The sequence below is a fragment of the Hibiscus syriacus genome, unplaced genomic scaffold, assembly GCF_006381635.1.
Source record: "Hibiscus syriacus cultivar Baekdansim isolate YM2019G1 unplaced genomic scaffold, ASM638163v2 tig00110333_pilon, whole genome shotgun sequence".
Taxonomy (NCBI): domain Eukaryota; kingdom Viridiplantae; phylum Streptophyta; class Magnoliopsida; order Malvales; family Malvaceae; genus Hibiscus; species Hibiscus syriacus.
Window position 1 is genome coordinate 541222 of NW_024062689.1, and position 71860 is coordinate 613081.

At 34.0% G+C, this 71860-nt stretch overlaps 8 protein-coding genes and 2 pseudogenes across 11 annotated transcripts in view; 7 read left to right on the forward strand and 3 right to left on the reverse strand.

The window, feature by feature from the left end:
• Positions 1-3053: 3053 nt before the first annotated feature.
• On the forward strand, positions 3054-5974 carry LOC120120226 (ATP-dependent Clp protease proteolytic subunit 5, chloroplastic-like). Its single transcript, XM_039139907.1, has 9 exons — positions 3054-3401; positions 3558-3677; positions 3770-3884; positions 3980-4072; positions 4178-4223; positions 4349-4421; positions 5105-5139; positions 5246-5334; positions 5618-5974. The coding sequence occupies exons 1-9, from the start codon at positions 3283-3285 to the stop codon at positions 5825-5827; spliced, it is 900 nt and encodes a 299-aa protein (XP_038995838.1). The 5' UTR covers positions 3054-3282; the 3' UTR covers positions 5828-5974.
• Positions 5975-6765: 791 nt separating this feature from the next.
• LOC120120242 (cytochrome c oxidase subunit 5C-like) lies at positions 6766-8614 on the forward strand. Its single transcript, XM_039139920.1, has 2 exons — positions 6766-6838; positions 8273-8614. Exon 2 carries the CDS (start codon positions 8301-8303, stop codon positions 8490-8492), a length of 192 nt encoding a protein of 63 aa, XP_038995851.1. The 5' UTR covers positions 6766-6838; positions 8273-8300; the 3' UTR covers positions 8493-8614.
• A 3725-nt stretch (positions 8615-12339) lies between these two features.
• Positions 12340-12800, forward strand: LOC120120230 (annotated as a pseudogene).
• Positions 12801-13965: 1165 nt separating this feature from the next.
• LOC120120229 (bZIP transcription factor 53-like) lies at positions 13966-15005 on the reverse strand. Its single transcript, XM_039139909.1, has 2 exons — positions 14168-15005; positions 13966-14130 (listed from the first exon to the last, which is right to left on the reverse strand). The coding sequence occupies exon 1, from the start codon at positions 14626-14628 to the stop codon at positions 14194-14196; it is 435 nt and encodes a 144-aa protein (XP_038995840.1). The 5' UTR covers positions 14629-15005; the 3' UTR covers positions 13966-14130; positions 14168-14193.
• A 10733-nt stretch (positions 15006-25738) lies between these two features.
• LOC120120227 lies at positions 25739-27118 on the forward strand (annotated as a pseudogene).
• Positions 27119-31897: 4779 nt separating this feature from the next.
• On the forward strand, positions 31898-32786 carry LOC120120228. Its single transcript, XM_039139908.1, has one exon. The coding sequence runs from the start codon at positions 32005-32007 to the stop codon at positions 32578-32580; it is 576 nt and encodes a 191-aa protein (XP_038995839.1). The 5' UTR covers positions 31898-32004; the 3' UTR covers positions 32581-32786.
• Positions 32787-45628: 12842 nt separating this feature from the next.
• On the forward strand, positions 45629-48399 carry LOC120120241 (probable beta-D-xylosidase 2). Its single transcript, XM_039139919.1, has 5 exons — positions 45629-46021; positions 46124-46402; positions 46475-46644; positions 46737-47185; positions 47277-48399. The coding sequence occupies exons 1-5, from the start codon at positions 45629-45631 to the stop codon at positions 48290-48292; spliced, it is 2307 nt and encodes a 768-aa protein (XP_038995850.1). The 3' UTR covers positions 48293-48399.
• Positions 48400-53210: 4811 nt separating this feature from the next.
• LOC120120243 lies at positions 53211-55171 on the forward strand. 3 transcript variants are annotated; one of them, XM_039139923.1, is made up of 3 exons: positions 53211-53389; positions 53480-54948; positions 54985-55170. In XM_039139923.1, the coding sequence occupies exons 1-3, from the start codon at positions 53324-53326 to the stop codon at positions 55103-55105; spliced, it is 1656 nt and encodes a 551-aa protein (XP_038995854.1). In that variant the 5' UTR covers positions 53211-53323; the 3' UTR covers positions 55106-55170. The 3 variants fall into 3 exon arrangements, with proteins under 3 accessions (XP_038995854.1, XP_038995855.1, XP_038995852.1); XM_039139924.1 differs by having other exon boundaries at positions 53480-54935; XM_039139921.1 differs by having other exon boundaries at positions 53480-55171.
• A 1614-nt stretch (positions 55172-56785) lies between these two features.
• On the reverse strand, positions 56786-59893 carry LOC120120231 (dnaJ protein ERDJ3B-like). Of its 2 annotated transcripts, XM_039139910.1 has the most exons (11): positions 59831-59893; positions 59638-59754; positions 59411-59559; positions 59173-59302; positions 58676-58787; positions 57924-58040; positions 57716-57802; positions 57509-57568; positions 57299-57376; positions 57134-57205; positions 56890-57048 (listed from the first exon to the last, which is right to left on the reverse strand). In XM_039139910.1, the coding sequence occupies exons 2-11, from the start codon at positions 59706-59708 to the stop codon at positions 56890-56892; spliced, it is 1035 nt and encodes a 344-aa protein (XP_038995841.1). In that variant the 5' UTR covers positions 59709-59754; positions 59831-59893. The 2 variants fall into 2 exon arrangements, with proteins under 2 accessions (XP_038995842.1, XP_038995841.1); XM_039139911.1 differs by lacking the exon at positions 59831-59893 and having other exon boundaries at positions 56786-57048; positions 59638-59708.
• Positions 59894-71643: 11750 nt separating this feature from the next.
• Positions 71644-71860, reverse strand: part of LOC120120193 — a 588-nt gene continuing 371 nt past the window's right edge. Inside the window, exon 1 of the mRNA XM_039139873.1 lies at positions 71644-71860. This exon is cut by the window's right edge and continues 371 nt beyond it. Within this exon, the coding sequence (XP_038995804.1) occupies positions 71644-71860 (217 nt within the window).

A 71860-nucleotide genomic window follows, 5' to 3' on the forward strand; every position in this document is an offset into this window, starting at 1 on the left:
CGAACAAATTTACTTTCAACCAAAAGACAAAACAAAGACAAATACTATTTCACAGTGTTAAAGAATACACAGTTTAGCAGAATGGGCAGCAACCGAATAAATTTACTAAGCAATCTAAGTGAAATGGCTAATCTAAGTGAAATTACGAGTAAATTTATCATTAAGTTAAATATGGAAAATCTTAAACTTACCTCGTTGCGTAGAGTATGAACCTCATTCTGCAACGATACTATCATCTCACGTAGAGCGGCAACCTCACCACGTAAAGTTGACACCTCCACACGCCATGCACCATCGTTATCGCGTAGAGTACCGATCTCCTCACGCAAGGCATTGACCTCATCACGTAACTCCCTTGACTCATCCCGTTGAGGTGGAGAACAGGGAGATAGGAGTCGTGGCATCTTTGCCGGTCGCCTATCATGAGGTGATGGTGGAGAAGAGGCTCGATGATGTGACGGGATAGGTGATGGCTCTCGTTCTAGAGGTGTATAGTCGGGTCAATCGGGTGATGGCTCTAGGTGAGGTGATGGCTCTCGAATTGGAGGAAGTGGATGCTGCTCATCATCCGTGCCATCAAAAAAACTCTGACTAGCTTGCCACCAATCAGTGGCAAGCTCTTCCTCCGTGGGTGTCAGTCTTTGTAATGGAATGTTGGCCTCCTAAAATATAAAAACTCAACAAAGTTAAACGTCTACTATTAATAACTTGTTTATATATTATATGAAAGTATTTGTGTTAACTTACATTATTTATTGTCGCATATGGTATTAAGTCTTCCCAATCCAACAGAGTTTTCCTCTTCCAGGAAATAGCCCTGGGAATATCATTTGACGTTTTTATTGCATATGTACGCATGCTGGGGAAAGCCTCGAATATCCAAATCTACAAACAATATAATAACAAAATTAGTAATTGTTAAATAATTAATTATAATTTTAGAAACATTATATAGAAATTCTTACCTTAAAGGCCCAAACAAAGCCTGACAAAGTGTATTTGGACCCATCGCCCCGCAAACTTTTGCGGTCATCAAAGGCATACGACAACTTAGTCCAGGTAGCTTTCCATATATACGAACCCCACGGAAACAGATTCCATGCATTTAGGTCCTCTACCAATATTATTAGCTCCCGATGAATAGGTTGTCTGGCCTCTCTGCCTAAAAAGCCGGCATACACAAGTAGTAGAAGGCATACTCGGACAACATCGACGTCATCCATCCGAGTGAAACCAGCTTTCTTATTAAACAATTTCTTCAGGTCGTCGACATGTAGGTTCGGCTTCTCCATTGACTCATCCGGAAAAACCCGGGATAACCATGATGGGCGGCGATATGACGAGTGTACCGGCCTACATCATCGTGTCCGAATCGTAGACCAGTGATTAAGCAGAACTCCTTCCGCCCAAAGCAAGTATACGCTGGTGGAAAATGAAACCATATCTCTTCCTCACCACGTTGTATACTGTCGGGTAGATTTGATGTCATGGTCTGAAGCCACAAATGGGTCAAATTAGCATCTCCACCCGGATGCTGTACTCTCAGCCATGGCCCGAAGCAGGTTTCCTCAAACAATTGTCTTTGAGCAGGTGAAAGCTTCGAAGCAATTGTAGTGGCCAGGCTGACTTTATTTCTCAAGGTCAATTGAGCCGAAAAAAATTTCTACAAAAACAATAAACATACCAAGTTAGATATACCAAAAACTACACTGTGAAGATATACCAAAAACAATAAACATAAAAAGTAGTAGTTTATTCTTGAAACTAAAATTGCAACACTGTTTTGTCTTTTGGTTGAAATGAAAATCGCAACGAGAGAATCGCAACGCGAAATGACAATCGCAACGAGAGAATCGCAACGCGAAATGAAAATCGCAACGAGAGAATCACAACGCGAAATGAAAATCGCAATGCGATTTTGGTTTCGCGTTGCGATTCTCTCGTTGCGATTTTCATATCGCTTTGCGATTCTCTCGTTGCGATTTTCATTTCTCTCGTTGCGACAGTCATTCTCTCGTTGCGATTTTCATTTATCTCGTTGCGACTCTTCTGCAAATTGAAACTTGAATGGATTGCATTACTTCAACCAAAAGACAGAACAAAGACAAAGACAAATACTAACTTGAAAATCGCAACGAGAGAATAGCAACGCGAAATGAAAATCGCAACGAGAGAATCGTAACGCGAAATGAAATCTAAGTGAAATGGTTAATCTATTATTGAAATGACCAGTAAACTTATCATCAATTTCAATATGAAAAACCTACAATAATGCAAACATTTCAAAATAAAAATAATTAAAAAAACTAACCCTCGGAGGTTGATTTTCCATTTCTGAATATTGTGAGGGATTTCTGACCGTGAATGGTTGTGAGGGATTTCGCCGGAGATGGGGACTGAAATCTTCGGAGATGGGGACGGATTTCTTCGCCGTAGAGAGTGAGAGATGGAGATGGGACTGAGTTGTGATTTTAGGTTTTAGGTTATGAGTTGCGATTACGGGATTTTGTCTTAATATTCGTTTTTGTAATTTGAAAATAAAATACGCGTAGCGATTATAATGGCGCTTTAAATATCGCGTTGCGATTTACGGATACGCGTTGCGATTTTATGTATTATCGTTGCGATTTACCGATACGCGTTGCGATATACGGATACGCATTGCGATTTACCCATACGCGTTGCGATTTACGGATACACGTTGCGATTTACGGATACGCGTTGCGATTTATGTGTTCGCGTTGCGATTTTCATATTCGCGTTGTGATTTTGGAAAATCGCAATGCGAATTTGACATCGCATTGCGATTTTCAAGAATCGCGTTGCGATTTTGGAAACTGATTTGCGATTCTGGGGATCACGTTGCGATTTTTATTTCGCGTTGCGATTTTGTTGGTCATTTTGGCAAATCCAAAAAAAGTTGGTTAAAATCGTATATTATAACTTTTTTTTGGTCACTGAGGCGATTTTCTCTTATATATATATATATAGTACTTGAACCAAAAGAGTATTTGTTTTGTTTCTGGGTACCGTCCGTAATCCAAAATGGGGTCAAAACAAGAAGATAATTTGTAGGTTGGGGAAAAGATATCGAAAGCAAAAATTTGGATTGTAGTTAAAGCACTGCACTCCTCTAGAGGCAGCTCCACTACCCTTATCGCCACCCCCGCCCGTAGCCCTAACCTGCATTTCCTCACTCCAATTCAAATAAAAAACCCATAAACACGCCTCTAAATTCAACAACTTTTTTCAGGTTGGTTTAATCTTGGTTCATAGGTAAGAATGGCAAGCACGTGCATATCAACATCGGCTTCGTCTCTTCGATTAAGTTCTCCGCTCTTCTCTCCAAACAATCTTGATTCTCATAAGTTTTCTCTTCATTTGCATCCCCTTCGTCCCAGGTACTTTCTTTTCTTTTTAATTTCATCTTTGAATAGAATCCATGTTTTGTTGTAATGTTAATTTCTTCAGAGAGGGTCAAAGATCCATTTTTTATGTTTACGTTTTTACTTAATTAGATGATGCTTTAAAAAAAATTCTTTAATTTCATTTTTCAGGAAATTGAAGAAGCTACTTGGTAATCAAAAGAATGTGATTAGTTCTCAGCCAAAGGCTGTTTACACCGGAGAGTTTTGGGCTCCAGAGACAAGTTCTCGACAGGGAATTTGGTCGATAAGGTAAGTGCTTGTATGGAACTATAACCCTTTAAAAAATGAAAAGTAGAATTGTTATAAATAAAGATTAATGATTTTATTCTGTAACTATGCAGGGATGATTTGCAAGTTCCACCGTCACCTTACTTTCCTGCATATGCACAAGGGCAGGGGCCGCCTCCAATGGTGCAAGAGAGATTTCAAAGTGTTGTCAGCCAACTTTTTCAATACGTAAGGATTTGGTTTGGTTGTGAATTTTGGCTTTAACAAAATTAGGGTTTTTCTCTTTTCAGTTTCTTATGTTTGGTGTTTATTTCCGTTGTTAGAGAATTATTCGCTGTGGTGGAGCCGTTGATGATGATATGGCAAACATTATTGTTGCTCAGCTTCTCTATCTTGATGCTGTTGATCCTAATAAGGTCTCGTCGGTTTCATGTTTGCTCACTCCCGCTCTACCATACACATCTTTGGAGCCTGTATGCATGTTATTTACGATTCATGTGTTGTTTGATCTTTGTCAACAGGACATTGTCATGTATGTCAATTCCCCTGGAGGGTCAGTTACAGCCGGTAATGTATCTGTCTAATGAGGATCATGTATTTATACATTCATTGGTTTGTTTCAAATACCAATCTGTGGACAATTTTCATTGACTTGGCTAACCTGTGTGGTTTTGAAACCCCCCCTCTTTTAGGTATGGCTGTATTTGACACTATGAGGCATATACGGCCCGATGTCTCGACTGTGTGTGTTGGACTTGCAGCTAGGTATAAATTGATTGATGTAAATTATTTCTGCTCACAGTCCAATTATATTTTCAAATATCGAATATGGAACATCAGATAACAATAGCTTTGCAGCTATGCCTGCTTGCTTGGTCTATTAATCAGGGATAATTTATCTTAACTTCGAAACTTATGGTTTTTGATTCATTCTAACAGGTGTTGCATCCTTGATGAGTATATTCTTAATATGTGTAATATATGTATTTTTCTTTTGGCAAAATGGGCCGTGATACTTGAATTTATTTGAGATCGAGGAGGTCTAGTGATAGGATTTGTTTTATTTTATTTTATTTCTCATGTTCCCCTGCTCGATGCTTGACCTTTGTACATTATGTTTGGCGTCCCAACTTTGTCCTAGAATCTTGATGACCTTAATCACACGATTGACTGAAAAAAGAGTCTTATACTCATTATTTAATATTCACTCGATGTTTGGAAGCTTAGAATTGGGTTATAGCTTCACCTATATTAATCATATGACAAAGTAAAGTTTCTAATGCAAGACCATGAGATTGACTTTTGGAAATTTGTAAACCGTTTTTCGTGAAATGCATTTCTAAAAACAAAGATGTTTATGGATGCTCCTGAGAATAAGATTTTCTATTTTCATGTGGATTCGATTGTTTTCTTTTAGTAATGGAGATGCTTTATTTTTCCATGAACAGCATGGGAGCCTTTCTGCTTAGTGGAGGAACCAAAGGTATATCAAATGCCTGTGTTTTGTACCATTCATAGCTCTGTTGTTTGATGTAATTTCCCCCGGTCTACTAAATGCACTTATCCCCTTGTTTTCCTCGAAACTTAAGGAAAACGATACAGTTTACCTAATTCAAGGATAATGATACATCAACCTCTTGGTGGAGCTCAAGGAGGTCAAACTGATATCGACATTCAGGTATGATTTTTTTCTCTGCAAACTTCGTATGTTCTTTAATTTTTTTGTACTTCTGCCTTCCGTAGTTCATAACCCTCTGAATAAATCAAATGAAACCAATTTATTCTTGAATCTTGATGTTTTTGATACGATATAAAACGGCCAAGTGGGGTGCCCTCATGAAAATTCTTGCCAAACATCAGCAATTTGGATTTGTTGAACTGTGTTTAGCATGTAGTTTCTTTTTAGTTCAGTTAAAGTGTTAAGCCGTAACTCGACGATCGAACATTAATGATAATCACAGGCGAACGAAATGCTGCATCATAAGGCGAACTTAAACGGGTATCTTGCTTACCATACCGGCCAAAGTTTGGAGAAGATTAACCAGGACACCGACCGTGATTTTTTCATGAGCGCAAAAGAAGCAAAAGAATACGGACTAATCGATGGTGTCATCATGAATCCGCTCAAAGCACTTCAGCCACTACCCGCCACAGCTGATAGTGATGAATAGTAGCCTCCTGGTGTTGCTATTTGTTCCTTTTAGCCAACTTCGCTGTCAATGACATGGCTATCTACATTTTCTGTTTAGAGAGAACTAGAAATATGATTTTGCCAACTTTCTGATTGTCTTTGAATAGTAATACTGGATAATGGATCATTCTGTGTATCCCCTTGAAAACTGCCAACTCTTTACCGAGTGTGTTATGTTCTTTTTTATTTTTTATTTTTGGGTATTGAACTCGTCTCATCTCCTCTACAACTTTATCAATTTTTTTTCTTTAAAACTTAAGAAATTAAACATAAAAATCTATTATTCTTGAGGCTTTCTTACACTTGAGGTGTTTATTCAAAAATTCAAATGGTAAGAAGCATTCATTTGAGAATACGAAAAACATGCTCATTGAATGATCATAAAGAAGATGAGCTTAGAATGTAACAACATCAAATCTTTAGATGGATGTTCATCGATTTTAAGTTATTTTTGTGAAAATTCAATCCAAGGAGGAGGGGGAGTAAAACACAAATACTTTAGCATTGATCTTGTCGCTGGCGACGACTAATAACAAGTGGGGGTTGACTGATAGCGAAAGCTATAAAGGTTTGATAGTTTTTTTAACCTAAAATCGAAACATTTTCAAAATTTGACATTAAAATCGATAAACAAAATAAAATTTACATGAAGGTAACAAATATATTATCATATCGTTAACAATTTAACAATTTAATATTCTAATTAAATTCAAAATTAAAATTCAATGTTGAAATTAAAAATTTAATAATAAAAATAATACAAAATTTAAAGTATAGTAATATTCATAGTTTACCCTAAATTTAAAATAGAAATCAACCATAATTGAGGTATTCAAAGAGAAAAAATTGGAGATGTTGGCCCATCCTGAGTTGAGCCCATTATTTCACGAGGGCAAAGTAGAGAATTTCTAAACTATATAGTACAAAGATCCAAAGGTTGTACAAATCAATCCATTCCCCGGTTCTATTGATTTCTGAATCTTCATCGCAGGTAAACCCTAATCTATTACTCTTGATTGAATCCAGCTTATTCGTATACTTGGAAAAGTTGATTTATTTGTTTTAGTTATTGCTCTTGAGATCTTAAGATCCGTTTCAGGGGTCTAATATTAATTGCAAAATATGTTTAACGATTGTTTCAATTATGCTTTGAAAGTTCCCGGTAAATTTCCTATATTTCTTTTACACCTAACTGCAGTTCGAAATGTTAATAGTTATATAATTTCATTAGTTTAACTGTTTGGAAAACTAAGAGTGTGCAAATCTCGAGCCATCTGTGTATTTAATTTGAGTGTTTAAACCCAAGAGATGATATTGTTACAACAAAACTGCCATGGAATTGAAGTATCCAAAGAACAATGAAATAATTGAAGTCGTTGTTATGTTGTTTTGGAATAGAGGAAAGACATTATGACCAAACTCCACTACTCCATTGATGAATTCAAGGTGTAAAGCATTGAAAAATACTCGAGTTGATATGGTCCTGGAACATAGCTTAAGTGGTGAAGAATTTTGCAGGACTATGTCAGGTTTAAGCCTGTAATCTCTTACGGAGTCAACATGAACCAAGGCACTTTTTGTTGCTTATGTCTAGGTATCTCCCAAACCTTTCTTGCTTTATTACCACCCTGCAAATCACCAACCTGTAACATTGCATCTGAGTTTAAGTAGCTTTCTCCAACCCAACTATGTCATTGTGCATCCATTCAGAATATACTTCTCAATCTAAGCCACCCAAAGTGAACATGATTGAGTAAAAATCAGCCGCAAGCATTTCGTCATGCAGGCTTTATTCCACAGTGATATATCTTTAACCCTGAGTCCTCCTTTGCTTTTTGTGTGACAAATTGTCTCCCAACTAACTCTAGCTCCTCTAGCCGAAATTTCATTCCCATTCCAAAGAAATGAATTTCATACGGTAGTAATCCTCTTGATCACCTTTGAAGGAAAGATAAAAATTCTACTCCAGAAATTTTGATGGCAAGAAATATATTGGTCCCAAAACAAATAGATAAATAAGCAGTATACATACATCATAACCATCCTGGATGAAAAGAAACAATATTAGGGAACAAATCTGCATATGCAATTTCATGTTTCTTCCATTTGGAGCTATATCGTTTGAAACCATAGCTTGTAAAGCAATATGTTTTTCAGAAGTAGCAGGAATTTAATGTTATAAATTATAATTGGCTAAGCTACTCTTTGTGATGATTTGATATGGGCTTACTTGCTAGTTATGGTTACCTATATTTTCAGGAATTGCCATATTTTTCACTATTAGGTTTATGAACCTTTGTGATCTATGCTGGTTGCATTTCTGTTTTTTCAATTGATTTGCATGTTAAAATTACTTAAAATTGTGATATTCTTGGATTCCTCCAATTATACCTTGAAAGATGAAAATTTTTATTCTTGGTTCTAGGTTTGTTAGATTCAACTGTAGAAGTGAAATGGCCGGATCTAGGATTGCTCATGCTACCTTGAAAGGACCGAGTGTCGTTAAGGAGATAGTTATTGGAATAACGCTTGGCCTTTGTGCTGGTGGGCTTTGGAAGATGCATCACTGGAATGAGCAGAGGAAAGTGAGAGCATTCTATGACATGCTCGAGAAAGGCGAAATCAGTGTTGTTGCAGAAGAATAAATGTTTTAATGTTTTGTGAATTTGTGGAGACAACTTTGACTGTATTTTGATCTTTTGTGACCCCCTTCATTAGGCTCTTGTTTTCAAGATGAGCAAACTCAGTTTGGTATTTCTTAAGATAAATTGTGATTAAAGATTGTTTGCTTATTTATCAATAAAATATTAGTTGTAATATTTATTGTTTTATATATTAATAATATTAAATATGCTTTTCTATTTTTTATTTAATTTGTTTATAATAGCATCCGGATAACACTTCTAAAATCCTAGCACTACTAAAATCAGTGAGGGTTTACTGAGGATGGATAATTGAAATCTGAATTTTTTTCTGATAATTATTTACTTTATTAATTATGACTATCTTAAAATTTTATTTATGTCCACTTTACATAAAAGTTTCATATTGTTAATATATATGCATGCAATCCTCAAACATATTTTTAGATTCATTATTAGTCAATATTTAATCTATTGATCGACTAATCTAAATTGAATTGTGTAAATATTTATTATAAGAATAATTTTTTTAATTTAATCTATTTTATTCAAAGTATTAAAATTTAAACTTTTAACTTTATGTAATAAATTTAATATCTCATCTTGTTGTTTAACCCTCCTAAAATTTTTAATGACACGAACACGAATTTCAATTTTGATTTATTTATGGTATATGTATTTTAATAAAATTAGCTTAAAATTAATGTTAGGATAAAGTATATAAATAGTCTCCGAATTTTTAAGGCGCTTGCATTCTGATAACTTTTTTTAAAAACTTTCAATACAATACTCAAACTTTTAGTTCATTTTCATTTTAATCCCCATCATTATCTCTCTTTATGTTTTGCTGACATAACACTTAACCGCGTTTACTCCCCCTCTTCTTCTTCTTCCTTGTAAATTCTTCTTCTTGCACGACAACCTTTGTTCCTATGTGTTCTGCAAATGACATGAAATACATGGTAAAAAGGGTAATAACTAATATCATGGCTTTTGTTTTCTTTACTAGTTGATATTACCACGAAGAAACTATTGGAGCACTGTTTTCCTCTCCTTGACCTTGTGAAGCGAAACCAACTGCTCAGAAGCAAAAAACGTTAAAAACCATGTGAACAAAGCATGGTCTACGCTATGAGGGAGTTTATCAGGACCTGCAGAAGCTGTTTCGGGTTCAAACTTTCTAGTCCAATAAAGCCATTAGCATTAACATGTTGAGCCGATGAGAAACTAGAAGTGAAGGACATCGACTGGAGATTGGAGACTTGATTTTGCAAGAATCGGACGTATCTATAAGCCTCTTGGAGCATGGTGCCGAATCAACGTGAGGACTAGTTTCGAAAAGACAAAAGATTTGTTGCAAAAAAGAACGGGGTTAAATGTTACGTCAACAAAATATAACGGGAGATAACTTTAGGAATCAAAATAAAAATAAGGGTAAAATATAGTAATAGTCACTAATTTTTTTAAAGCTTTCATTTAGGTCCTTTAACTTTTAAAACTTACAATACAACCTCCAACATTTTGTCCGTTTGTAATATGGTCCCCGACCGTTTGACGCCGTTACACTTCCGTTAGTACGTTTACAATATGGTCAATGAACTTTTCAGGCGCTTGCATTTATGTCCCCCAACTTTTAAAACTTGCAACACAATCTTAAATTTCATTCTAAACCCCAAATTCCTTTTCGATCTTGAATTTCCTTTTTTTGACTTCTCTCTTCTCATTTCTAGCGTAACTTTTCAGTCGAGGATGCATGGGAAATTATAATCTAACTTTGAATTATGTAGAGGTGTTGACTTGAATAAGGGTCCATTGAGAGAAGACCCGACCAAGGGACCATCAACGATTCAAGATATAATGTTAGATACAGGTCATCTCAGGTGAAGCATAGATGTTCGATGAAATGTTTGTGAGAAAAAAATGGGGTTAGAAATGCAGAGTTGACAAATACTACTAAGATGAACTAAGTATAATTGTTGAAAGTCACCAACAAAGCTAGAATTATTTTGTATAAATGACATATAATAATTTATTCATTTAATCCTTGTTCTTAAAGATTTTCCAACAGGTGATCAAATATAATGAAATCTCAAACAGCGCATTCACCTCTCATTTGATTTTTGTTCTTCAATTTTCTGCCATGTAAAATTGTAAACCCAAGCAATGCTCTGTCTTTCAGCTTTTTTATTTACAAAGAAAAAATGGAGGAAGAATTGCTGGAACGCAACACCGATTGTGTTTATTTCTTAGTCTGTCCCCTCACTTGCAAGAAGCTATTTATTTTCTCTTTTGGGCTATCCGGAAGTAACATTTTCCTCTTTCGCACTTTCTCATTTTCAGCTCGTAATGTGTGTTTTTTGTTGAAATTTTTATGTTTCTGGAACTGCATGTTAATGATATGGATATTCAGTGTTAGTTTTGAACCAAAATCATCTAATTTTTTTTCTTAATCAAAACTTTTAATACTCCTTATGAAATATATTCAATCCATCATAATAGAAGTGAAATAAGGTCCTAGGCTAATTTTTTTTTTGATCTTCTTGTTTGGTTTTTATTTAAATCAGGGAATTGGTTGTGAATATCAATATAGTGAAATCGCCATGCTCAATCCGAGAGACTACTGGTACTAGTTTACTGGGAATTGTATTGATCCGACCTGTGATTTTCGGCGTCCTGTGAGCTCGTATTTTTTTTTAATAAGTTCATGTTGATTATGGGACTGATATATCGTGAACGAATTAATTTTTTTGCATGTTTTGAAAATTTTACAGTTGAATTGTATTGAATTATAGTTTTAGAAGACAATTTTGCATGCACGCAACTCGAAATGTATCATGACAGGGTAGTATATTTAGAGCAGCTACTTGACCCTATCATGATGCCTTTCGAGTTGCGAAAGAGACTGAGAGGTGACTGCGTTGTTTAGGATTTCATTATATTTGATAATCTGTTGGAAAATCTTTAAGCACAAGGATTAAACGAAGAAATTATTATGTCATTTATACAAAATATTTCCAGTTTTATTGGTGACTTTCAACAATTATACTTAGTTCATCTTAGTATTATTTGTCAACTCTGCATTTCTAATCCCATTTTTTTCTCACAAGCATTTCATCGAACATCTATGCTTCACCTGAGATGACATGTATCTAACATTACACCTTAAATCGTCGATGGTCCCGATAGTCACTTGGTCGAGTATTCTCTTAATGAACCCTTATTCAAGTCAATACCTCCATGTAATTCAAAGTTAGATTAGAAATTCTCATGCATCTCCGATTGAAAAGTTACGCTGGAAATGAGAAGAGAGAAGCGAAAAAGGAATTCGATATCAAAAAGGAATTTGGGGTTTAGAATGAAATTTAGGATTGTATTACAAGTTTTAAAAGTTGGGGGACTTAAATGCAATCGCCTGAAAAGTTCAGTGACCATATTGCAAATGTACTAATGACAATGTAACAGCGTCAAACGGTCAAGGATCATATTGCAAATAGACTAAATGTTGAGAGACCATATTACAAACAAACTAAATATTGGGAGACTGTATTAAAGTTTTAAAAGTTGAGAGACCTAAATGAAAGTTTTAGAAAAATTTAATGACCATTACTATACTTTACCCTAAAAATAATTAAAACAATTGATGACGGTATTTCAAGTTTTAAACGTTGAATGAGTAAAACGCAAATACTCTAAAATTTTGAGACTATTTATATAATTTACCCTTAATGTTAACAAATAATATTCCGTAAAGTATGTCAACTTTATGGAAACGTGGAGATATATTATTGGTTCCAATGTGATAAGAATCTAGTGGAGCATTTACCTTCCCAATAAAAGTCTGCCATTTCCGGGAAACAAAGCAAACCCTTTTCATTCTCCAACAGAGAAAACAACGACAAATTGACTATGGCAGCCCTGTTTGGTCTTAACCTCGCAAGCCCAAGGATGTCAGCCAACCTACATGATTCTTCCAAGGTTAGCACCCTCAAGGCTCCATACCTTAACCAGAACAGAGCATCAAGGAAGCACAAGAGGTTGCTCCGATGATCCGGCGAGCGGAGAGTGCGTGGCACCTTGGGACGATGTGGAAGAGCTGAGTGCTGCAGCCAGCCACGCTAGAGACAGGATGAAAGAGAACGATCCTCTGGAGACTTACTGCAAAGACAACCCTGAGACTGATGAGTGCAAAACTTACGATAATTGAGAGTTACGGGGTTATTAGTTTATGATTTGTTTTAGATGATACAAACTGAAGATTATTTAGTAATTTAAAGCATTTTTTATTATATCACAACAACTTTGTCCTAACATGGTGCTTCATCTAATTAACGAAGATTGTACTATGATAAAGTTATAAATTTTTTAATGTTAGAATCAAATATTTTGAGCGGGTTTTAATTAATTTTTGAATGATCAAAATACAGTAGGATTAATTGAGGCCATGGTATACATTTAATAAGATTGAGTAAAGGTTGGGAGGGGGAATATTTTGTGTGGGTGTTATCTAATAAGGTCATATTTCATCAGCACGAACTAAATGAAGCCAACCCATGAAACTAATTGAAATTAATAACGATAAAGAACTTCCCAATTATAATATGTTTTAGATAGTTGGAGGCTTTGAATACCCTAAATTAAAATTTGCTCTGAAAATCATTTGGAGATTTTAAACAGTTACTCTTATAAATTATAATTTCTTTATGTAAAGAGAAAAGATTCTAAACAATTATGTTTATGAATTATAAAATCTTTTTATAAAGAAAAAATTGTTTGATATCGAATCTAAGATGCAATGTTAATCAAAATAATATCATTTATCATTGTACAATATGTACTTTTTCATAAATAAGTATGTTTTCATATACTATTTTAGCTGACTTATTTTAGTGTCATATATTCTATCTAGAATTTATGATTTAAGTATAAAGTTCAAAATTTTAAATTTTATGATTATATAAAATAAATTTTCTATGGCGTTGGCTAAATCTATCTACCATGAAGAATATTAGTGCATCGGATAAAATCATAATAATTCCAACTTTAGTCCGTTGCGTTGTCTTCTAAGACTGGCGGCAGCCATCCAAATTGAAAACGGTTTCAAATAATCCGTGATTTATTATTATATTATTTAGTCAAAGTTTGCCTAGGGAACAGATAAAGTTTACCAGACGTGTTTACGTTGAATTTGACAATTTTGTATAGATTATAACATAAACCATGCGTGATCAATGTGCCAATTCCACCTCCAAACAAACTCAATTTTGGAACATCTATTTTGAACGAGTCAATGATCCCAACTGGTAAATTTGTAGTATTATCGGAATCCAAATCATTACGTTGTCAGATGTTTTAAATTCTATCCATTTCATCATCCGATCATTTAACCACCATTCAGAGTTGCTGATTCAAACGATGTTAATGATTCCAAATCAACACATAATCACAAAGAAATTGACAATGAAAGAGCAAGCATTGAAATCCAAAACCAACATTCCATAGTATAAATCCCCAAGTGCAGAGAGCAGAATCACACCAAAGAAAACAAACTCCCAATTCAACAGACTCCACATCGCATGGTTCTACACACTAATATTGCGAGACAGTAGCATAAATCTAATTAACAAACTACTCACAAACACAAACCAACTCCAACAGAAGGACTCACGATTGCCAAACAGGAAAGGAAGAGTCCATGGTTATTCCATCAACACTCAAACATGTCGGCCGATGCCATGATTGGTTGTATCGGACAAGGGAGATGCCATGGTTTCATCAGAGGATCCGGAATCTCCGGTATATCAACGGCAAACCCGCTGACTTCTTCCACAATGTGCAGCACCGAGTTCAGAGACCGCAGCCTCTCGGTCAATTCCATCGCCTGAGCTCTCAACACGTTGTTGGCGTTTTCCATTTCCATGTAGCGTTGAGTTGCAATGTTGATCTTCTCGGAGAGAAGACCGTTATCTTTCTGCAATGCGCTCGTTTCGTTCACCAAATCTTCGAGCTGCTTCTGCTTTCTAACACGAGATCGCCTAGCGGATTCACGGTTAGACAACATTCTTTTCCTTTTCCTCTCGTCAACGTTTGCATATCGAGGATCGGAATCAGAAGAACTCGTCTGCCTTTGCACAGTAGCCATAGGGGAAGGGTTTTCTTTTCGATCGAGAAGAATATTTAGATTGGAATTTGAGAAATTGAATGATAATTAGGGATTTGAAATTTCAATAGTCAAGATTGATGAACAAATTCATGAGAAAACGTAGAACCAGTAAAGGAAGACAACCGAGAACGAGTGAAGAATACGGATTCGCCGCATGAGGATTAAGTTCATAGCAAATCTAAAATCATTGAAATGATTTTACAAACCGCAGATCGAACATGAAAATAAACAGCCGATAAATAACAAAGAACAAAAATCCTATATCTAAACCAGATCTGAACGAAAAGTAGGAGACTGGAAAGGAAGAGGAAATGAAGAATACTTAGCTGGCTGGTGAATGGGAACGCGAGGAGAAACCGAGAGTAGACGACACGCACGCGACCAAAATCGAAATGAAAGAAGGTTTTACAGAAGTTGGGAAGGGGGATTTTATAGGCAAGGATGGGGGTTTGGTTTGATTTGGCAACTGTGGTTAGGTTAGGTTAGGTAAAATGAAATAAATAATAAATAATAGTAATGGAGGTGGAGGGGTATTTGGTCTTTTAGGTGGTTAACTTTTGAAACAAGGAAGGAGTGCGTTCTGTGTCACCGCCAGCCATGCATATTTAACGCGTTCTTGCAGTCCTCTTCAAAGATTTTTAACCTTATGGATTTTATTTTATTTACTTTTCGACTAGTCCAAAAGAAAGAATGGGATTTTGAATTGTTTTTGAAGATTTATTATTAATTTATTACTGTGGAAAATACCATACTGTTTACTCTGATATTTTTCTTATGGGCAAGCTACCATATCACTAAAGTTTAAAAAAATGTCAACATTTTTTTAAAATAAATGATTAAAAACGTTAAGTTAATAACGTCGTTTTCCAACTTTTAGGGTTTATGCATGCCGCCTTTTATAATCCAATTTTCTTTTGGCCGCGGCAGTATTAGTTTTGTTGACATTGATCGTTGATTCTCAATTTTTTTTAGTTTTGATATAAAAATAAGTTTGCTTTTATAGTACTTTTTTTATTTATCGTTTATTTGATTATTCATTTTATTTTATGTTTTTCAAGGTTAAATTTAATGACGTCACGTCTGATTAAGTTGACGTTTATTTATAATTAAATCCGTTTATTGACAAGTGTAGTATGTCAATAATTGTTTTTTCTTGGTAAGATTAAACCAAAAAAACTTCTAATTTTCTCCTTTATTATCTTAATAATTTAATTACAATCAATTCTTCTTAAAAAATTCTAAATTTTCAGTGTTTAATGGATAAAAAATTCTTATTTATGTCCATCATAATTTCAATATTCATAAATTTTGATATTTTATAATTTTATCTTATTGTAAAATATTTTAGAAGTCTCTTTTCTAATAAAGTAACATTTGAACTACATGTGTTTTTGAGACGAGTCTCTTTGTAATTATATTGATCTTCCTTACTCTGAACTCTCATATTGAATATTGATACATAATTTGTGTTTGTGAATAATTTATCACAACGTTCGATTATAATTTTCGATTATCAGTGGTATTTTAATAGATTAATTCCCTTTTGTTGTTCATTTGTCGATTAGTCAGATTTGTTTATATATATTTTCATTCGAGTCTTTTGATTGAATTTTTAACATTTTCCATGTATCGTCATTTTATTATCTAAAGTGACTAGTTTTTGTATCAATATTATAGGAAAAATGTTTAAATTATATATTTTTGTTTACGATGATAATCTTAAATTCTTTTGTAATTTTTGTAATTTTTACTTTTTAAATGAACTAGCTCCCTTTGTTAAAAAGCACTCATTTAATACTTTTTTTATTGAAGTTGTGGATTCAATATCTATTAGGAGAAAAAATTTCCGCCCCTCTCTTAGACAATAATTTTTCAAAATGTATGTATATTAATATTTTTTGTAATAAAACAACACGCAATCATTAGATTTTATTTATTTTTATACATTTTAAATCTAATATTAACATTATATAAAGGGGAGGGGAAAGAGACTCTAAGGAAAAGAAAGAGAATGCTCTTAGTGGGTATATAATCCATGATCTATGGGAGTATAAAAGAATAAAGATGTACAACTTGATCAATCGATCATATATATTTATTCATTAAATTTTATTATTTGAATCACAAAATCTGACCTAATACGTTAATGTATTGATTTTTTTTCATGTATTTGTCACATAGATTTAATTTCATTAAAAATAATATTGTTTTTTTTCTATTTTATTTATAAAACTTATTTATTATCATGCCAAAAGTTCGTGAAGATTGGAGGAAGGAGACAAGAAGAAAAGAAAATAAAAGAGGATGACACAAATTGAAGACGCATTATCATTATTGTTCTCCTCGTATCGTTGATTCATCTACCTATTACCGACGTCTGTTCAGCTGACCACCGATATTTGGCTGATTTGGGTCGGAGATAGCAACCCAATAATTACACAAACCCAACTAGGCTGTGAGTTTCCTAAGGGTGACAACTTGGCTTCTGAGTGAAGAATGAGTTAGATTATTGTAGAAGGTTTGTAAAGAAAACGGGTTAAGGTTTAAGTATGTAAATGGATCCAATTTGAGTATATGAATTAAGGTCTCGAGCATTAACATACCTCAGTGGTTTGTTGTTTTTAGAAGTTACAAGTTTAAGCACTAACGACTGCAACGGTGATTGAATATAGTTAAATAATTGAGAATATTTAAAACAAATAATATTTTATAATCATCTTAATTTAAATAAAAGAAAAGAATTAACATCTCAATTGAATATATAATATTTGAGATTAGAATTACTATTATATTAAGTCATAACATTATCTTTATTAAGTTGTTAAATGTATGACTTGATTGATTTTAAAATAATTTTTCAATGACTTAATTGATATAGTATTTTATTCAATAATTAGTCAATCTCATAATTTATTAAGATTAAATAGATACTTTATCATAATAATAGTGTAAACGATCCTGTGAAGATGAGTTAACTATTGATGGAAATATAATAAACATCCTTTATATATTTCGTATTGCTCAAACTTGGTGTGTAAAATTATATGAAATAAAATCTAGAAAGTATTTTAGAATACAAGTGTTTTGAGAGTGGATTTAAATTTGGTTAAAATCTCTAACTTGAAGTTCTTACGTATTTTAAACTAGTTAATTTGGAAACTCTGAAACTGTAATTTTAAATCTGAATGACCAAAATGCAATTGAAGTTTATTTGTATTTATTTTAACATTAATACCTCTATGATAATATGTGGCTGTAGTTTAGTGGTAAGAATTCTACGTTGTTGCTGCAGAGACCTGGGCTCGAATCCCAGCAGCCTCAAAGCATCAAATTTTGTTATTTTTCTTTTTCCACATCGATTTTCTGACCTGACTTGATCTAGGTAAAAATGGCGAACATGTGTCATAATGTGGGCGATATTTTAGCGGCTAGAATTTTACGTTGAGGGCTTGAGGCCGTAGAATCCTGAGGTCGAAATACATATATGACCGGGAGATCTTTGAATCATTATTCTTGTTCCTATGTAATGCTTGCGCATCATTATGCAATGCTTGCGCATCATTATGCAATTGATGTGTTATTCAGGGCAGCTAGGACGTTAGAGGTATTATGCAAAATCTTAAAAAAAACCCTTAAATCTCAATTTTTTTAAAGATGACTTTATTAACTTAAAAAATGAGGTAATCTTTATAGTTGTAGCACAATACTAATTATTGATATTTCCCATATAACTTCAACAAGATTCAACTGCATGTCATGTGGTTTTGAGCCCAAAAAATTTATCATTTATCCATAATATTTTGTTTGATTTTTTTATTGTAACAATAGTGATAAATCTAATTTTTTGGGGCCCTGATCCGTCGCGCACATTACGCTGTCCTAGCCCCGCCTCTGGTTCTATTTATATAACTTTTCTGCAGGAGAGACAGTATACTCCGCATTGTATGAACATGCAAGATCTTATTTGTGATATGCCAGTTTGACTATAATTTCTTCTTTTGTGGATTGTTTAGCATGCTATCGTAATATGATATAGCTAATGATTTTGATGTGAATTTCCCGGCATAATTCCATACCCAGAACCATATCAGAGTACTGGGAACCTGAAAACGAAGTTATCAGTGATGACACTGATTCGAAGTGCAATGTTTCCGAGGAATATTCTGCAGAAGATGAACATGGGGCCTTTTGTTCCAGCTCTTCTAGAGGCACAGAGTGTAGTGAAGATGACAGTGAGGTTGCAAGCAGTCGCAAAAAATGGACTTCGCAGGTCATGAAGAAGAAAATGCAGCCCTGAAGTAGGTGGGATTCGCCTTCTACCTGTTTTCATTATTGCTTGGTCAATGGTCTAAACTAAATATTTTTTTTTTCAGGTGGCAGAAAAGCTTCAAAGAGGAAGTCTTCCAAAGGAAAGACATTAAGACCTCCGAGGGTTGCTGCAGGTAATGCTCGTAGCTTGACGTCTAGAATCACCGAGACATCTACAGATGGAGATGAAGTAGACTCAGAAGGTGATTCATCTAATACTGAGTCAGTGTCTCAAGATTCAAGTACTCAAAACAGTGAAACTGAAGTCCACAGAAAAAGAACAAGAGTCTGAGGGCATTGTATGGTATCATGAACACCCCAAATCTCAACCAGATTCTGTGAACAGAAAGAGATTCTTCTTAACAGAAAGAGGTCTTTAAATGGTTGTGTTAAGTATAGAATGTATAGTTATTTTTATTCCCAACATAAAATCCAAATTCATGTATATGTTTTGTCTTGCAGGGAAGAGGGACAGTTAGTTACTACTGCATTGCAATGCAAGATCTGAATAGAGTGATGATGGAAGAGTTTGCTTCCGATGAGATGCATAAATCTTTACCGTCCATAGGTGATCATCCATTAACGATCATGATTCAGAAACTGTGTTTACCGAAGCAGCAGCTGATGCAGATCACCTAACACAATCCATAAAGAGGAAGGCCACTTCATAGGAGCAGGATGCTTGGAACTATAACCTGAAGCTAAAAGTAGGTCATGAAGCAGCAGGGACATCGGAAAATGAAGACAATTTCTCTTCGAAATCATACAAAGGTATTGTATCTGAAGAATGAAGATATTTACAAGGATGGCTGTAAGTATTGGCACAGTGATTGGGAGCTGCATGACCCTAATACTCAATAATGGGAGCACCCGTATATTGATTCCGAAATCAGGGATAAGCTCCTGTATTCTTCTGGATTTCAAATGTTGCAGGATTTCAGAAATTGTTTACGAAGCTGCTCAGAAATCAGAATTCCTTGACAGGTTCAAATTCCCATTTCAAAACTACCCATCATATGTCTCTCTTTATGCCGTCTTTTCCGACCACTTGTTTTAGAAATATTTCCACATGCATATATATATATATACATATATTTCCTGCAACTATAGAGACTCCAACGACTGAGACTGTATCTAATAGTTTTCTAAATATTTACTCATTTACATATCCTCTGTGAGTTATAAGAGAGTTGTCTATGTCTGGAGTCTGTAGTTGTCTATTGTGTTTGGCCGAATGCATGGTGAAGATGATGAATGTTGTTGATGAAAGGTGGTCGTGAGTAGTTAAGGACAACCACTAGAGTTGTGGTAATAGATTGAGGTGAAACAAAAGGTTAGAATTGGATTTAGAGGATAATATTGCGGAAGACGGCTATCGGATAGAGCAAAATCACAACTGATAATTTGAGAAAATAAAAATGAAGATAAAAAAGACACAAAATTTACGTGGAAAACCCCTAAATAATATAGGGTAAAAACCACGGGCAACGGTAGAAGAATTTCACTATGAAAAAATAGGAATTACAACTTCTCTCGATCTACTAAGGAGAAAACAATGGTAATTCTCTCTTGATAAAAAAGAGAAAACAACTCTCAAGAAACTCTCTAAATTCTCTCTAGTATTGGAAGAAAGCTAGAATGCTTTGGGATGGTTTTGAAGTTAAATGAGCTAGGGTATTTATAGTTAAAGTTTTAAGGACTAATTTGTAAATACTCTAAACTTTAGTGTCTAAACTTTGTAATTTGCCCTTTCTCATTTTCAACAATTACAACCTTTTTTTTGACTTACCATATTTTGGTGGATTTAATTTTTTTTCCAATTTTCAACTTGCACCGAAAGGTGCATTGAATTTTCAACAATCTCCCACTTGAAGATTTGATTAGAACAATCATATCTTCATACCATTCTTTCTACCTAGTACCTTCATGTTGCTTACGTCTCTGACAGGCCACAAGAGGATCGGCACCAAGTAAATTTATCAGCGTTGATCGCCTTTGTCATGAAATCTGCTATGTTGTCTTTGGTATGGATTTTCTGCATATCACCGTTCTTTCTTCCACCTTTTCACGAATGAAATGGTATTGAACTCGTATGTGCTTTGTCCTTGAATGAAATGTTGGATTCCTTGCTAGATGTAAGGCGCTTTGACTGTCACAAAACAGAGAGACATACTCTTGATTGTGCCCAAGCTCCTCCAATAGCATCTTCAACCAAATTGCTTCTTTACTGGCTTGTGTTGCTGCTACATATTCTGCCTCTGTTGTGGATTTAGCCACAACTGACTGCAATTTTGAAACCCATCTTACAGCTCCACCAGCAATTTTGAACACATATCATGTAGTAGATTTGCTTTTATCCAAATCCCCTGCATAGTCAGAATCAACATACCCATTGATAAGTAAATTTGATCTTCCGTAACATAATGCAACATTTGATGTTCCTTTTATGTATCTCAAAACCCTCTTTACTGTATTCTAATGCTCTTTGCATGTATTCGCCATGTACCGACTAACTACTCCCACTGCTTGTGCAATGTCTGGTCTTGTGCATATCATAGCGAACATTAAACTTCCCACTGTCGATGCATACGTCACTCGAGACATATTCATCCTCTCTTCTTCACTGCTAGGACTCATACTGGAGGATAATTTGAAGTTAATAGGAAGAGGGGTAGAAATTGGCTTACAATCTTGCATGTTGAATCGTGACAAGATCTTCTTCAAGTAATTCTTTTGTGAAAGCCAAATCTTCCTATTACTTCTGTCTCGGTGAATTTGCATCCCTAGAATCTTGTTTGCTGATCCCAAGTCCTTCATTTCAAATTCCCTAGCCAGTTGTGCCTTCAATTCTTCAATATGATCTTTGTTGGGTCCTGCAACTAACATGTCATCCACATACAACAGCAATATAACAAAATCGTTATCACCAGACCTCTTGAAATAAGCACAAGGGTCAGCATTAAGTCTGTTGTATCCAAGGCACATAATGAAGGAATCAAATCTCTTATACCAACACCTCGGCTCCTGCTTTAGACCGTACAAAGATTTTTTTCAACTTGCAAACCAAGTTCTTATTTTCTTTTTCTTCAAAACCTTCAGGCTGTAGCATATAAATTTCTTCTTCAAGATTTCCATGAAGAAAAGTTGTTTTAACATCTAGCTGCTCTAGATGTAAGTCCAATGTAGCACACATTGCCAAAACTACTCGAACTGTTGTTAGTCGAACCACAGGAGAAAATATTTCATTGAAATCAATACCTTCTTTTTGAGCATATCCTTTGACCACCAGTCTTGTACGATACCTCTCAACGTGATCATCACCATTTCGCTTGATTTTGAAGACCCGTTTGTTACCAATTAGCTTCCTTCCTTGTGGTAGTGGCACAAGGTCCCATGTATTATTTTTATGAAGGGCTTCAATTTCTTCTTGCATCGCCATCATCCACAGTGAAGCATCTGAGCTGTTTATTGCCTCCTCGTATGTTGATGGCTCACCGTCCTCTGTTAAAAGGCAGTATGCAATATTTCCTTCTATAACATAATCTGAGTGCCAATTGGGACGTCTTCTCACATGATCTGATTGACGAGTTATTGGAGCTTCAGAACTCTCTGGTTCTTGTTCATCATGTGATGGTTCTGCTTCAGAAGAATCTCCTTCTTCAACCTCCTTTTCCACATGTATCTATGTAGTCTCTAACTTTTCAGTGCTATCATCGTCTTCTTTTCTTTGTAGTTTATCTTCTACAAAGATAACATCTCTGCTGATGATCACTTTAAGGGCAGTACTCCATCAGCATACCCCAAGAATTTGCATTTCCTGGATTTTGGATCCAGCTTTGAGATTTCTTGGGAGTTGTACACCACGTACACAATACTTCCAAATACATGGAGGTTTGAATAATCAGCTGGTTTACCAGTCCACATCTCCATTGGTGTCTTTAGCTCTATTGCAGTTGATGGAGCTCGATTCACCAAATAACAAGCGGTATTGACTGCTTCTGCCCAGAATGATTTTCCTAGGCCTGCATCCCTCAACATTGCTCTTGTTCTTTCTAACAAGGTTCTGTTCATCCACTCTGCCACTCCATTTTGTTGAGGAGTGTTTGCCACTGTGAACTGTCTTTTGATGCCTTCTTTCCTGCAAAAGTCATCAAATTCTTCGCTTGTGTATTCTCCTCCATTATCTGTTCTGAAACACTTGATCTTATTTCCAGAATCAAGTTCCACCCGCGCTTTGAAGTTTTTGAAAGTTGAAAACACATCTGACTTCTTCTTAATAGAGTATACCCAACATCTCCTGAAATAGTCATCAATAAATGAGACAAAGTATTTTGCTCCGCCTAGGGATATAACTGGTGCTTGCCATACGTCAGAGTGAACCAATTCTAGAACACTTTTGCCTCTAGAATTTGATGTGTTGAATTTCAACCGGTGTTGCTTACTTGTTATGCAATGCTCACACAAAGGAAGTGATACATTTGTTAAGTCTGGAAGTAGCTTTTGCTCCACAAGGACTTTCATTCCTTGTTCTGACATGTGTCCAAGTTTCTGATGCCATAACATTGCATAATCTGAACTACATGAGGCAACAGAGGCTTTTGCTTCTAGCAAAGTTTATCCCTTCAGCATGTACAAGTTTGCTGCTATCTTTTCGCCTTTCAACACCACAAGCGCTCCACGGAACACCTTCATGATTCATTTTCGTGTTTCGATCTTGCTTGCGTTATTATCCAACAACCCGTAGGATAATAAATTTTTCTTCAGGCCTTTCACGTGTCGCACATCTCGAACAACTTTAATTGTTCCATCGTACATCTTCAATTTGATGGTTCCCACGCCAACAATCTCTAAGGCATGATCATTGCAACTATACACAGATCCTCCTGAGACAGGTTCATAATGATGGAACCATTCTCTTCTTGAGGTCATGTGATATGTTGCTCCTGAATCAATGAGTCATATCTGCATATCTCTTTCTACCTTCCACAGTGGTTGACGCTTCACAGCATAGAGCATCTCCATCATCTGAAGTGTTTGCGGTATTGCCTTGTGGATTGGAGTTTTTATTTAGACTCTAATAATCATTCTTCAAGTGACCATTCTTTCCACAGTTGTAGCACTTTAAATTCTTTTTACTTCTTGACTTCGATCTACCATGTTTGTGACTGCTGCTTTGGCCACGTTCTGTTGATCTCCCTCTCATCGTTGTCAATGCTTCTGCTTGTTGCAGATTTACTTGTCTGTCTTCCTTGTTCTTGCGTCGATTTTCTTCTTAGAGAACAACAGCTGCAACGTCATCGAAGACTAGACTGGTGACATTACTGTTTGTCAAGTTGATGATGAGTTGATCATACGAATCCGGTAGACTTTGAAGTAGAAGTTCAACACGTTCTTGTTCTCCTATTTTACAGCTTAAGGATGTAAGCTGAGAAAATAAAGTGTTCAGTGTATTTAAGTGCTCCGTCACTGAAGTAGATTCTGGCATACGGAGAGTGTACAATTTTCTCTTAAGGAAAATTTTATTGTGCAACGATGTGGCCTCGTACAATTTGGTGAGATGATCTCATATCTCCTTAGCTGTCTTCTTTTCCTCGATGCTTGACAATACTTCATTTGCTAATGCTAGATGAAAGTTTGACATAGCATTCCCGTTCATCTCGTTCCATTTGTTGTCGTCTATGAAATCTACCGGCCTTTCACTGATAGCTGCTAGACAACCGTCTTTCCTCAAGATGACCTTCATCTTCAATTTTCACAATGAGAAATTTCTTCCATTGAATTTTTCAATATCAAATTTCGTTGCCATAACTTCTTTTACGGATAGCTCCCACCATTTCATTATTGTGAATAGTTCTCTGGAACCTTCAAAGAATGGGTAATAACTTCTTACTTTCTTATGTTGGAGGATCCACCTTTTGGTGACAATCACAAAGACAATAAACATATATTACACACTCTAATCTGGCTCTGATACCAATTGTTGCGGAAGACGGTTATCGGATATAGCAAAATCACAACTGATAATTTGAGAAAATAAAAATGAAGATAAAAAAGACACAAAATTTACGTGGAAAACCCCTAAATAATATAGGGTAAAAACCACGGGCAACGGTAGAAGAATTTCACTATGAGAAAATAGGAATTACAACTTCTCTCGATCTACTAAGGAGAAAACAATGATAATTCTCTCTTGATAAAAAGGAGAAAACAACTCTCAAGAAACTCTCTAAATTCTCTATAGTATTAGAAGAAAGCTAGAATGCTTTGGGATGATTTTGAAGCTAAATGAGCTAGGGTATTTATAGTTGAAGTTTTAAGGACTAATTTGTAAATATTCTAAACTTTAGTGTCTAAACTTTGTAATTTGCCCTTTCTCATTTTCAACAATTACAACCCTTTTTTTGACTTACCATATTTTGGTAGATTTAATTTTTTTTTCCAATTTTCAACTTGCACCGAAAGGTGCACTGAATTTTCAACAGATAAAAATATAACTATAAGAAAATTTTAGGGTCTAACGATTGTCAATAATGACGATGAATGCAATGGTCTGTCATGACGAAAAATGGTTGGAATTTTAGTTGATGTATATGTGGCTAAAAAAATAATAAAAAACTAAGTCAATACAAAATTAATGGTAAACGGTCGAGTGACCAAAATAAATTCATTTTGAAAGTTTAATGATAAAGTTGAATGTTTTAAACTTTAATATCCAAAAATGGAATATAGATAAAGTTGAGGTATGGAATTTGTAATTGTTATCGACTTTATGTTGCATATATAAACCGAAAAACCCTAATCGAGCTTCCTATTGATTTTGCAACTCGTTTCTGCTTATCAATTATACTCGTGATTTCCAATGGCGGGAGGGAAGATGAAGAAAGAGAAGCAAAAGGGGCCGAGAGCACCCTCCAATCACTACCAAGGTGGTGTCACTTTCCACAAATCCAAGGGCCAACACATCCTCAAAAACCCTTTGTTGGTCGACTCTATTGTCCAAAAAGCCGGCATCAAAACAACCGACACCATCCTCGAGATCGGTCCCGGTACCGGAAACCTTACCAAGAAGCTTCTCGAAGCCGGAAAAAATGTCATCGCCGTCGAACTTGATCCTCGTATGGTTCTCGAACTTCAACGCCGTTTCCAAGGCACTCCTTTCTCTCATCGATTAAAGGTATGTGTATTTGTATTAATTTTCAATTTACCTGATAATCCTGATGGGTTGTATACTATTACCAAAATTCTGAACCATAGGAGCTCTAATAATCGATACCTTATAAATTTGAATGTTTTAGAATTGGGAATTTGACAATATTGAATAAATTGATAATGTTGTTTAGGTTATTCAAGGGGATGCTGAAGACGGATTACCGTACTTTGATATATGTGTGGCGAATAATTCCGTATCAAATTTCTTCTCTCTTACGTTCAAGTACTGTTTCATCAGCCTGCTTTTAGGTGTGCTATTATTATGTTCCAGAGAGATTTGCCATGCGTCTTGTTGCTCAGCCGGGTGATAATCTTTACTGCCGACTTCGGTTAATACCCAATTTTATGCTCGGGTTTCCCATCTCCTCAAAGTTGGAAAGAACAATTTCCGGCCTCCGCCAAAGGTGATTCATCGTAGTAGGAATCGAGCCGAGGAAACCGCGTCCGGAAGTCAATCATAAGGAGGGGATGGGTTCATAAGAATTTGTTTCATTCGGAAGAACAAAACACTGGGTTCCATTTTCAAGCAGAAGTACTGTCTGTTCTGGAGAAGAACTATAAGACTTTGCAGGCGGTGCAGGGTTTCACAAAATGCTTCTTAAGTGGGAATGATGATGGACATTGCGAGACTTGGGGATCAGAGTATGGAAGTGGACGATGGAATGATGATGAGATGGATGTTGAATGCGATGAAGCGGAAGGAGAAGTGTCCGAGTTTAAGAATAAGGTTTTAAGTGTGTGAAGGAAGGGAATTTTGAGGAGCAGAGGGCGTCCAAGCTTTCACAGGAAAACTTTTTAACTTTACTCTCTATGTTCAACAAGGCTGGTATACACTTCTCTTGATGCAACTGTTCTGGTTTTTCTTTCCATGGTTTGACTTTGTGCTTCTTCCTTGGGTAATAGGAGCATCCGTTTTTGTTTTGGTTTGTTTATTATCAGATAATCAATTAACTGATCCATTATTTTCAAGGAATTTCTTCCGAGAATGTACTTATTTTGTCATCTAGAAAGTAATATCGAGCCAAGCTATTTGTTACATGCTTTCATGGTCTGCCTTGTCACTATGTTACTAGTGGCTTATGTCATGAATATCAGAATTCAGTAGTATTCATCTTTGTTACCGATATACCACACATTGTGTCTGTGTATGAGTTTACGTCAAATGCGAATTATCGTGAGTATTGGGCACGGATGTGTGTTTTATGTAATTGAGTTTTACATTTTTTTAAAAATATATTTAAAGAATATTTTCTGTGGGAAATAAAGAATTCAAGTAAATACTTATCTATATGACTGTAAATAAGACGAGACAGATCGTGAGTTACTTGAGATCGACTCGGAAATTATAAGCCGTGGACTCCTTTTTTTGGAATCAATTTCTGAAGTGATATGAGAAACCCATTCTCTTTACTTTGTTGTTGTTGGAAATGGGATAATCTTTAATAGGAAGCTTAGTTGCAATCTATAATTTGGGATGGAAATGTAACACCAATTCTTTCATTCTTTGGTGTAATTATAGAAAGAGTGGTTTAACCCATCCAGAGTGTTATTCTTCTTAAAAACACTCTTTTTAAAAGTTTTAATCTTCTTAAAAACACTCTTTTTTTAAAAGTATTAATTTAAACAATTACATCTTTAATGTCTTATTAGTAAAGATGACAATTTAATATAAAATAGATGGATTTTGACCTGAATTGATCTAATAAGATCGATTTTTTTTTATTTTAAGTCAAATCGGGTCAAACCTTTTAAGGGAGTGAGATCAGGTTCTACTGGATGGTGAAAAAACTTCGACATGAGTCAGGATAGTAATGTAATTTCCTTAAAAAAATATTATTATTTGATTAAGTCATTGTTTTATACTGGGTTGAGTCGGATCAGATTGGAGTTGAGTGGGAGGATATATATTTTTTGATTCGGATTGGGTGAAAGATATATACTTTTAAGATCGAGTCGGGTTCAGATCGGGGAAAAATTATTCAGGTCTAGTTGGCAAAAAACCCGATCCAACCCGACCCATTTTCATCTCTAATTATTATTATAATCACTTTCAACTATTTTAAAACAATATAACTAATTTTTTATGCATGAAGTCTATAATAAATAATGATTTTAACATTTAAATCTATAATATTTTAATCCATAAAAATAAATTAAATATCTATAAAATATTACACGAACCAAACGATCTTAGTGATTAAAAAATAATTATTATGATTAAAAATTTTGAGTTCTAACACCAGCAACTACAAAATATTAAAAACATTTTTAAATAATTGAAAGTTATTAAAATAGACACTCTCACTTATAATTAACCTAAATTAATAAAAATATTTATAATTTTTTTAAATTCATAATCCATATTATAAAGCTCGGTCATTACTCACATCGTTATACTTTTTTTTATTGCTCTCTCAATTTTTAAGACTTTAATTAGTTTAGATCAATCTATGATCTATGATTTTAATAAATGAATTTATCAATGATTTTCTGCATACATAATCACGGGAAATGCTCACGTGACACTTTAATATACGGTTAAAATAAGACATTATCGGTTTTGTTATTATTTTAAATAATAAAATCGGTAAAAAAATGACCGAAAACATTATTATTTCTACCAGTTTCAATTACTGATATAAGTAAACGTGATAGAAAAAATCAGGTCAAAAATAATGTTTTAGGCAGCGCTTTACCAAAAACATTATTTTTTGACCGGATTTTTCTACCGAGATTACCTATATCGGTAATTTATAATATTAACAAAACTAGTAGAAATAATAATATTTTCGATTATTTTTTTATCAATTTTATTATTAAAGATAATAACAAAACTAATAACATTTTTTTTAATAGTATATTAAACTATCGCACACTTTAATAGTGCGCCAGATATAGGAACAAATAAGTGAAGTTGTGGCGTCATGTTCACCTTGGGCTTCTACTCATGATGTAAACCCTAAACCTATCTCTTAATCACATCTAATCAATTAGATGTATGTATAGGCCCACGAGTAGTTATCAAGCAATCATCCATTTTGGTGGTGAATTTGATTCTAATTAATTAAAAATAATAATTCATTACTATATTAGAAAGATTAAATATTTTTAAAGATTGAAAGCAAATGCTCTATTTATTTGAATTTAATCATAATGGTAGAATAGTAGAAAATGATTAAAAATATAATAATAAAAAATTACGTATAAGAATATTTGAATTATCTATATTTATTAAATTATTAAAAATATATTATATGTATCAAATTATAATTTTATTAATAAAAAATAATATATTATAAAATCTTAACCGTTTTTTCTCCTGTGTCTCTATTCTTATATATATATATATATATATATTTAATTATTGGCGATGACACCGATATTAACTTGGTCACTTATCGTTGTCTCTTTCTTCCCTTTTCCCCTTTTTCTTCCCCATTTCACCAATTTGAGATGTTAAATTCTTATATGAATAATCAGTGATGTATATTCGATTGAGTTGAATCCAGTTACAAAGTTTTAGGTTATTCAAGTTGATTAATCCTATTTTATAATTTAAGTTTTATTTAATATTTAGGTGGAGTCGGGTTCATGAAATTTAAGTCGAGCTATTTGAGTTTCTATTAAAATTTAATTGTAAGTTTTATAATGTTGTGGTATTAGATGATTCTAATTTAAACGATTTTTTATAACTATTTATTGTAGACATATTTTTTTCATATCAGATATTTATATAATGGAAAGTTGAGGAAATCGACTCAAACTTGAAAATCGATCTACTAATTACTAATTTTTTTTAGTTATTCGAGTTTTATTTTATAACTCAACTTGAAGTTAAATATATCTAAGTCAGGTCGAATTTATAAAATTACAAGTCAAATCAACTTAAGTTAAAACCTTTCACGTCAATTAGAATAAAAAATTAATTCTTTTAAGTCGAGTCAAATTTTACCGATAATTATAAAAAAATAGATCAATAGATGATTTCCTTATATTATATTTAATACATTAGATTTAAAATCGAACGCCTTAGAATCTTTTTCATTATTCATACGCAGGACACTCTTTTGTCTGTCTATGTAAAAAAGCTATCTTGATGCACGAAAGAAGCATGCCAATTATAAAACTCATTCAAGCAATGATCCATTTATTCAAGACAAGTCATAATTTGATTCAAACCAACCGAAAGAGGGTTTGATTGGGAGATTAAGTATATTTTACTCACCTCAAATTTCTTGACCATTAATCTACCATTTGTGATCATGTACAAAATAATAAAATATTAAATATAGATTACAATTCTCTAAAAATGTACGAATTTGTAAAAATATTAAAATTGTTATTAAGATCTTCTTCTCTATTTGAAAGATATAATTAGTTTTTATCGTTTATCTTTACAAATTTTGAATCGATTAATTCTCATCCAGTCATATGTGACATAATCCCTAACAATTTGTTGCATGCCATAACGTTCACGATGTTAAGGTGTAGCTTTCATTCCTTTAGGCCCCTTTGTTAATTTGGTGTTGACATTTTTGCCTTTTTCACTAAATTAATAATGTATTATTATTGCCTTTTTATCCGACAAATTAAGGAACCACCAATTTTCAACTTCACGTTAACCCCGACTCCCTTTGTTTTTAAATCAAATAAGTCATCGCCTTTATGTTTAAGATTTAAGATACACACACACCCATTTCCCTACTACTACAACCGCATTGATATTTCATGTAGGATAGAAAAAGAGATATTGGGTATTTTCTTAAAAAAATATTATATATATATATATATATATATATATATTTTATTAATTATTTAATTTTATATCTTTTGTAATTGTGTAGTCTTTAATTTTTAAATTTATATCATAATATAAATCTTACACTCATAGTTGCTTTAGGTTATGATAAATGATTAGTTTATAAATTATTAAAAAATGCGATAACCCACAAGAAATAAATTTCAATACATTTATTTTATATCCTCCACAACCTTTCTCAAAAGTTATGTTTAAAATTTATCCAATTCCATATAATATAAAATACTGGCACCAAGTTATTGGTTTAATAGTAATGAGTTGTGTGCATTTCAAATCTATAGACATATGATAAAAAATTCATGTCACTTAAAATATTTTTCAATGATATGCTTTAAATGAGATTTTTTTCTGAAAAAAATTCGATTCTCAATGTGAAACAAGATAATTATACTAAATGTTTAGAAGAGGGTGAAAACGCTGTATTAATTTCATTCTACTCTGGTATTGTTCTTAATTTAAATTTGAACTCCATTAATATTTTAAAAGATTATAAATTTAAAAACGTTTAAATATAATTATTTAGAAAAATAACTATGGGTGATTGGAGTGTTTGCATGTAAACAATTAAACTCTATATACAAATGCAAGGCAATATACAAGGTTAATGTAAATCCCCCGTCACGTAACGACATAATCTAAACCATTAATTCGGTTAATATAGTTACGGTTGAACCATTTCTTTGACTTTGTATTTACGCCAAGTACACTACCCCACATGTCTCTTGCAATCACCCTGTGTCCAATTCATCTTTCCTTGTAAAATAAGTTAAAATCAACGACGTAAATGAAAAAAAAAAGGGGTCAGTACCCTCCAAAAGAAGGGCCAACGACCCCAAAATTTTATTGTCATTCCACTAAGTCCACCATAAAATCTTTCGCAAGATGGAGCCGTTTAACAAACACCTCCATCACATTCCTTCAAAAAAAATGCTTTCTTCTTCATAATCAAGCTCACATGAATCTCTAACCCCAAACCTTTTCTTTTTATACAGTGAAAATTTGCTTTTGGAAGATCAAGCATGGGTAACTATGTTGCTGCACTCGCATGCCCTTCATCCGGTACGTCCGGAAAAGTTATTTTATGGGACGGATCGGTGAAGGAGTTTAGTTTCCCTTTGACGGTGGCGGAGCTGATGCTTGAGCATCCGAAACAGGTGGTTGCGGAGTTCCAGGCGGCGGTGAATCAGAAGAGACCGGTTCCGTTGCCGGCCGATCAAGAACTCGACGTGAAAAAGGTTTACGTGATGCTACCCGTCAAACGAGGGAAGCCCACCGCTTTGTCTTCTTCGGAAGGTCGTCGTGTGCTGTTGAGTGCGAACTCGGTGTTGAGATCGAAATCATTTCTACAGTCATCGAAGTTTCTCCCTCTGTTCGCTAGGATTTGCCCTGCAAGTGATGTTCACGAGATGGGACATAAAATCCCATCGCAGAAGAAGGAAAACAGCGGTGAGATTCATGAAGAAGTTCGATGTTTAACAGAGTTTTTGCCGGAATCGGTTGAAGGTAGGCCGGAGTATTTGATTAGGCAATATTCAGGCAAGGGGTGGAAGCCAAGCTTGGATACTATAAAGAAAGCTGGTTTAGAGAAACGTTAAGGTACCTCATTGGCTGTTTTGATTTTGAAGCTTACAATAACAGCTAGCTCTAGGTTTCTGTAATTTTTTTTCCTTCCGCCATTGTTAAATACATGTTAATTCTCTGAAGATCTTGGATACTATAACTTGTTACTGTTAGGGCAGTCTTCTACACTGTGCAATTATGTTCATATCATTACAGAGAACAACTTTGTTTGATTATCAAATGCTTTAAGCAGGTACGAAGCTGTATTTTTTCTAGATTAGGACTAAATTATAACCTTTTCAAATATTAAAAAATAATAAAACAATTGAATTAATTAATCAATAAGTTAATAAACAAAAGTTGATTACGTTTAAATTATAATTTATTAGAGTTTTCGGTTTGTTAAATTTTATATTCACTGTATGCTTTTTAAATCCAGTTTTCTGATAGGCATATATCTTAGTTTCAGTCTTTGCCATCTAAAAACTTATTAATAAATATACATAAGAATAATATTAGCATTATTTTAAGAATTGACCATTCAGTTATAGGAAGAAATATAATTATTTTTAAAAATTTTGATTTCAAATAAATATATTTATAAAGTGTTTGTCGGGGCTGACTTTAAGGGGAGTATCCTAGCAATTGCTCATGGCCTCTAATTTTTTTATATCAATAGTTAGGGTTCCTACTTTATTATACTTGTAATTAAGATCTCTAATTTTTATAATTTTATAAAGTTTTTAGCTTTTGATAATCTTTTTCCATTTCTCCTATTAATTCATTAATTTTGAATTAAATTTAACTAATTTTTTTATATTTATAATTAAGACCCTAATTTTTATAATTTCATAAAATGTTTAGTTTTGACCCCTTTCCCATTTCTCTTATTTATTCATTCAATTTTAATTAAATTTAATCATGTTTTTCTCTTCTTCTTTTTTCTTCAAATTTTACTCTTTTGTTTATCAAATATTCTTTAATTTTAGTCTTCCTCAATCTTAATCTAACAATAAAAATAATATACAATTCTTATTTATTTATTTATTTATTATTCAAAATCAAGCTATGTATCATACATATATGCATTCAAATTTTTTATATTTATTATCTTTTAGTTGTATTTAGAGTGTTTTCTTATTATAATAATAAAAAAATAATACATTTTCATAAAATTTAATCATTTCTCTATGGTTTATTTATGTAATATTGAATTAATTTTTTAAAGTAATGAAACATGCTTTCATTTTATAAAGAAATTTTAAGTTTTCGCTCAGAATTTCGAAAAATGTCTAAGACGACTCTGGTATTTTTTATTAATAATTAAAAAGATTTTGAATAAATATCATTTTATAATTATTAAAAAATTATAACACTATATATGACATTACATGTAACATATTATTATTATTTTTTTTATTAAGCTAAGGCGATTATAAAAGTAGTATATATTCTAAATACTTTTAATCATTTGACAAGAATATTAAATCATCCTGTTACAACCACTGATGCTTAAACTCATAACCTCTATGAACAATAATGATTCTTTTAACTACAATTGTAAATTAGTTCGTGCTGTAAATTAATTTTCTTAAAGTTGTTACATGTAAATTAAATCAGATACTTAAGTGACACTACAGTTTTGCCTACCCATGTTCTTACAACTGTCCTTTTCTTTTCTAACGATTTGGGCGAGGAGAAGAGGAAATAAATTTATGAATATGAATGTATTTGAATAACAAACATAAATCCAGACCAAGACCATGAAAACCTCAACTCTTAATTAATCTCCTAAGCACCTCTACTTAAATAATAATGTATTATTTATGTAATTAAACAACAATTTTCGACAAGTATAATCAGTAAATTCAGATCTGAAGGTAAGTTCAAACAGAAATACCACTAACACCATATACACAAATCATTATTAAAAAATGGAATAGATTGAATCAAAACGTGAATTGAAAGAAATTACTGCCAGTTTATTATGAAGTGAAAGTACAGAGCAATGATTTCAATCTTCCCACGTAGCGGGGCCGAAAATGAGCCAAATCTAACTCGAGTGTTGTTGAGTTTGATTCGATTTGAAAATTTTAAAATAGAGTTTAATTCGATTCAAAAACTTGCGAGACTGAAATTTTTAAGTTCAATTCTAACTTGAAACCATGAATTAAAGCTCATAAAAGTTGAAAATAAAATAAATCATAAACTTAACTCGATTGAAACCTAAAACTCAAACTTGAACCTTAAATACATAAAAATCTCATACAACATTTAAAAAAAATCAACATATAAATATTAATATTATTAATATTTAAAAAAATCTTAATATATTATATTTTTTGAGCTGCTCACGAGTTTTTCGAGTCGAATATTAAATAGCTCATTTCGACTCGTTAAGAATTTAATGCGAGCTCAAGCTCAAGTCAAATCCATTCAAATAAAAAATTTATCTAATTTTGATCAAATCAATCTCGAATTTCTCGTCATTTCATTTACTGTCCTACCACGTAGACACAAAAAAGAAAGAAAGATGGATTCATGTCTTAAACTTTGATACAGCCATTCTGAATCTAAAACATTCCTTTTTTATTTTTAGGATAAATTTTTAGTATCTAAACTATCAGTTTTATTTCGTTTTAGTACTTAAACTTTTAATTTTTTAAAATGATACCTAATGTTTAGTTTTTGATTCATTTTAGTACCCACTCTAAAAAACTTAACGTGTTTAGTACCTAAACTATAAATTTTGGTCTATTTTAGTACCTAAACTTTCAATATTTTTCAAAACTTAGAGTTAAATTTTAAACAAGGGGTACTAAAATGAAATAAGACTAAACTTTAGGTATGATTTAAAAAAGGAAAGTTTAGGTACTAAAATAGACAAAAATTAATAATTTAAGTACTAAACATACACTTTACCTTCTTTTTAATGGCACACATGGGAATAATTAGAACTTCAACACAAGAGGACCGGTTAAGGATGGCGAAATTCAACAATATTTATTGAGGGGGTAATTTTAAAAAATTAAGGAAACCAATAAAATTGATAATGCATATGATATTTTTCTTGAGAAAGTAGATAATTAGAGAGACGAATTTGATACATACTTACATTCAAGTATGTTCTTCAAATTTCATCTCGTTGATTAATTGGATATTTTTATATTAATTTACGTAATTTGAGATCACGTTCTATAAATGAAAGACTGACGTTTTTAGCCTCAACATCCAGAGGAAGGGATTGATTACAATTCTAATGCTCAAGCCTTAAAGTTTTCGATGACATTAATTTCTATATTATCAATATTGTTTTTGAAAAAAGAATCTAATCTTTTTTTGTTTCCTTAGAATTTCACACAACCTATAATATATAACCATAAAACTATATTATGTGTGTATGTGCGTGCATGTTTTAGAGACTAAAATTTATGAACTTACATAATATATATATATATATATATATATATATATATATATATATATATATCATAAATAAAAATGAAAAAAGAAAATAGATGTAAACTTTTTTCTAATAAATAACATTTACGTGGTTTACAAATTCTAAAGGAATATACATATTTTGGACCAATCCATTTTTTTATTAAGTAGAGAGATGTTACATTTTTAATGTAAATATCAGAATTAAAACCCACATAAGATAAAAAAATATGAGTATTATTGACCATTCGATCAATTAATAGATCTATGAGATAATCAAATTTAATAATTTATTATGGACCGAATTTAATATTTTAATATATATATTATAATTATATATTCTATTTTTAAAATATTTTTTTGGGCCATGGCCCACACTAGTTTTAAGGGCGTTTCGCCCCTGCCGATAAAAATATCGTTCACATCTGTAGGCTGTAGTATATTTCTGTTAATTTAAATTAAACTACTCATAAATTTAAAATAAATGGTTATATAAAAGAATGTCAAGTGTAACTGTATAATAAATAATATATGTTTAAATTCATTCTACGTTATCAAAATAACCCTCATCGAAAGGTTATTTTGATAATACATCCAACTTATTCAAAATAAATTAGTGTGATCCTAAAAGTTTTCATTATTACTATCGCAATCGACCCTTCTGGAAAAAGTCGACTAATTACAACGATGAGATTTTTAAAATGATTTTTAAAATGAAATGTTGGGAGTCGCCACCAATTATTTTTAAAGTGTGACTGAAACACCTAAAATCGAATAATTTTAATAGAACATTTTATTATCAAAAATATCAAATTTTAGTATGTGAAAACCAGAAATTGGGTTATGGAGTCGGTTACGCGCGAGGAAGGATTAACACCCCACAACGCCCAAAAATTGATACCTAGTCGATTATCTAATATTTAAAATTGGAAATTTTGAGTTTGATATTTTATTTAATTTAAAAATCATTATGAATATCAAGTTTGGAAAATGAAGTTGATTTACTTAAGAGCAATACGATCACCCTCAAGCATTTAATGCGAAAACTTCATTATTGATATAAATAAACAAACATCGTCTTAAAGTTTAAGAAATCATGATATGAGGTTTTGAAAAAGATATTGATTTACTTTGTGAATTACTAGTGTTCACCCCCTAAGCATAACTATATAATTCTAAATCTTATGACTTATCAGAATAGTCAAACATCATTTTAGTTGCATAGAAAAATCGTATTGTATTAGTTACAAGTCACAAATATCGAACATAAAAAATAAACTCTTAAGTGGAATATGTAAAAGGTAAACATGCAACGAATCTTAGTTTAGTCCTAAAATCGACTAAATCTAAGCTTTGATACCAAATTATAACACCCTCGACCTGGTCTAGACGAAAATCGGATCAGAGATGTTAACATAACTTAAACCAAAGTGAAATAATCATGGAACAAATATAATATTAACTTACAATCATCAGAACTAAATCAAAGTATTCATAATTTAAATCACATCATTGTCAATATTATTTAATAGCCAATCATTAACAAATTATAACTTGAATTCATACTTAGAGACTAATTTCAAACGCATGAAAATTTAAGAACTTATCTATAGATTTTTAAAACTATGAGAATTGTTCACTTAAACAAACATTCTCACACAAACAATGCATAACCATATTTTTATCATTACTATCAGATTCAATCATTTTATAGCGTTATCTTCTTAAAGGTTGAAATTGAAACTTTTCAAAAACTTAGGGGCTTAATCTCAATTAACCCAAAATATAAACTTATAACAAACATGGTATTCTTAAACATAACAAGTATTAGAAGTCCATCATTAATCCTAAACAATAATTAGAGATCAATTATGAATCTTTCAAAAGTTTAGGGCTTTAAACCTAAAAATATGGTTTCCATACATATAAAATCAGGTTTTCATATGAAAAATTAGGCTAAAATCTGGTTTCTATATGAAAAATTAGGTTCCGACCTAAAAATCTGATTTCTAAATGAAAAATCAGGTTGCAACATAAAACTCTAGTTTCTAAATAAAAACTCATGTTACAACAAAAAATTTGGTTTCTAAATGAAAAATCAGGTTGCAACATAAAAATCTAGTTCCTAAATTGATTTTTGGGGTTTTCCATCAGACTTGCATCGATTAACTCAAAAATTAATTACTTAACAACTTACATTTATAAAACAACGTACAATTAAATACATGCTCTATCATAATAACAATTCCATGCCATCATGATCATGCCATCTACCTTGCATTTTACCTACAAATCATCATAAAACATGATTATCTCATAACCACCACCAACATTATATTATATATCGTAAGAGTATATCCGAACATATTTCACAAATCAATATAGACTATCATGATCATATTCATTCTAAATTTTCAATTTAACATGCCAAACCTTAACATACTTATATATCCTCTAACCATGCATAATTAAACTAGAATGACATTTAAATATATCTACAACACGTATGCACATCAAATTACACTTAGCATGCACTTGAACTCAACATAAACACATATTACATGATTTACAAACCAAACAAACTTATCTAATACGAAACACTTAGGATTCTTAATATATAACCATCAAACAATATTCAAGTATCACTTAGACGTTTTATGCAATTGCGAATTTATATGACATTATGATCTAAGAAATTCATTGAAATCGTCTCATTCATGAATAATTCATGCAAGCATTCTTTCATTCAATTTAACTTATCCAAAGGCATAAATCATGCAATATGAAATAATTGCACTTACCAAGGATTCATGGCATGCTTGTAAGGACTTATCCTTTAACAACAAGCACTTGAAAAACTCCATCATAACTAATACACATATACACCAAAATAAGACTTCCAAAATTAAACTAATTAACATATAACCTTAGCTATTCACTAATTACTCAACAAGACATATGCCACCATCTAGGAGTTTAAACACAGAGAATTTGCGTTGAAATACTTTGGAGGTGACTTCCAACATCCTAAATACAATCTCGTTCGATCTATGAATACCATAACCCACAGAGTAATTAGTACACAAAGTAAACATAAAACTTAGCGAGGTGGTTAGACATTATACATATTAAGAATGATATAACATTATACATTATAATGCAATAAGCATGTTCTTGCCACCATAATGCATAATGGGTTTTAACCACATACTTCACTTACGTACACAAATCAAATCATATTACTACATGAAAGAACTTTACTTTACCCATTAACTTTAATTTAATTAATTCTTTTCTTAATCCGTTAGAGTAAGTAACTGTGGATACGTAAATCCTCAATCAAATTGTCACCAGTTAACAGAGAATGACCTATCCCTCCAAACTGTTGTCAATAACCAACAACATCTCTCCTAATGTCGTCAAATAATGATCGTAATTCATGGATCGTAATCTAACCTTAACTTGAGTTCATATAGACTATAGGGTATGCTAATTGTATCCAAACTAACTTAACATCCAAGGGCATACTCATTTTAACTTGTCACATGAAATTTATCTTGGCGTACCAAGTAACATAGTTGAGCATTAGCTTTTTATCATGTCATAACATAACTTAATCAAGCTTGCATATCGTATATTAACTTACAAATATGATTACTTAGACTTAGCATACCACACAACATAAGTGTATTAGTGTTCAAAGAAACTTGCCTTAATATATAACTTGTCATCCATTGTCCTAATTGAACCCAATAACAAACATAAATGAATATGGTGAAATCATAAAAAAATCCAAATAACATCTCAACATTAATCGAACAACTACATTCACTAAACCTTTGAATCACCATACACTGAGATTCTGAACATAATAAAATTGATACCAAAAAAAAGATAAGATCATGGGCTTATCAAATATGTACTGAAAATTAATTATTAGATTCCAAGGAATTGGTTTTTGAAGATTAGAATGTTTGATGAACATTCATCCATGGTGAAAAGAAAAAGTTGAAGACAAATAAGATATTTTCTCTCTCTCCCTTGTGGTTCACGTGGAAAGCAATCCAAATTTGGTGATAAATACCAATTTTTTTATTATAAAAAATGGTTATAAAATTTCATTTCATGACACATAGGGATGAATCATCAACTCTGTGATTTTGGAAAATTTAAAGTTTTGGCCCTTTAACAAAAACATGCACATGAAAGTGTTTCTAAATTTTACATGCATTCAAAGATGCTAATTTTACAGTTCTTTCATTTTAGTCCTTTTTCCAAGGATTTCAAGATCAACCTAAATTATTTAGAATTTATTTTAAATTTAAACATTTTTATTTGAAAACTTGATTCAAATAAAAAAAATATTCCGATCGTCAAATAAAAAAAAAGAATATGCCTATTTTAGGGGTGTTACATACTCGCTCTTAAAAGCATCATTGACTCTAAAACTATCAAACCCCAATGACCCGTGACCGACAACTGCAGCGATGATCCGAACGAAGCAAGGTAAATGAACTTTCACCCTCTTTTGCCTATTTTAGTACGGTACAGGGTTGATTTTGTAATTATGTACCAGGGTTTTCTATTATAAATAGAGATGTAACCTAGACCTAAAAGATCATTGAATAAAACTTCTAGCGCCGCCTAGGCACCGAGGACGTAAGCACATTGCCGAACCTCGTAAAATTCTCGTGTTCTTTCGTTTTCTTTACCCGTTTTCGTCAACACTTAGCTATTCACTAATTACTCAACAAGACATATGCCACCATCTAGGAGTTTAAACACAGAGAATTTGCGTTGAAATACTTTGGAGGTGACTTCCAACATCCTAAATACAATCTCGTTCGATCTATGAATACCATAACCTGCAGAGTAATTAGTACACAAAGTAAACATAAAACTTAGCGAGGTGGTTAGACATTATACATATTAAGAATGATATAACATTATACATTATAATGCAATAAGCATGTTCTTGCCACCATAATGCATAATGGGTTTTAACCACATACTTCACTTACGTACACAAATCAAATCATATTACTACATGAAAGAACTTTACTTTACCCATTAACTTTAATTTAATTAATTCTTTTCTTAATCCGTTAGAGTAAGTAACTGTGGATACGTAAATCCTCAATCAAATTGTCACCAGTTAACAGAGAATGACCTATCCCTCCAAACTGTTGTCAATAACCAACAACATCTCTCCTAATGTCGTCAAATAATGATCGTAATTCATGGATCGTAATATAACCTTAACTTGAGTTCATATAGACTATAGGGTATGCTAATTGTATCCAAACTAACTTAACATCCAAGGGCATACTCATTTTAACTTGTCACATATGAAATTTATCTTGGCGTACCAAGTAACATAGTTGAGCATTAGCTTTTTATCATGTCATAACATAACTTAATCAAGCTTGCATATCGTATATTAACTTACAAATATGATTACTTAGACTTAACATACCACACAACATAAGTGTATTAGTGTTCAAAGAAACTTACCTTAATATATAACTTGTCATCCATTGTTCTAATTGAACCCAATAACAAACATAAATGCATATGGTGAAATCATAAAAAAATCCAAATAACATCTCAACATTAATCGAACAACTACATTCACTAAACCTTTGAATCACCATGCTAATCGTAAATCACCATACACTGAGATTCTGAGCATAATAAAATTGATACCAAAAAAAAGATAAGATCATGGGCTTATCAAATATGTACTGAAAATTAATTATTAGATTCCAAGGAATTGGATTTTGAAGATTAGAATGTTTGATGAACATTCATCCATGGTGAAAAGAAAAAGTTGAAGACAAATAAGATATTTTCTCTCTCTCCCTTGTGGTTCACGTGGAAAGCAATCCAAATTTGGTGATAAATACCAATTTTTTATTATAAAAAATGGTTATAAATTTCATTTCATGACACATAGGGATGAATCATCAACTCTGTGATTTTGGAAAATTTAAAGTTTTGGCCCTTTAACAAAAACATGCACATGAAAGTGTTTCTAAATTTTACATGCATTCAAAGATGCTAATTTTACAGTTCTTTCATTTCAGTCCTTTTTCCAAGGATTTCAAGATCAACCTAAATTATTTAGAATTTATTTTAAATTTAAACATTTTTATTTGAAAACTTGATTCAAATAAAAAAAAATTCCGATCGTCAAATAAAAAAAAGAATATGCCTATTTTAGGGGTGTTACATACTCACTCTTAAAAGCATCATTGACTCTAAAACTATCAAACCCCAATGACCCGTGACCGACAACTGCAGCGATGATCCGAACGAAGCAAGGTAAATGAACCTTTCACCCTCTTTTGTTCATTTCTGGTTTCGAAACAACACATGCACCCACAAAAACACTTAAAAAATCTATCAAATTTAAAGACGAATACCTTAAAAATGTTTTTTTTATTACATTGTTGTTTTGGGTTTTATAACCCGCAAAACAAAATCGAAATACCTCTAGTTTTTTTTTACTATTTTCTCTCTTTTTACCCAAATCTGTTAAAATAAAATTTGATTCCCTATTTTGCTCTTTTTTACATGTAACTGTCGTGGTGGTTTGGAGCCTCACTGATGGCGAGGCTTGCTGGAATATGCTTTGCCGGACCATTCAGTTGAGGGAGGGGGAACTGCTAGCTAGAGTGGTCGGGAAGCTTCTTAAAACGTTGCATGTGGCGGCTGAGGCAGGGGAAACCCTAAGGTTTCTCACATGTTTGGCACTTGGACCAATTGGACCTCGGTTTGATTTGGGTTGTTGGCTAAAAGGACTTGTAATGGTTTAATGGTTTGGATTATTAGATATGTAAAATAGGTAGTGGGTTATGTGTATAGTATAATGGACTTGGATTTAATTTTTTTTGAATGATGTAAATGGACACTTGATTCTGGAATTGTTTTAATGACAATGTTTTAATTACAATTGAACTTCACATTTTAAATGAGTGCATATAGCCACCAACCCTGAATGTGAATATTGACAATTGACCAAAGTCCTCGAATTAATTCCACCCTTTTTCACTAAGGCCACTTAAATTAACACACGAATCACCTTAAACTGATCTTTGATCGTTTTTCATTCCATTCGAATGACCTAAACAAGATTAGGTTATGACAACTACTATTGTTACACTTCCGAGTTTTTTTCCCGTATAGTTATTCTAAAGATTTCCATTAGATTAAAACTCTAACCATATAAACTTGTATCTTTATCTTTGCTTGAATCATAGTTAACATTGACTTGTCCATTAAACAATTTATCTTCATAATAAAATTTCAATCTTCATGAATATCACTTGAATTATATATTTCTGGATTTATGGTTCAGTGAGTGTGTGAAAGTAAAGTATTTTATAACAATAAATAAAGGTCTAATGATATTTTCCGTCCTTATTTTTTTGTCTGTTTTATTCTAAAACTTTAATTTATTTTTTTTCGAAACAAATCAATTGACAAGAAATCTAACACTTTTAAGTTCCACTTCAAATATCTATAGAATCTAAGGTATCGTATAAAATCGCTAAAATGATTAATAATTTAAATTCTTTTAAATTAAATAAAAAATATCAAATCACATTTCAAATCATTTTTACAAAATAAAATCATAAATAATAAATTGAAATCATAAATATGTGTAATTTGAAAATATTCTCCAAAGATTTGGTACTCCTACCCACTCATTCTTTCACCCCCATCCCGGCCTTGGTGTAATTCTCATAGCAATAATAATGGCCTAAAGTTGTTTCAACTCTCAGCTTGATAAAGGGATCCACTCTTTTGGAGACCCAATTTTTAGGTGCAATTTTGTTTTCGATTTGTTACAGCTTAGCAGTCATTATTAAGTAAGCATTGTGATATGTACCACCATCCCTTAACATAGCTGTCTCACTTTTACAAATTGCAATTTTAATCATATCTCATATGAATTTGTATGAATGCTGATAACAAATTCGCATGTTTTAATATTAGAATCCGATTTTAGATTATAAAAATATGTGTATATTTTAAAAGGAATCTTAGTTACTTAAAATTTTAATGAATTCATATTTTACAAATTAAGGTATCAAACGATTTAAAATTTTGAATATATATTTTTGAACAATACCAATTGGATTTGGAGACTATAATCACCAAAATACTCATGTAAAATTAAAATATTAAACTTAAAGATATACAAAAATAAAACATTTTATTGAGAATAACGACCAAATCAAAACCCAATAATCATCATAAAATTTCTTTGTCTCTGTCAATATATATTTTTAATATTAAATATTTTACAAATAAAAGTATTTACTTCAGATTCAAATTCAAATAATTTAGAGATAAAATGATTTAAAATTTTAAATAGATTTATATTTTAACCCACATTGAGCCAAATTTATTGTTATTAAACAATTCCTGTCTTTCTTTCGTTAATATGAGATTGGTATTAGAAAGCAACGGGGTTCGTTGTAATCTGCCTTTTTTTTCTTCTTGAAAATGAAAGCAAAGGTTTTGGGGGGGGGGGGGGGATATTAAAAGAAGAGGTCGTTAAAGGGAAAGTGCCAATGTTAGTTTGGAAAGAAAAAGTGTGTTATTATCTATCTAGTTTGGTTACAAGAAGATGTAATTGCACTATCACATTTTGACTCTACTTCCTTTACAATTTAAAGTTTTAAATTAATATAATAATAAAATATACTTTTGACCTACTAATGATGAAATTATAAGATAATACTTGTTTAAAATCTTTCTTAATCATTGTAACACACATACACTTTACAGACGCATCTATTCGAACGTGAATCTCGTAAGAAAAATAATATTATGATTGACCATCCCTCAATGAATTTGTCCTATATAAGCTCTAATTTCATTGTGATAGAGATCATTAAATATCATTACAGGAACAAGAATATAGTGCAAAACTGCGTAACTTAAGAATTAGGTGTGAATATGCTATTCAGACATTTTAACCGAAGGTTTTTATTACTCTACTTCAAGTTCAAGTAATACAGTTATATGTAATTATCTATGGTAGTTTACATGTAACAACTATATACACAATATTAACTAAAAATGTAAACGTTGAAAATTAGTTTTTGTTTTATGATAGCTTGTTTTAAAAATTCTTGCATTGGTAAACAATAACCATGCACTGTTCGACCGTGGGTTGAAAATTGGTGGTCCTGTGTAGCCTACTGCACTTCTGCACCTGACCTCTCTTCAAAGCCAAGCTATTCGCCACTCGCAACACATAATGTTAACTACTGTAAAATATAAAAGATCTTATCATAAATGTATAACTTGCTCACATAGTTTCTTATGTTTCAAAATGGTATGCACTTTTATGGGACAATATCTATTTGATATATAATTTTATACATCATTAATAAATTAAACTCTTCGAATATATCAGAACTAATAATATTTCAACTAAGTTTTTATTTATTTATTTTAGTACTTTGAGCTGTTAAAGAACAATTGATGTGAACATGTAATGATAAAAGTTTGTTTGGTTGAATCACTTATGTCCATTCTCAGCACAAACTTCACCTGTATAAATACCAATGCATTGTTCTTCTTCACAAAAACATATGCACGTTGCTTCTTTTTTCTTCAGCAATCATGGCCTCACCATACAAAATCCTTACTCTCTTTCTTCTCCTCCTCCTGGGTGCTTCTGCCGAAGCCCGTGACTCGTTTGCTTGCGACCCGAAAGACGCGACGACATCGAGCTTGCTGTTTTGCAAGGTTTCGATGCCGATAGCGGCTAGGGTGAAGGACCTGCTCGGAAGGTTGACCTTGCAAGAGAAGGTTAGGTTGCTGGTGAACAATGCCATAGCCGTTCCACGGCTGGGGATCAAAGGGTACGAATGGTGGTCCGAAGCTCTTCACGGCGTCTCCAATGTGGGACCCGGAACCAAGTTCGGTGGGGCCTTCCTTGGGGCCACCAGCTTCCCTCAAGTAATCACAACCGCTGCTTCTTTCAATGCCACATTATGGGAAGCCATTGGACGGGTAACATTCTTCTCTTTACCAGCTTTACGATATCATTGGTTAGTGTTTCAATGGGACAATATGTATAAAGTCTAACGTAAAGTTTGGGCACCGATGCCGCAGGTTGTGTCAGATGAGGCAAGGGCGATGTACAACGGGGGAACGGCTGGGCTGACATACTGGAGTCCAAATGTAAACATTTTCAGGGACCCACGATGGGGCCGGGGACAGGAGACTCCTGGTGAAGATCCGGTGGTGGCAGGAACATATGCGGTGAGCTACGTGAAGGGTTTACAGGGAACCAACGGTGACCGCTTGAAGGTGGCAGCTTGTTGTAAGCATTTTACGGCGTATGACCTCGATAACTGGAATGGAGTAGATAGGTTCCACTTTAATGCCAAGGTTAGATCATCCTCAACATAAAATCCTGTATTCAGTAATCCTGTTCTTACGGGCTTTCACATATTTGAGCAGGTAAGTAAACAGGACATCGTGGACACATTCAATGTACCATTTAAAATGTGTGTACAAGACGGCCATGTCGCTAGTGTTATGTGCTCTTACAACCAAGTCAATGGCGTCCCGACCTGTGCCGACCCTAATCTCCTTAAGAAGACCGTACGAGGTCAATGGAAACTCAACGGGTAAGATCAAAGATCACACTACTGTTTCTCAGTTGATCATCATTGGATTCGTTATCTTTTTGTCGATAACCATTGGATGTTGGTCGCCGTAGGTACATTGTTTCGGATTGTGATTCAGTTGGGGTGTTTTATAATACGCAACATTACACATCAACACCCGAAGAAGCAGCCGCAGATGCCATTAAAGCAGGTTTGGACTTGGACTGTGGACCCTTCTTGGCGCAATACACTGAAAATGCAGTAACAAGAGGATTGTTAAATGAGGCTGAGGTTAACAGTGCCTTGGTAAACACGCTAGCAGTCCAAATGAGACTCGGAATGTTTGACGGCGAGCCATCTGCCCAACCATTTGGGAACTTTGGCCCTAAAGATGTATGCACCCCTGCTCACCAACAACTCGCTCTTGAAGCTGCGAGACAAGGCGTTGTTCTGCTGAAAAATCGTAATCCTTCGTTGCCTTTGTCCCACTTACGTCACCGCACCGTTGCTGTCATCGGACCTAACTCCAATGCAACCATTACCATGATTGGAAACTATGCTGGTAAACTCTAATAACAATTATATTTCCCTATTGGTGAATGGGTGTTAAAGGGCTTGCCTCATAAACAATTTTGTTCTTGTTCGAACATTAGGTGTTGCATGTGGATATACGTCTCCTTTGCAAGGGATTGACAATTATGCAAAGACGATTCACCAAATGGGATGTGTCGACGTAGCTTGCGTAGATGACAAGTTATTTAGTGGAGCGATCAATGCTGCCCGCCAAGCAGATGCGACAGTTCTAGTAATGGGACTCGACCAGTCGGTTGAAGCAGAGTTCAAAGACAGAACAGGGTTGCTTTTGCCAGGTCGCCAACAGGCACTTGTTTCTAAAGTGGCAATGGCGTCCAAGGGTCCAACCATACTAGTATTGATGTCTGGTGGTCCTATTGATGTGTCTTTTGCTGAGAACGACGCACGTATAGGTGCCATTTTGTGGGCTGGCTACCCTGGCCAAGCCGGAGGAGCCGCCATTGCTGATGTGTTGTATGGAACAACCAATCCAGAGGGAAAGCTGCCTATGACATGGTACCCACAAGGTTATATCTCGAATTTGCTGATGACAGACATGGCCATGCGTTCAAGCCCGAATCAAAACTACCCCGGAAGAACCTATAGATTCTACAAAGGCCCTGTAGTGTATCCATTTGGTCACGGACTGAGTTACACCAACTTTGTTCATACCATCGCTAGTGCACCTACTATTGTCTCGGTCTCTCTTGATGGCCACCATCATTCAGGAAACACAACCATTTCAGGGAAGTCGATAAAGGTAAATCATGCAAAATGCAACAAGCTCTCCGTAGGACTTCAAGTAGATGTGAAAAATACAGGTTCCAAGGACGGTACTAACACTATGCTCGTATTTTGGAGGCCACCGGCCGGGCATTGGGCTCCGCATAAGCAGCTTGTGGCCTTTGCGAAAGTTCATGTTCCGGCAGGATCTCAAGAACGAGTGGGAATCAACATCCATGTGTGCAAGTTTCTAAGTGTCGTGGACCGGTCTGGGGTTCGAAGAATTCCGATCGGTGTACACGATCTCCATATCGGTGGCGTTAAGCATTCATTATCCCTTCAGGCTGCAACTTTAGGGGTTATCAAAACCTAGGCAGGCATGCGAGTAAGGCCAAATTCAAACCTTAAAAGAAATTTCAAAGTGTTCAAATTACTTCCATTATAGTTGAAGATTAATATTGGTCCATAGGAAATAAGGGTTGCCAAGGGAATAGATTATTTTTTTTTCTATGAAAATAAGCTAATATTGTGAATGGAAAGATTTTGTGTGAATTTTGATACATGTTGAGTATCTTGTCTGAAAAATATTGATGCTTTTTTTTTTTGACAAAGTACTCTGAAGATGCATGATTCTTACACAATCGCAGCATGCTTCTGCAGATTAATCCAAAAAAAAAAATAGATACATACACCCAAATAAAAATGGATTATTCATTGTTTCTACTATTATATTTACTTTCTTATCATAATCGCCAATTCTCCCACTTCATAACGGCAGTCAAGTACTGATCCACTAAACACGTGCGTTCCTCTGTTGCCTCTCCGGTTTCTGCAGAGCTCTCCACCGATTAGAACAAAAACTAGAGTGGCCTCCAATTCCATTATCCGAAAAGAGAGAGAGAATCAAAAGGACAGACGATTGACTAGCTTAAAACAAAGCATTTGATTGCTTAAAAGAAGGCATTGTTTGTGGTTACTATGAAGCTTATCTAAACTTGAATTTGCGTCTCTTTCTGCTTTTTCTTATCAGTGGATAAGAGAATCTTTGGGAGTTCTCACGTCTTGAACTTTTACCCATGAGCACAAACATGCCTAGAAGAGAGGAGTCTGCCATTTTAACCAAATCCCATTTTTTTCAATTAGGGTAAACTACACCTAGTAGTCACTAAACTTTTAGAAAAGAAAATTATTTTAAGCATAAAATTAAAAAGCTTCCATTGAAATTACTATAGTTAAGAAAAAGTTTCCTTTCGATCATTGGATCATTAAATTACTAACGATAGTTAACGTGACATTGATACATTAAAAATTCTAAAAGAATATGATAATTCTCAAATCTCCTTTCATTATTGTTTCTAGTATCATTAAGTGGTTTCTCTTGAAAAGATAATCGATTTTTTTCTTTTTATTTTGGTTCAAACTCTTCCCGGAACATTCTAATCTTCTCAAATCTTAACTGAAACTCAAAGTTAATTTTTTTTATCTATCATATCAGTTTTCAATCGAATTATGTTAATCTTCGAACCAAACAAAACCTTCTTACCATTTAGATTAACCAATGATTACTCCATTCATTAGAACCTTTGAGGCAGCTTCCAATTTGAAATCTTAGGTTTTATTTGGAAGGAAGACTTTAATATATCAAGTCAATTTTCAAAATGAATTAGGAAATGTAGAAATTACAATTAAAGTTTTAAAAGTTTAGTGACTAAAGTGAAAGCGTCTTAAAAATTTAGCAACTATCCGTATAATTTACCTTTTTAATTAATCTAAATCGATTTGATTTTTCGTGAGTTATGTCAGCTATGAATATCATCAAAACTTCAAATTGAATTTGAACTTTAAATATTAAAATGCCAATGCAAAATTTGCACCACTCTCATCCCTGGATTGTTGACAACGGTCTTAGTTATATAGGAGGATAAGTATACCTTGTAAGGTAGCATTAACCAGCCTGGTGAGTTGGTGGGGTTCCTCGTGAGTCATGGCTATCAACCCTCCTTTTAGCTTTTGCAAATTTTGCTTAAACAGGGTTAGTGCTTCTTAATTACTCCATCCAACCAAAATCATCTATATAATCTCCTTGTTTGTAGTCTTTCACCTCTTGCCCCCAATTAGGTTTGATCCCATAATAAAGTTTGTTCTGCTCATGAGTCACTTTAACAATATTAATTAGAGAATATACTCGAAAAATAAAATAAAGTTTGGTATATCGATCATTGATTATTGGTGATGAACTTGTGCTAGGTTGTTTTCCTTTTAAGGACCGGTCATTTGTAAACATGAATGATTGCTTCAAATTGGGGGTGTACACAGTCTCTCAACAAGTATTTTATTTCTTCTTTTCAAAGACGTTTTGAAATAAGGGTAGTTTAGGTTTAATCTTCAATGGAATGAATTACTTTAAGAGTCATCAAGGTCTGGTTCTGAAAACAAATCTACAGAATTGTTTGTTTGCAAATGGATCCAAGACAAGATTTTTAGAATAGTAAGAATGTGAGATTAGGTTCAAGGACCATCGAGACTCTCATAAAATTTTATTCGAAATATTTTTCGGCTTCACCCTTGTGTTTGTACAATTATACACATTAAATTTTCATTTTAGTTCAATTGCATACATTTTAAAAAATAAATACATCCATCTATATTTATATTAAATTAATGTATTTGCAATACATAATCATAAAACAATATAGTAGGTTGATAATCATGTGTGAAACCTATATCAGATCCAATTTTCATGTATAAAATTGCATAAAATCACAGCTCATGCATAATATTGCACATCTATCAAATGTTCATGTATATTTGTGAGGTTAGGAAATTTTATAAGAACAATATTTATTTAAGAAAATTTTATTTAAGAAAATAATACTATTTTTTTGGAAAAGATGTGCAGCACTTTTGAAGAGACACGTTTTGTAAGGTATGCCTTTATTGAAATGATAGAAATTTCAGATTAAGATGAAAGAAATGAATCAATAATTAAAAAAGTGTATATATATACATACGATATAAATAAAAAACATATAATTGTATCAAAGACATATAATTGTACTAATACGAACACGAGCCAACAAGATGTTGTATATAATACGATAAATTTTGAATTTGATTGGATCTATATCACTGATTAGACATTATATTTATATTGTAATATAAAGGAACAACAACCAACTTTAAATATAGTAGCTGCTGTTGGTGGTGGAAGAGAAAGCAATGGAAGCGGAGGCTCTGAATTTGGAGCGGATAAGAAGGTCCCCCTAGTTCTAGCAAACTCGAGACCTTGTGTACAACCTGGAATATCTTAATTCTTAGCTGTACAAGAGGTGCGTGTCATGTTTTATGAGAGGGAGCAAACCCCTTTGACTACAAGACCCTGACTTGTCCTCCAATGGGTCCTATGGTCCCATGCTTATAGGAACATGAAACAGCAGCACCAACGGAAAAAGCAAACTTGTTTTCCCTTGTCTTATTATCGATATGGTTGAGATGGAAGCCAGAGAATGTGGGGAGGAAGATGATTGCAGGGGGCAAATGACAGTTAAAGTAGGAGATGGATAAGTGGCCCTTTAAGACAAACACATGTGCCACATCTCCATCTGCATTTATTCATCATTGTGGGTTAAATTAAAACAAAAGAAAAGAGAGCATGATTCTTGATTTCTTGTGGATTAGCATAAAAGAGTCTCTCTTTTTGTACATCATGTTTTCCTCTAATTTTGTGGTGGCCACCTTAAATGGACCATTGGCGTGTTGAAATGTTAAAGACAATGCATGGGATTCGGTGGTGAAAAGCACTCCAAAATATATTACAAGGGTTGAGGATTTCCAATGTGATAAAAAATTAACAGCTCTCTCTCTTTACCTCAAGGTCCAATTTGTTCCTTTTCCCCTTATAGTTGAACCCGTGATGCTTCACCGGCTCCATCCGGTCAGATTCATGCATTCACCGGATAAATCAATTGATTCGATTAAAATTTTTAAAAATAAACTTATCAACATCTTAATAAAGTATAATGATTAAATTAACTTTAAATCAACATTGCAATGGCCTTATCGACATAAGTTAATGGATTTAAGGTTAGAGGAATATTATAAGAGTCTAGAATATGGGTAAAGTTTACCATCGATTATAGGGGTTGTTTTTGTTGAATTTTTCGACTATTAAAAATTATAAAATTATCCCTTAATTATAGGACATTACTTTATTGAGTCATCGACTATTAAAAGTTACAGAATGATCATTCGATTATTCATATGTCCCAAACCCGTCATTTTTTGTTAAAAAATCGACAATAGTCTGAGTTGGACGATAACATGTTAGTTGCGATATGATAAAATCTGATACCAATATCTCAAACGACTATCATATTTCAGTCAACAGGTTAATGTCTAGCTCAAACTCTCATTAATTTTTAACTAAAAATGACGAATTTAGAACATATGAATAGCCGGGTTATCATTTTGTAACTTTTAATAATCGATGGACTCAATAAAGCAATACCCTATAATTGAATGATCATCTTGTATCTTTCAATAGTATGAAACTCAACAAAACAACACCCTATAATCGGGATAATTTGTGTATTTAGTCATGAAATATTTGGTAGGTTTAGCTTTTGAATAATGATAATATATATTTTTTTATGTAAATGATATCAGAAGACACTAAAACAGATGAACTCAATGCCTGCCATATGAAGAAGAGCGTCGACTTCAACAGAGAGAACGTGGAACGAATGGAATCCAAAAGGAATAGACGTTTGATAAGATCTATTATATATGTCACCCGTAATTTTGTTGTATCTGTGAGGAACATAAATAAAATGTAAGTTTCAACGTCTAAAATTTAAATTTTGACAATATTTGGTAAGATCGATTATATGTGTCACTAAGGACGAAGCTCCAATAATGATGATATGTAATTTTGATTTAAAGAATATTATTAAGAATTTGACACACTTATGGCAGTGGGTTGGTGGGTGAAATATATAAACGTCTCGCATCCAAAATTTATATCAATAAACAAAAAAATATAATTAAAAATAATGAGTTTTAAATTAACTAAGTTATTTAAATATTTAGTAGTGGTTTTAATTAAGTGGTGGGTTATAGAGATGAAGTGAAAGAGAGGGAATGGCGCCGGCTATGAAGTTTAAGAATCAAGCTTTATTTGAGGCAAGAAAACAACACCTTCCCTCGTATACCCGCCATTCAGTACTCTCTCTCTCTCTCTCTCTCTCTCTCTCTCTATATATATATATATATATATATATATATATATATAAAACTGCACGATTTAAGAGCAAGAAAGCAAAAAGAGAAGGAAGGTTCATGATTGATTGATTGATTTTGATTCTTCCTCAACAAGGATAATAGCATTTGATAAGAAAAAGAACACATGGTTGCTTCTCCATGTTTGAGTGGTAATGATGAGAAGAAACACTGGTGGCTCACCAATAGAAAGGTAAAATACTTTGAAAGCCTTCAACTTTGATCATGTCTTCAAACCAAAGTTTCATTTTTTCTTATAGGAAAAAGTTATTATTTTATGCAGCTTGTAGATAAGTACATTAAAGATGCAAAGTGCCTCGTTGCTACTCAAGGAGCAGATGAGATTGCTTCAGCTCTCAACCTTCTTGACTCGGCTTTGGCACTTTCGCCTCGTCTCGGGACTGCTCTTGAACTCAAAGCCCAATCTTTGCTGTATCTGAGGCGTTTTAGGGATGTTGTTGATATGCTTCAGGATTACATTCCGAGTTTGAAAATGTCAACCGACGACTCTGGCTCGGTTTCCTCTGATAACTCGTCTCAGCAGCTCTCGAGGGAGCGAGTCAAGGTTCTTCCTTCTAGTGACTCGTCCTCGGACTCATCTAGGCCTGACCTGCCTTTCAAATGCTTCTCTGTTTCCGAGTTGAAGAAGAAACTGATGGCCGGGTTGAGGAAGAACGGCGAGAGAGAAGGGAAGTGGAGGTATTTGGTGCTAGGCCAAGCATGTTACCATATAGGCTTAATGGAGGACGCTATGGTTCTCCTCCAAACGGGGAAACGCCTGGCTTCCGCCGCTTTCCGCCGTGAAAGCATTTGTTGGTCTGACGATAGCTTTTCCCTCTCTGCCGCCGCCGCCGCCACAATGCCTCATTCCACGCCTCCACAGAACCCCACTTCTCCCACCGAATCAGAAAACATTTCCCAGCTTCTCTCCCACATCAAGCTCCTCATCCGCCGTAGAACAGCCGCCATTGCCGCCTTGGATGCTGGCATATACTCCGAAGCCATCCGCCATTTCTCCAAAATCGTAGACGGTCGCCGCGCTGCTCCTCAAGGCTTCATCGCCGAGTGTTACATGCATCGAGCATACGCTTACAAGGCCTCGGGTCGCATAGCTGAGTCGATCTCCGATTGTAACAAAACCATCGCTCTTGACCCAACTTGCATGGAAGCGCTCGACACCAGAGCCTCCCTTTTGGAAACCATCCGCTGTTTACCGGACTGTTTACACGACTTCGAACACTTAAAACTGCTTTACAATTCAATCTTGCGAGATCGAAAACTTCCCGGCCCTGTCTGGAAGCATCACAATGTGAGGTACAAAGAGATTCCTGTGAAACTATGTGCCTTAACCACTAAAATTCAACAATTGAAACAAAGAGTTGCTTCAGGGGAGACTGGAAACGTTGATTACCATGCATTAATTGGTTTAAGTCGTAGATGTTCAAGGTCTGAACTTGAGAGGGCTCATTTGTTACTCTGTTTAAGACACAATCCCGATAAAGCTACCTACTTTATCGATTGTTGCGAGTTCGCCGATCACCGTGATCTCGACTCGGTTAAAGACCGAGCCAAGATGTCGGCTTTGGTCCTTTACAGATTGCTTGAAAAGAGTTATTCCAGCGTTATGTGTACCATCATGGATGAAGAAGCAGCCGAGAAGAAAAGGAAGAAAGCTGCGGCAATTCAAGTGAAGCAAACCAATTATTGTAAGTCTAGATCGGAACCTGAAACAAGCCTGGGTTCTTCAACAAGTTTGGACCGGAGTGAAAACAAGAGCACCCCAATTAGTTCGAACACAAACGTGTTCCAAGGTGTATTTTGCAGGGATCTTGCTGTGGTTGGGAACTTACTGTCACAAGTGGGGTTCAATCGTCCACTTCAAGTGAAATATGAGGCACTCAGCTGTTGATTAAAAAGGGCAGACGAAGAATCTCTAGTTCCTTTTCTTTGCAAATTTTTAGTGTCAGCTGTCGATAACATTACTGAATTTTTGCTACTGAATTTTAATTCTTTTCAAATAAAACCATTATTTTTCTATCTCTAGATTGGAGCAAAATAGTACTATTACTTGTGAATATTGTCAGGGAAAATCAAAATTGAGGGAGAAGGTTACAGAGTTTGACTTCTTTTATCTGTCTTTATTATCTGGTTAGCATTTTTTTCCCTCTGGTTTTGTTTATCCACGGACTGACACTGTCTGACATTCCACTAGATTTATTTTATTTGCTAACTGGAGCACCCCCTCGTTATTTAAACGTGGCTTTAATGTTGAAACCTGTGGGGGGGAAAAGGCAATAGCAGTCACCCAGTGTCAGCAAGTTTCAGGTCTGTGGAAAATACAAACAATGAAAGGGTGTCTGATCAAACACTAAAATACAAGAAAGGAATGGAAGCTATAGACCTTTGCCATGGTTTCAGGTCTTACAAGGCAATTGTTCACATGCAATTAAAGGCGAATCAATTCGAAGCCCATGATTGGATTCTTTATGATGTACGCATGCAAATAGATACGTAAACTAGTATAGTTTCATTCCATGCTGTCATTCTTCAAATAAACTTTTCCCAACGATTTTTGCTTTTTCATGGGAATTAAACCAATAATAGTCTTACCAGCAGGAAAAAATCCATATGTATTAAATGATCAAACCAGACGTATAAGAGCACTCTGTTGATGTGAGCTTGTTTCTAACTTCAGCTCAAATTAGTTCAACTTTATAGAACAAAAAAGGTGACAAATCGTCTCTCTCTCTCTCTCTCTCTCTCTCTCTCCTAGCTTAAAGTGCTTTATTAATGTAGATGTTCTTTTCACCTGTTGTTTCCTTGATCTTTTCACTTTCTTGCAACATACCCTTAAGCCTATGATTCTAGTCTTATAATTAGTGGTTTTGTTGAATTCATTACATACAAGGCTATTGACAAGTAAATCTACTCTCAACTCTCAAATTATGTTTTATACATCTCTTGTTAGTTCACAGTTACATAACATCGATACTGTGAAAAATTATGTATTAATTTTCTAAATTCTAACATAACAATTTAAATTTTCAAACTCCACCTAATGATGGTTATGAGTTATGAGCCAACTTATGGTATTTTCTTCTGCCTGTTTGTTCCATTAATTCCTTCGTAGACCCAATTTACACAACAATTATGAACAGGATGGACCTTGACAGGGCAAGTAAGAGTGGTTTCCCCCATGAAAATTTAAAAGTACCATATACATTTTCCATTGAAAATATATTTTCGTCTCCTATAATTTTATAAGTTCAAGTTTACCCCTGAAATTTTATAAGTTCAAATTTACCCCTAACATAAAATCATGAACACAAACATTTTTGGGAAATATGATTATATAAATGGTTTGTTAACCTATCAATGATAAAAGCTAAAATGAATAAGATTTATAAAATCAAGCAGTTCTGTAACAGTGTAGTTCGACCCCAAAATGGAATATTATGCTAAACAAGCCTCTCCAAATTGCTGGACACTAGAACGTGTTATAGAGCAAAGACATATTCAGATACTGCAAAAACTAAATTGTTAATGGAGGGAAAGTAGGCAAAAAAGGAAAATGAGACGAGCAAAATTAGAAAACCTCCAGATATTCCTAGTTTCTATGTAATCTCGTCATGTTACAATGGGAACATCATTAGGACCCAACAATATATATATATATGTTCGTACCATCTATTCCTAGCCGAGAACCGCCTTGATTTCGGCCTTCTGGTCCGCCGTCAGCATCGAGGGAAACAAGACCTCAAAAGTGACATAGAGGTCTCCTTTCTTGTTGCTAAAATGCAATGGCATCCCTTCTCCTTTGAACTTTCTCACCTCTTTCGGCTTAGTAATTCCCTGAGTACGTACAATGCAATTCATTACCTCCTAGTTTAAAGTTTATTTCTAACTTGGGATCACATCTATTGGTTCTGATGCTTACCTTAGATCCAATGTCCACTAAATGGTCATCAAGGTGTTTAATGGTCTTCTCAAAACCAACAAGAGCTTGAACCTGGAGCATGTCAAGGACAGATAATTAGTTCCATAAGGTAATGGAGGATGGTCAAGACCGATTCAGATATTAATAAAGAAAAATGAGACTTACTAGTGTTATGGTGACAGTGGTGTGCAAGTTATTGCCTTCCCTCCTAAATCGGTCATGGGGTGCTGTGTGAATGCGGAACTGCAAGAATCGGCAATTTTCAGTATAGTTGTGGTAGGATTATGGGGTGGACATGAACATGACAGCCTCCAGAATAACAAGGCTATTCAGAAGGATCATAAATTTTTGAATACACTGTTTCTAAAGACTAACCTTCAAATCCCCAGGTTCTCCATCTATTATAGGCTCGCCGTCATCATAAAAAACAAGCTCCTGTAAATGCACCGGGAATATTATTCTAAATCCTGGCACTAAATTATTATCTCCAATAGCGTGTCACCCACGTTTTAAGAGATCAAGAGTGCACCTAGATAAAAATCACAAAAGGAAAAACAGAAAAAACTAATTCTATAAACTTACATGTCCATCTTGCATTCCTTTCTCAATATCAACAGTGACAATATACCCCTCTCGTTCATATTTGACATTTTGGCATTCCTCGCAAACCTGAGAAAAGAAATGGAGAATGATTATAAAAGCTTGATCATGGTAAGATATAACAAGAAGGAAAAAGAAAAACAAGAATAACACAGTAACTGCTATTAACAAAACTCAGAAACCACTGTACCTGTTCGGTCATCTGTTGGAACATCCCTGGACCAATTTGCCTATGATGGACCTCATTTCTGCAGTTACACCGTCGTTTACCGGGAGCTGGCTTCAAGATATTTTTCTCCCTCCAAACCTGGTGAAATCCAATTCAATTTTACTTTTTTATATAACATAAAAATATTGAGAAATACCAAAGGGGGCACGGAAAACAGAGAGGCAAGCACCTAGCTATCAAACCCATCTTCTTTCCCTATAAAGGTTCAAGTTAAGAATGAGATGCACCCTCTGCTTGTTATCATAATTTCTTGAAAATCAATGTATAATTTGTTGATTCAACAGCTTCCTAGGAAACTGTAGAACAGTTAATCAAAATATAAAATTTCCAGGAAGAACTAGTTGATGCCTAATGATCTAGCTCCTAGTTAAGCCTGGACTGAACATAATATCGATTACTAAGCATCATGTGATAACCGATGACGTTTTATGGCTGATAGACAATTAACTTTGACACAAATTTGGTGAACTACCTATTTGTAAAATGTTAGTTATTATTACATGGATCCAATGTTTAGACTAATAACACCTCATATATGCAGATGCTTACATTGTCATACATAGACTAACCAACTTATTTAAGACATTAAATAAGGGATCAATCCATAATGCACAAAAAACTAGGATTCCACACTAGTCAACATGACCAAAAAACGATCGATTAGAGATTTGGGTTAGGGATAACAAACCCAACCAGAAGGAATAATACCTCACCTTAAGAGTACCTCCCATATACAAATCCTCCAGTGTTGCATCCAATTCGACAATAACATCATCACCCTTCAAGATTTTCTCTTCCTCTTCAGCATGGCCTCCACCAAAAAAACTAAAAACCAAGCCCCCATCTTATCAGCAATAGTAGGTGGTTTAATTGAGCATGGTATAATACATTAAATAAAAATCCCTTTAAAACAACTATCAACGTAGGATGACCTGAAGATAAGTCAATACCTAACAATTTATTGGTGATTTCAAACAAAAATCATCCTTAGCACTTAAACATAATCACCAATAAAGTAAAGCTTCTTACTTCCAAAGTAGGAAACCCGAAGTTAGGCAACATCAACATACCTAAAATGCAATTAATATACCTAAACTAAAGGTAGAGAACATAACATAGCAATTAGCATCTCAACTAGAACAATGGCATCAACAATATAATTAAAAGCAATGCAAAATCAATAATGGAGGGAAATTTTAAAAAATCTTACGAGCTGAAAATGTCCTGGATATTGACCCCCATTCCTCCTCTGCCACCGCTGGCAGCATGCTGCTTCAGTCCCTCCTCTCCGTACCTATCATATATGCCCCTCTTTTCGCTGTCCGATAACACCTCATAAGCTAAACCCATTCATCAAAAAGATCAATCATCCAATTAATTCCATCACTCAAAACATTATTATTATTATTATTTAAAAAAATGAGTAAACAAAGGAGGAGGTCTCTTACCATTGCTAATATCAGCAAATTTCTTGTTGGCCTCTTCATTACCAGGGTTCTTATCGGGATGATACTTCAATGCCAACTTCCGATACGCCCTTTTGATCTGCTCATCAGAAGCTCCTTTCGGCACTTGCAATATCTCATAATAATTCTTCCTGCATCATTAAAGCAATATCACCACAAGATTCCCCTACAAAAAGGAAATCTGAACCAATAGAGAGATCGGCGCGTACCCTGCAAATACGACGATCGCGTAAGACAAAGCACATAAGAGAAAAAGAAGTTTCGTTCTTGGAAGCGCCATGGGTATGAGATTAGGAGAGAAACTGAGTCTCTCCTGAACTTCAAAACTGTGTTCACAAAAAAGAAAAAAAAAACTGATTTTTTTTTTTTGCGAGGGAGATATCGGGGAGTGGGGATTATTAAACTGTGGCCTTTGCTTATTTTCGCGAATGGATCGTTGGTTTTTCGATTGGAAACTAGGAAAAGTTAAAACTTGAAGCAAAACAGAAGAAGATCAACGACTTTGACTTCCCAAGTTGGGACTCTGACCTTTGGCTAACGTGTTATTGTGAAAACTGACCAATGAGCGTAAACTTGATGTTGTTTCTTCCAATAAAACTTTTCCACGTGGATGAAGTACGTTCCCCCTCCCCCGAGTCGTATTTCACTCATCCGGTTTCCTGGAAAACGGCAATTCACAAACCAATTTTTAAGTTAAAATGCCATTGATGTTCATTTCTCCGGGAAGAGTTTTAGAACTGTTCTTTCGAATATTTTACGGCAACACATCACTTAAAATGGGATATCAAACTGCATAATTAGTTAAAATATTTTTATCGTATAAATATTCAAAAATAATTTATACGTTTAATACTTAAATTATTAATTTTATTTCATTTAAGTAATTAAATTTTAAAAAAATTAAAATCATTTAATGATAATGTTTATATTACACTACATGTTAACTTTTTAATTATCGTTACTTTTTTTTATTTGCTATTAATTTTTAATTAATTTGATTTGATCAATTAGACGGCAATACATGTCATAATCTATAGAGATAAAAAGGTGAAAATCATTTTTGTACCGAGTATAAATAGATATCGGGTTTTTAATATGATAAACAAATCAAATTAAATTTTATTATATTTTGTATCTAACTTATATAATGATATTATCAATCCGACACGCGTCATCTCTTAGAACCGTTCGACGAGCTCCATAAGAAATTGCGTCTTCGATAATCGTTCTCAGAACTTACAAAGACGTATAATATAGGCAGAGTTGATAGGACAAAGATTATTAAGACTACTAACAAAGACATATAATTTTGTCATAAACCTTTCCACCACCGGTTTCCGAGCAATTCTTCTTCTTCGATCAGCACCTAAAAAAAGGCTTAAAGAAATAAAAGGCAACTTCCTCTTTTGACACCCACAAACCAATGTCATATTATCTTCCACCCCAATTCCAACTAAGATTTTTTGATGTTTCTGCTTAATCCCGAACTAGCTTCAAAGCAACGAAGAATGAGCTTTAGATATAAAACGAACTTTTCCTCCGCTTTTATGAATGAAGAACATGTTGAATCCATATGATCCTGGCGTTTTTTATTCATCGCTCCAGATTGTCTTCTTTATCTCCTCCATTTAGAAGGCCTCCTCAAGTTTATGCATTTGAGTCCCGAAAGTTTCTTAAAGTCTAATTCGAAGATAGCCTTCCATTTCCTATTTTTGCTGCTACAGTGCTTGCTGAAATGTTCATATAGCTTTCTCTTGAGTTTAGTTGGATCCCCACTCCATCCCTCACATAGATTTAACCCCTGAGTTACCTTTCTTTTCGCCCTGATCTTCACCGCTCTATGGGAAAATGCAGAATTATGGTCACCTAATTTTAGTCAAGACATTCTGGATTTTTGCCTCCATAAAGTTCCCTTTAATTTCATAGTCTCCCAAAGTTCCATTTTACATTTCTTTAGCTCCTCTTGAAGTCCTTTATCCAAGTTACAACGGCCACCTTTTTCATCCAGCTTTTCAATTCTTTTTTTCAGAAACTTGTTCTTTTTGTTGGAATCGAACAGTGGCTTATTCTCCTCGAACTGCCACCGAAGAAATTTGGACCATATCAGTACCGATAAATGTTTAAAATTGTCGTATTCTTTTCATATTAATTTTATTGTTTAAATTGATTATTTATATTATTCAAAACGTTTGGACAAAGAGATCACATAATATTATACGTAGGATCTTTTGTGGAAGGCTGTTTTGTGGAGCCTGTGTTACATGGTTTTATAAAAGATAAATATTAAAGAACTATGACGAAAACTAGTGTTTGTTTACTAGTTGAGGAAGCTTCCGTCTATTCATTAATGAAAAATCGCATGCCTTTTCATTCAAGTAATATCTACTTATTCGTTAAAAAGACATCTTTTTTCGTCAAATATATAAATAACTTTAATATGTTCACAAATCCTCACATGTCAACTTAAAGTTACATACTAAAAGTTATATCAATTCCCAAACATGAAAAATGCAAGACAAGAAAGGGTTAGGTTCGTTAGGCGATTAACTCAATTGTTCCCATTTTGTTATAGATAATTGTTCGTTATGGGACATTTATTGTGTCTTTTAGTTGACACAATTTTTAATGGAAAAATATCTCAAAGCCAATGACGAGGTCGTATTTATAGAAAAACATCAATAAGACTATGAAGAACTTCAAGTAGGTTCAAAATTAAAATCAAAAGAAAAATCAAGTTATTTGGAGTAGACGTATATATCTTAATATCTAAACTACACATTGCTTTTCAATGAAAAGGAACCATAGAAAAATAAAATTATGTCATTCATGACAATTTTTCTTATGTAATAAAGTACGTGGTTCCAAAAATCATTTAGTCTAGTGGGATGAGATACTAACTCCTTTAAGTAAAGACTAGGATTGAATCATGACGATTATGAATGGAGCAAAGTGGATTGGGAGGGTCGTCCTCACCTCTACAGTACCCAATCCGAATTAGTTAATCACTAGATCGGAAATCAATGATTATACCAAAAATATATATATAACATAAAATTAATATCATTTTTATAAAATGATCATATGAATACGTTTGTTATTCTCTTTATCATTCCTTATACTTAAAATAGGGAAAGATATCGAACTTAAATTTTAAAATAAAAACATTCACATTATTTTACGTTTAAAATGCCACTTATATTTCAATTTATTAAATAATATTAATTAATGATAGATTAGTCGAAGGAGAAAAAAGAGTCATAAAACCGTAGGGATAAGATGTGAAAAAGGTGAAACAATTAGGATGAGTGATGTAATTTATTTTTCTTAAAATTAGAAGTAGATATACCCAGTCATGACATAAAAGAATAACAAGCTGCAATATACTTGATCAATGCGGCTAATAAGTCCTATCTATTCATCTTCATCACGACAAAGTAATAGAGGTTCCCAAAACAAGTTAGGGAAGCTTCGATAAGACACTCAAGTGAGGAGTTTGGAGACATTGAAATCAATTATTAAAAGCTTGAAAGTGAAAACTTGATTTAATGTGTTTGATTAAACATAAAAATGATATAAGGTAAGTTTCATGAGATTTATAATTTTGTTTGATATTCGAAAAACGTTAAGAATATCCGAGTTACTTATATATATGATAATCGTCTTTTAGAATACTCTAAATGAGTAGACTAATCAAGTGTTAGATATTGATGTTGTGACCCAGATCTCATCATAGGTACTAAAGAAAGTGGGCCAATTGGAGGCAAGAAACCGATGTTATGTGACCTAAATCTTATCTAGAATACTTATCATAAGTTATCGCGATATGGATCTTATGATGCTGATGTGACTTCGGATTATATCATGATGTTTACTTATATTATATGCTTGATGCATATATGTTGTTCATAATTATACTTAACATGCGCATAAAATAAATACATGTAGTATAGTTGAGTTATTTGTGTGACACTAAAAACTTATTAACTTAACATTCAGAATATATTTTTATGTTTTCAGGTGAACATTCGTGGAACTTATCAATAAATTTGAGATTTTAAATTTGATCGAGCTATTAAAGTACATCTTGAATATTATTAGAAGACATGTATCATTCATTGACCTTATGTATATAAGTATTAACTTTATTTTGAAATATATTATTAGGTGCTCCTCATTTGTAAATTAATTATCATGGTTGTTAAACTTATAGAATTCATTATTACAATGATATTTATTAGTACTTATATTGAGTAAATTAAATTAAATTAAACTTGAATTAATATATATATTGAATCAAATTATTTTAGTTAATACAATCAATTAGTATTAAAAAAATTGTCCGAATCAAAAATCGAACGGAATACAAATTTTTATTAAAAATATATTAAAAAAAACTAAAAATCTATTATTTTAAAAAAATATTTAACGTTAATCACTACAAATTGTTAGTTTTAGCTGGAAAAGAAAAATGAGAAATTTGTTTAAAATTTTTAGTTAACATTTTCATTCTTTGCAGAAAATATATAAATAAAGAATAAGAATGAAATCTAGAAAGCAGTGACAGCGTCAATGGCTAAAGCACCGTCACCACCACCACATCATCTTCCTCACGGAAATGAAACAATTGAAGTTTGCACGACTTTCCCGCCCAAGGTAAATTCTGCCGTAATATGGGAAAATTCGACTTCTCCATCAGAAATTTTCAAATATTCGTTATCGATTCTGGAGATGGAGATGGTCATGGTGTTCACCGTCATACATCTCATTTATGCCATCCTCAAGCCACTTGGAGTCACCTTCTTTGTTAAAAGTCAAATAATTTAGGCACCAAATTAGGCACCAAATGGTGCTTTGTCAAAGTCAAAAAATTAGGCACTTAATTTTTGTTGAAATTGGGTAATGGGATAATTAATTTTAGTCATTGTAATTTAGGGTATTTATAAGATTAGTCCTTAAGTTTCAACTATAAATACCCTAGCTCATATAGCTTCAAAATCATCCCAAAGCATTATAGCTTTCTTACAATACTAGAGAGATTTTAGAGAGTTTCTTGAGAGTTGTTTTCTCCTTTTTATCTATAGAGAATTATCATTGTTTTCTCCTTGGTAGATCGAGAGAGGTTGTAATTCCTATTTTCTCATAGTGAAATTCTTCTACCATTGCCCGTGGTTTCTACCCTAAATTTTTAGGGGTTTTCCATGTAAATTTTGTGTCTCTTTTATCTTTATTTTTATTTTCTCAAATTATCAGTTGCGATTTTGCTCTATCCGATAGCTGTCTTCCGCAACAATTGGTATCAGAGCTAGATTAGAGTGTGTAATATCTGTTTATTGTCTTTGTGGTTGCCACCAAAAGGTAGATTCTCCAACATAAGAAAATAAGAAGTTATTACCCATTCTTTGAAGGTTCCAGAGAACTATTCACGATAGTGAAATAGTGGGAGCTATCCGTAAAAGAAGCTATGGCAATGAAATTTGATATTGAAAAGTTCAATGGGAGAAATTTCTCATTGTGGAAATTGAAGATGAAGGCCATCCTGAGGAAAGACGGTTGTCTAGCAGCTATCAGCGAAAGGCCAGTAGATTTCACAGACGACAACAAATGGATCGAAATGGACGAAAATGCTATGGCAAACTTTCATCTAGCATTAGCAGATGAAGTATTGTCAAGTATCGAGGAGAAGAAGACAACTAAGGAGATATGGGATCATCTCACCAAACTGTACGAGGCCACATCGTTGCACAATAAAATTTTCCTTAAGAGAAAATTGTACACTCTCCGTATGCCAGAATCTACTTCAGTGACGGAGCACTTAAATACACTGAACACTTTATTTTCTCAGCTTACATCCTTAAGCTGTAAAATAGGAGAACAAGAACGTGCTGAACTTCTACTTCAAAGTCTACCGGATTCATATGATCAACTCATCATCAACTTGACAAACAGTAATGTCACCAGTCTAGTCTTCGATGACGTTGCAGCTGCTGTTCTACAAGAAGAAAATCGGCGCAAGAACAAGGAAGACAGACAAGTAAATCTGCAACAAGCAGAAGCGTTGACAATAATGAGAGGGAGATCAACAGAACGTGGCCAAAGCAGCAGTCACAAACATGGTAGATCGAAGTCGAGAAGCAAGAAAAATTTAAAGTTTTACAACTGTGGAAAGAAGGGTCACTTGAAGAAGGATTGTTGGAGTCTAAATAAAAACTCCAATCCACAAGGCAATACCGCAAACACTTCAGATGATGGAGATGCTCTATGCTGTGAAGCGTCAACCACCGTGGAAAGAAGAAAACGATTTGCAGATATATGGCTCATTGATTCGGGAGCAACATATCACATGACCTCAAGAAAAGAATGGTTACATCATTATGAACCTGTCTTAGGAGGATCTGTGTATAGTTGCAATGATCATGCCTTAGAGATCGTTGGCGTGGGAACCATCAAATTGAAGATGTATGATGGAACAATTAAAGTTGTTCGAGATGTGCGGCACGTGAAAGGTCTGAAGAAAAAATTATTATCCTACGGATTGTTAGATAATAATGCTAGCAAGATTGAAAAACGAAAAGGAATCATGAAAGTGTTCTGTGGAGCGCTTGTGGTGCTGAAAGGCGAAAAGATAGCTGCAAACTTGTACATGCTAAAGGGAGAGACTTTGCTAGAAGCAGAAGCCTCTGTTGCCTCATGTAGTTCAGATTCTGCAATGATATGACATCAGAAACTTGGACACATGTCAGAACAAGGAATGAAAGTTCTTGTGGAGCAAAACCTACTTCTAGGCTTAACAAATGTATCACTTACTTTGTGTGAGCATTGCATAACAAGTAAGCAACACCGGTTGAAATTCAACACATCAAATTCTAGAGGCAAAAGTGTTCTAGAATTGGTTCACTCTGACGTATGGCAAGTAACAGTAACATCTCTAGGTGGAGCAAAATACTTTGTCTCATTTATTGATGACTACTCCAGGAGATGTTGGGTGCACCCTATTAAGAAGAAGTCAGACGTGTTTTCAACTTTCAAAAACTTCAAAGCGCGGGTGGAACTTGATTCTGGAAATAAGATCAACTGTTTCAGAACAGGTAATGGAGGAGAATACACAAGCGAAGAATTTGATGACTTTTGCAAGAAAGAAGGCATCAAAAGACAGTTCACAGTGGCGAACACTCCTCAACAAAATGGAGTGGCAGAGCGGATGAACAAAACCTTGTTAGAAAGAACAAGAGCAATGTTGAGGGATGCATGCCTAGAAAAATCATTCTGGGCAGAAGCAATCAATACCGCCTGTTATTTGGTGAATCGAGCTCAATCAACTGCAATAGAGCTGAAGACACCAATGGAGATGTGGACTGGTAAACCAGCTGATTATTCAAACCTTCATGTATTTGGAAGTGTCGTGTACGTGATGTACAACTCCCAAGAAATTTCAAAGCTGGATCCAAAATCCAGGAAATGCAAATTCTTGGGGTATGTTGATGGAGTAAAGGGGTATCGCTTGTGGGATCCCACTGCCCGCAAAGTGATCATCAGTAGAGATGTTATCTTTGTAGAAGACAAACTACAAAGAAAAGAAGACGATGATAGCGCTGAAAAGTCAGAGACTACTCAGATACATGTGGAAAAAGAGTTTGAAGAAGGAGATTCTTCTGAAGTAGAACCAGCACATGATGAACAAGAACCAGAGAGTTCTGAAGCTCCAACAACTCGTCAATCAAATCATGTGAGAAGACGTCCCAATTGGCACTCAAATTATGTTATAGAAGGTAATATTGCATACTACCTTTTAACAGAGGACGGTGAGCCATCAACATACCAGGAGGCAATAAACAGCTCAGATGCTTCACTGTGGATGATGGCGATGCAAGAAGAAATCGAAGCCCTTCATAAAAATAATACATGGGACCTTGTTCCACTACCACAAGGAAGGAAGCCAATTGGTAACAAATGTGTCTTCAAAATCAAGCGAAATTGTAACGATCAAGTTGAGAGGTATCGTGCAAGACTGGTGGTTAAAGGATATGCTCAAAAGGAAGGTATTGATTTCAATGAAATATTTTCTCATGTGGTTCGACTAACAACAGTTCGAGTGGTTTTGGCAATGTGTACTACATTGGACTTACATCTAGAGCAACTAGATGTTAAAACAGCTTTTCTTCATGGAAATCTTGAAGAAGAAATTTATATGCTCCAGCCTAAAGGTTTTGAAGAAAAAGAAAAGAAGAACTTGGTTTGCAGGTTGAACAAATCTCTGTACGGTCTAAAGTAGGCGCCGAGGTATTGGTATAAGAGATTTGATTATTTCATTATGTGCCTTGGATACAACAGACTTAATGCAGACCCTTGTGCTTATTTCAAGAGGTCTGGTGATAACGATTTTGTTATTTTGTTGTTGTATGTAGATGACATGTTGGTTGCAGGACCCAACAAAGATCATATTGAAGAATTGAAGGCACAACTGGCTATGGAATTTGAAATGAAGGACTTGGGATCAGCAAACAAGATTCTAGGGATGCAAATTCACTGAGACAGAAGTAATAGGAAGATTTGGCTTTCACAAAAGAATTACTTGAAGAAAATCTTGTCACGATTTAGCATGCAAGATTGTAAGCCAATTTCTACCCCTCTTCCTATTAACTTCAAATTATCCTCCAGTATGAGTCCTAGCAGTGAAGAAGAGAGGATGGAGATGTCTCGAGTACCGTATGCATCAGCAGTGGGAAGTTTAATGTTCGCTATGATATGCACAAGACCAGACATTGCACAAGCAGTGAGAGTGGTTAGTCGATACATGGCGAATCCAGGCAAAGAGCATTGGAATACAGTAAAGAGGATCCTGAGATACATCAAAGGGACCTCAAATGTTGCATTATGTTATGGAGGATCAATCTTACTAATCAATGGGTATGTAGATTCTGACTATGTAGGGGATTTGGATAAAAGCAAATCTACTACAGGATATATATTCAAAGTTGCTGGTAGAGCTATAAGCTGGGTTTCAAAATTACAGTCAATTGTGGCTACATCCACAACAGAGGCAGAATATGTAGCAGCTACACAAGCCAGTAAAGAAGCAATTTGGTTGAAGATGCTATTGGAGGAGCTTGGGCACAATCAAGAGTATGTCTCTCTGTTTTGTGACAGTCAAAGCGCATTGCATCTAGCAAGGAATCCAACATTTCATTCAAGGACAAAACACATACGAGTTCAGTACCATTTCATTCGTGAAAAGGTGGAAGAAGGAACAGTAGATATGCAGAAGATCCATACCAAAGACAACATAGCAGATTTCATGACGAAGGCGATCAACGCTGATAAATTTACCTGGTGTCGATCCTCCTGTGGCCTGTCAGAAACGTAAGCAACATGAAGGTACAAGGTAGAAAGAATGGTGTGAAGATATGATTATTCCAATCAAATCTTCAAGTGGGAGATTGTTAAAAGTCAAATAATTTAGGCACCAAATTAGGCACCAAATGGTGCTTTGTCAAAGTCAAAAATTAGGCACCTAATTTTTGTTGAAATTGGGTAATGGGATAATTAATTTTAGTCATTGTAATTTAGAATATTTATAAGATTAGTCCTTAAGTTTCAACTATAAATACCCTAGCTCATATAGCTTCAAAATCATCCCAAAGCATTATAGCTTTCTTTCAATACTAGAGAGATTTTAGAGAGTTTCTTGACAGTTGTTTTCTCCATTTTATCTAGAGAGAATTATCATTGTTTTCTCCTTGGTAGATCGAGAGAGGTTGTAATTCCTATTTTCTCATAGTGAAATTCTTCTACCGTTGCCCGTGGTTTCTACCCTAAATTTTTAGGGGTTTCCCACGTAAATTTTGTGTCTCTTTTATCTTCATTTTTATTTTCTCAAATTATCAGTTGCGATTTTGCTCTATCCGATAGCCGTCTTCCGCAACATTCTTTGCTTCACAATTTAAGTTGATTAATTACCTATTTCCTCTCTATGTATATATATTTTTCGGGTTAACTTGCATGCCAAATAAGCGCAACCCTAATTTGTTTTGTGATTAATTTGTTTGATGTGGAATGGGCGGGCATAATGTTGGGACCTGCAATGCTTGGGAGAGTGGAAGGATTCCATGGCAAATTGTTTACTAAGGAATTAGGTATTGGAATCATCGATTCTGCAGTAACGTTCGGTTTCACCATATTTTTGTTTGTGATGGGAGTGGAAGTGGACTTCAAGATGGCATTTAGAACAACAAGGAGAACCACAGTGATAGGCATTGTATCCATTTTATTTCCTTTTGTGTGGTTGGTTTAAATTTTTACGAGACCCACAAACAACCTGATGAAAGTATCAGTTTAAGAATGGAACGCTTAATGGGAATAACAATTGAATCCATAACGGCATTCGCGATCGTAGAGTGTCTTATCAGCGAGCTTAAGATTGTAAATTCATAACTGGGACAATTGGCTTTATCATCGGCAACGTCACCACAAGTCATTTGAGCAGCTTTTTTTCTAATTTACATCACTTGGTAAAAATTTGGGTAGGGTCACCGTCACTCGTGGTAGTGCATGTAGTAATAATGTTTCTTTTCATTGTTGTATTTTTCGGTTTCGTCCATTGATGTTTTGGATGATTAAAGTAAATCCTGAATGAAGGCCAATCAAGGGAGCACACATTCTAATCTTCATGAAGTTAGCTTTATGGTGTGGTATCAATGCACTTTTAGTGACGTTTTTTTAATAAACGATGCAACTTTTTTACGTATTGTCGCGTTTATAGAAAGAACCCCATAAAATTATCAAGGCGTTAATGGGAAAGCGCCACAATATTTATGTACATTTGGTGGTGTTTTTTAGAAAAAACCCGCAATATACTGATGTATTGTGGAGTTTTTGGGAAAACGTCGTTATTGATACTTACTTTAGTGGCATTTGTGAAACGCCGTAACAATATTCATATATCATAGCGTTTTGTCATGAACGACGTAATTTTATAGTATTTGGTGGCGTTTGGCATTACAAACGCCACAAGTTTTCAGTCATTTATCCCCCTTTTTCACAACATTTTCGCCACGACATCCCCAAGCTATTGCTCTGAAAATCTCTCCTGGCTTCCTTGCCCTAAATCCAAACATTTCATGTTACCAAGAAACGCGATCTTAAGAGAGCCGAAGGAGAACCTTACTTCTTCCTCAAATCCTACCCCTTCTAAATCCAGACGGACACAACTGATTCCCAAACAACACTCCAAAGAAAACGCACTGTCGCCTCATCCAACTCCTAGCATTCCCCCGCAACCGCCAAGATCAAGAACCACTTGCGTATTTGGCACCCTTCTTTCAACCCTCTCAAACACAAACTTAATTATTGAAGAGAGAGAGAGAGAGAAAAAAAACAAGAGAGGAAAGAGAAAAGGAAATGGGTTTCTAAAAAAAAGTTGATTCCAGCTTTAGGGGATTAAATCCCCACTTTAGGGAAAAGGTCAAATCAATATTTGGTCACCGAGTTTCCAATATATTCTGATATGGTTCAAAACTTTATCATAAAGTTCATTTTAGTCTCAGAATTAGCCAAAAATTAGAATTAATTACTAACGAAAATTAGGAAAAATTATAGCCCTACTTTGGGGCGTGACAAGTCTATTTTAAACCAAAAAGTTTGCTTCGATCAATGGTTGAATGGTTGGTTTACTGCATGCCTCTTTGTCGAAGTGATATCTACATATACGTTAAAAAAGCATATTTCTTCGTCCAATATATAAAGAGTTTTCGTATAAATGTTATTCTCACAATATCCTCACAGGTCAATCTTCAGTCACGGTTCAAGATTTACAGCACCTTTGAGGCATGGAATACCAAGAGCAAGCCCGGGACAGGTTCACAATTCGATTGACCCGAAGGGAAGTCGAGCAACGCGTGATACTTTTCTCATTTGTCACTGTGGCGGCCTTTTTAGAGTACGAAGAAGGTATTGATGTAAAAGATAGTCTGGATAAAGAGTGTACATAATACATATATATTTTTGAAAATCATTGATGAGGAAAACACGAAGAAAAGAGAATTTATTATGATCAATAGTAATATTACAAGAAAATTTATGATATAAATGTACCAACACTGAACTCTAAACAATAAATACTAGAGACTCTGCAGTCACCGTATTTTTTTCTCTTTAAATTATAATCTTTATGAAACAAAATTTGAATTACAATCACTAACAAAACACCTATGACAAAGGTTCTAACTTTTTGAGCCTCTTTCAGCATGTTCCAAATATGAAATCTGTCTCTGCAGCCTCATTTGCTCATGGAACTTCGCTATGAACTTCTCAGCCTTTGAATCAATTCCTTCATCCTCGATTTCATATGAATAGACATACGGACCGTTTTCTTTCTCATCACACCCTTCGTATCCACACTCTTCCGCTTCTCCTAGATCTTCAACGTCGGTTTCGGAT

Coding starts and splice junctions, on each gene's coding strand:
- LOC120120226 (XM_039139907.1), top strand. CDS start 3,283: ATGGCAAGCACGTGCATATCAACATCGGCTTCGTCTCTTCGATTAAGT. Junction 3,678..3,769: donor CAGGGAATTTGGTCGATAAG/GTAAGTGCTTGT, acceptor GTAACTATGCAG/GGATGATTTGCAAGTTCCAC. Junction 5,140..5,245: donor GCTTAGTGGAGGAACCAAAG/GTATATCAAATG, acceptor TCGAAACTTAAG/GAAAACGATACAGTTTACCT.
- LOC120120242 (XM_039139920.1), top strand. CDS start 8,301: ATGGCCGGATCTAGGATTGCTCATGCTACCTTGAAAGGACCGAGTGTC.
- LOC120120229 (XM_039139909.1), bottom strand. CDS start 14,628: ATGGCTACTGTGCAAAGGCAGACGAGTTCTTCTGATTCCGATCCTCGA.
- LOC120120228 (XM_039139908.1), top strand. CDS start 32,005: ATGGGTAACTATGTTGCTGCACTCGCATGCCCTTCATCCGGTACGTCC.
- LOC120120241 (XM_039139919.1), top strand. CDS start 45,629: ATGGCCTCACCATACAAAATCCTTACTCTCTTTCTTCTCCTCCTCCTG. Junction 46,022..46,123: donor TATGGGAAGCCATTGGACGG/GTAACATTCTTC, acceptor CCGATGCCGCAG/GTTGTGTCAGATGAGGCAAG. Junction 47,186..47,276: donor CATGATTGGAAACTATGCTG/GTAAACTCTAAT, acceptor TTCGAACATTAG/GTGTTGCATGTGGATATACG.
- LOC120120243 (XM_039139921.1), top strand. CDS start 53,324: ATGGTTGCTTCTCCATGTTTGAGTGGTAATGATGAGAAGAAACACTGG. Junction 53,390..53,479: donor GGTGGCTCACCAATAGAAAG/GTAAAATACTTT, acceptor TATTTTATGCAG/CTTGTAGATAAGTACATTAA.
- LOC120120231 (XM_039139911.1), bottom strand. CDS start 59,708: ATGGCGCTTCCAAGAACGAAACTTCTTTTTCTCTTATGTGCTTTGTCT. Junction 58,788..59,172: donor ATCCAGGACATTTTCAGCTC/GTAAGATTTTTT, acceptor CTTGGTTTTTAG/TTTTTTTGGTGGAGGCCATG. Junction 57,377..57,508: donor GAGAACCTGGGGATTTGAAG/GTTAGTCTTTAG, acceptor CGATTCTTGCAG/TTCCGCATTCACACAGCACC.